The sequence below is a fragment of the Arvicola amphibius genome, chromosome 15 (genome assembly GCF_903992535.2).
Source record: "Arvicola amphibius chromosome 15, mArvAmp1.2, whole genome shotgun sequence".
NCBI classification, from domain to species: Eukaryota; Metazoa; Chordata; class Mammalia; order Rodentia; family Cricetidae; genus Arvicola; species Arvicola amphibius.
The window spans coordinates 33,755,913-33,820,498 of record NC_052061.1 but is presented as its reverse complement, the minus strand read 5'-3'; the positions used below and the strand labels follow the sequence as shown (position 1 = coordinate 33,820,498).

The 64,586-nt window shown below is 44.3% G+C and overlaps 3 protein-coding genes across 7 annotated transcripts; all 3 read left to right on the top strand.

Annotated features, from left to right (window-relative positions):
- The first annotated feature begins 10,364 nt into the window (after positions 1–10,364).
- Positions 10,365–18,620, top strand: LOC119801817 (acylcarnitine hydrolase-like). Its single transcript, XM_038312495.1, has 13 exons — positions 10,365–10,554; positions 11,149–11,359; positions 12,470–12,611; positions 13,266–13,399; positions 13,497–13,755; positions 14,530–14,628; positions 14,842–14,982; positions 15,112–15,192; positions 16,248–16,392; positions 16,750–16,887; positions 17,265–17,337; positions 17,792–17,996; positions 18,237–18,620. The coding sequence occupies exons 1-12, from the start codon at positions 10,479–10,481 to the stop codon at positions 17,976–17,978; spliced, it is 1,686 nt and encodes a 561-aa protein (XP_038168423.1). The 5' UTR covers positions 10,365–10,478; the 3' UTR covers positions 17,979–17,996; positions 18,237–18,620.
- A 15,436-nt stretch (positions 18,621–34,056) lies between these two features.
- On the top strand, positions 34,057–42,110 carry LOC119801812 (pyrethroid hydrolase Ces2e-like). 2 transcript variants are annotated; one of them, XM_038312481.1, is made up of 12 exons: positions 34,057–34,249; positions 34,844–35,048; positions 36,348–36,489; positions 37,147–37,280; positions 37,361–37,619; positions 38,335–38,473; positions 38,695–38,855; positions 38,977–39,057; positions 39,482–39,626; positions 40,425–40,562; positions 41,087–41,159; positions 41,712–42,110. In XM_038312481.1, the coding sequence occupies exons 1-12, from the start codon at positions 34,174–34,176 to the stop codon at positions 41,896–41,898; spliced, it is 1,740 nt and encodes a 579-aa protein (XP_038168409.1). In that variant the 5' UTR covers positions 34,057–34,173; the 3' UTR covers positions 41,899–42,110. The 2 variants fall into 2 exon arrangements, with proteins under 2 accessions (XP_038168409.1, XP_038168410.1); XM_038312482.1 differs by having other exon boundaries at positions 34,058–34,249; positions 38,335–38,433; positions 38,715–38,855.
- A 146-nt stretch (positions 42,111–42,256) lies between these two features.
- Positions 42,257–63,149, top strand: LOC119801823 (pyrethroid hydrolase Ces2e-like). 4 transcript variants are annotated; one of them, XM_038312505.1, is made up of 12 exons: positions 52,154–54,154; positions 54,731–54,941; positions 56,724–56,865; positions 57,360–57,493; positions 57,573–57,831; positions 58,594–58,692; positions 59,193–59,333; positions 59,443–59,526; positions 59,941–60,085; positions 60,471–60,608; positions 61,003–61,075; positions 61,493–62,454. In XM_038312505.1, exons 1-12 carry the CDS (start codon positions 54,079–54,081, stop codon positions 61,677–61,679), a joined length of 1,689 nt encoding a protein of 562 aa, XP_038168433.1. In that variant the 5' UTR covers positions 52,154–54,078; the 3' UTR covers positions 61,680–62,454. The 4 variants fall into 4 exon arrangements, 2 of the variants coding, with proteins under 2 accessions (XP_038168433.1, XP_038168434.1); XR_005283294.1 differs by lacking the exons at positions 52,154–54,154; positions 54,731–54,941 and adding exons at positions 42,257–43,376; positions 62,551–63,149 and having other exon boundaries at positions 60,471–61,075; positions 61,493–61,697; XM_038312506.1 differs by lacking the exon at positions 58,594–58,692.
- Positions 63,150–64,586: the final 1,437 nt, after the last annotated feature.

Genomic DNA, 64,586 nt, shown 5'->3' with positions numbered 1-64,586 from the left:
GTTCATGTGTGTGTGTGTGTGTCCAGAAAAACCAGGTTGGTTAGCTGTGTCTGCTGAGGTTTGTCTTGACTTCCAAGGGTTGTGTAGCCATGGTAATGCCAACATTCGCATCATCAAACCACATCTGTGAAAATGTTTGACTCTGGGGTGAGTCGTTTTAGCAGGGTAGATGGATCAGAAAGTCCATACATGTATGAAATAGATTGCTGGCCCCTGTTTCACTGAGCACTTGTACATGTCTTGGCGTGTTCTCTTGCCTTCCACAGTTCCCCTGCAACCCTCCAGTCGCTGTGATAATTCTCTGTCCTTGATTGTCCATGATACATGATTGTCATGCTCACCTCTTTGCTGTTACTAAACATTTTTGGCCATTCTAATAAATGACTTCTCTTTCATCTTATGTCATTAAACAAAGGGGTCAAACTATGTTCAAGCTGCTGAATTTTCTAAAAACATTTTCTCTTTTTCACTAAGAGGCCAGATCCTTTGTGCTAAAAGTGCTGATACCAGCTAGCCTCTTACCTCTGCTCAGCTTGCCCAACAAGCCAGGTTTTCCCAGTGACAAACTCCCCTTTTAAAAATCCAGTGCAAGGAAGACCAACCCCAGGACAGCATGACCTTTGGAGTCACTGTGAAGATTATTGATTGTTCATTGTGGAAACCATGGGCAGAGAAGGATACCCTCCTGGAAGGTTGGTGCCAGATTCTCCCACTGGGACCCAAGCTCATTATTGGACTCCTGCTGCCAATGATTAAGACACATCAGACTTTTCAGGTAGCACAAAAAGTCTAGTGCATGTCTTTGACCTTATAAGAACTAATACAGTCCATCTGCCATAGGCCAAGTCGTTCCTTCAGTCGGCAAGATAAGGGAAGAGAGAGCATCTGCTCAGGACAGGACTGGGAGCACAGACAATTTGAAGGGACACACTGAACTGACATCATACCTTGCTGACTGGGGTATTCAGACACAGCCATGGTTGTACCATATCAGTGGAAACATTAGGAAGAACACTGAGGAGGAAGGCCTGCTGTGTCAGGTTGTGGGGACTCTAGATTTCTGAGGGCTGGAGAGATGAAATCAGGTTTTCAGGTGGTACTGCTAGCTGTCTGAAGTAGACACCCATCCCGTTCCCTCCATGAAGTTTGCCTTTGCTGACGAGAAGCTCCTGGCCATGTACTCTTTTGTGAATTCTGCCAGGGTTCTCTGGTATTCAAAAGTCATGTTCATGGCACAGTATCTCAGATTTATCATAACTCTGAGCATCCAGAGAATCCAAGCGTTGGAACCAACAGGACCTAAAAATGTTTTCCAGGTGGATAAATGACTCTGGACGTGTTTTCAGTAGGAGGTGCCACCATGCTTGCCCCAATATAGAGGAGAAATGTATAGGGGAAAGGCACTAAAGAAGTGATAGACAAAACAGAGAAACATCTACCTTAAAGACATCATAGTAGAGTTAATACTACAGAACATTCCATTTAAACACTATAAACTACATGTTCTTCTTGGAAGTCCATGAAAACTTTTTATAAAATAGATTTCAAGATTGGGTGGTGGTGGCAAATACCTTTAATCCCAGCACTAGGGAGTCAGAGGTAAGTTGATCTCTGTGTTGGAGGCTAGCCTGATCTACAGATGAAGCTTCAGGATAGCCAGGGCTACACTGAGAAACCCTGTCTCAAAAAAAATACATTGTGTATTAGGACACAAAGCAAGCTTTAAGAAATACCAGAATAATTACATCTAGTTGAACACAGTAGAATAGAACTTTAAATCCACAGCAAGAGAAACTATAGAACAATACACACTTGGGATTAATGACATGATACTGACTGATGAGGAAATCAAGAAGCAAATTTAAAAATCTGTAGAATCAAATGGAAAGGAAAAGACAACGGCAAACCCTTTTGGATACATTCAAGGAATCCCAAGCTCCAGTGCCTAAATCAAATGCCTACCCCTCCTCCATCTGAGGGATCATCAACACACACCTCCTTGGAGAAGCCAGAATTTCCAATTACAGATTTCTGCTCCCTGCTCTCCACCACAAAACCAGCATTTGATCTGTGAATCTAAGGATCATAAACATGGTGACTCTAGGGTGGAGGTCAGGATTGCTGGTATCAAGAATGGCTACAATTTTCTGGGTAGGTACCATATACCAAAATTAAATCAACACCGGATAATCAATTTAAATAGATCCATAACCCCTAAGGAAATAGAAGCAGTCATCAAAAGTCTCCCAACCAAAAAAAAAAAAAAACCCAAACCCAGATGTTTTCAGGGCAGAAATCTACCAGAATTTCAAAGAAGATCAATACCAATACCCCTCAAATTGTTCCACACAATAGAAACAGAAGGGACGTTTCCAAATTCTTTTTCCAAGGCTACAGTTATCCTGATACAAAAACCACACAAAGATGCAACTAAGAAAGAGAATTACAGACTAATTTCCCTCATGAACATTGATGCAAAAATACCTAATAAAATACTGGCAAACTGAATCCAAGAAGACATCAAAAAAAATCATCTACCATGATCAAGTAGGCTTCATCCCAGAGATGCAGGAATGGTACAACATAGGAAAACCAATTAATGCAATCCATCACATAAATAAAATGAAACAAAAACCCACATGATCATCTCATTAGATGCTGAAAAGCCTTTGACAAAAATTCAACACACCTTCATGATAAAGGTCTTGGGAAAATCAAGGATACAAGGAACGTATCTAAACACAATAAAGGCAATATACATTAACCTGACAACCAACTTCAAACTAAATGGAGAGCACCTGAAAGTGATTCTACTAAAATCAGAAATAAGACAAGGCTGTTCACTCTCTCCATACCTATTCAATATAGTAATGAAAGTTCCAGCTAGAGCAATAAGACAATAAAAGGAAATCAAGTGTATAAAATGGGAAAGGAAGAAGTCAAACTTTCGCTATTTAAAGATGATATCATAGTATACATAAGTATAGTAGCATTTCAATTGCATTTTAATAAATAAAGCTTGCCTGGAGATCTGAGAGTAAAACAGCCCCGCTTGTCAGTCTTACAGACCAGGTAATGGTAACACACACCTTTAATCCCAGAAGCCACCCTAGTTTGCCATAAACACTGGGTGGTGCATGTCTTTCCTTTAATCCCAGCTCTAGAGGATTATAAAATGGGAAGAGACAGCTCTCGCACACAATCTCACTCTGAGATCCTGGAGGCAGGGTCATCATTTCGGACTGAGGTAGTGGTAAGATCCAGTGGCTGGCTGTTTTATCATTATGATCTTCAGGTTGAACCCCAATATCAGTCTCTGAGCTTTTATTAATCATGTTTCACATAAGTGACCCCAAAAGCTCTACCATTTAGTAACTCTCCATGGGAGGCCTTACCTCCTCTGAGGAATGGATGGGGTGGGACAGAGGAGGAAGGGTGCCGAAGAAGGGGAGGGAGGGAAACTGAGAGTAGTATATAAAATTAAAAATTTTTTAAATTAAAAATTACTTCAACATAATTAATAACATTGGATGTGAAGATTATTTACATAGAGGCAACATTCCTCTGTAGAGAACTAGTTTTAAACTAGAGTATTATGAGAGTTCTAATCGTGATGCAGGCCTAAGCACGCTCTGCTTTACTCCTCTGCCAAGTGTGATGCTCCAAGGCTCTGGGAACTTCACAAGGAAGACAGTGAACCTTGTTTACAGTTCCACATCCCTCATTGGCCTCTATTCAGTGCACATGATCCCATTCAACAATAGAGAAGAGTCTCTTAGCATGTAACTCCAGAAGCCTCTAAAATCCAATGTTTGGCTACTGTAAAAGGGAAGTACTCTTGAGAAGACAACACCCATGCTCGAGGGTATCTTGTCCTCTCCTTGGGGGTCTCTCTTTAACCCTGTGCTGCAAACATCTGTCCATTCAAATGACAACTCTGAAAGAAGTGGACTGCTAAGGAGAGGAGACTCTGGGCTCTGTTGAGCTGTGTGAAAACCACAATGGATCTCTATGGATGCAGCTCTCCTGAGTCATCACTCAGACTGGGTGGCCTTTGAGAAACCTCTCACTCAGACACACACCCTGATTAACTCATTGGATACCCAAGAAATAAAAAAGAAAACCAGCTCTTCTTCATGAAAGTAAACAAAAGAGGATAAATGTAAAAAGAGGATAAATGTGTGCACATGTGTTTGCTTTTCACATATTGGTCACAATCTGACCCCTTCTTGCCCTTGGCTTTTCCACCCTCAGAATGAAAGACACCATCCCACTAAATGCCATCCATGGAGAGCTGCTTTTGGGGGTGGAACATCACGGCGGTGCCAGGGTTGAAGCAGGGCTACTTCATCAAGTTTTGTCTGCCTCTGTAACAGTGCCGGCTGTCAGTGGTGGACCCGGGGTGCGTCATGCACAGAGAAGCCTCACAGCAAGGCCTTCCATGGAGGCAGCAAGTCACTGATGACAAGAGGTGAGCTTTTGACTCTGGGAAGATGTATGCAAAAGCCTCTGATGCCCGTATGTGCTGCTGCTCTGGCCTCATCCACATCAGTTGACACAAAAGATGTCCATCCGTGTGGATCAGATAGGTGAAGTCATCTCAGAAACACGAGGCTGATTTGAAGCTTATGTCTGCCAAATTCTACAGTGTCAAAACATGATGCTCTATGAGGTGAGGTACCATGGAGGTGGGCGCTTGAGGGGATGAGAAGTCCAGAAGAACAAGAAGGGCTTCCCTGGACACATTTACCCACCCACACTCCAGCTGGTGCACACCGAGTGACCAGATTTTGACTTCTTTTGATTAAGCTCTTATGAACATCTCAAACATAGGGTTTTTTAAATCAATGTTTTCTTTCCATCAGGATAAAGATCTGAGATCAGAATTGCTGAATCATATGACACATGAGTATTTAATTTTAAAAGAAAGTGTCAAACTGACATCTATGACTATCATTTTGCATCTCCTCCAGACACGTATGAGGGTGTCAGTGACCCCATATCTTTGTGACCACTTATCCTTATGGCTCCCAAGTCAGATGTTATAGAATGGTGTGAAGGGTGTCTCGTTGCAGGAGCTTTAATGGAATTTGAGCCTCATCCTCCCCCTCCCACTTGCTCCTGGGCTCACTCCCTGCTTCTTCCATGAAATGCACCTGAGTGTCTTCATTCCACACATCTGCTGTGGCCTTGGCAATTACCAACACAGGGTCTGGATGACGGTGCAGAGAGTAACAAAGCACACGGGGTCCACCCTCCCCCAGCTGTCGCAGCCACTGTTCTATTGTTGTGGGGGACACCATGACCACGACAACTGGTAACAGAAAACATTTCATTGGGGGCTTCCTTCCAGTTTCAGAGGATGAGTCCAGGGCCACCTTCCTGGTGGGCAGCAGGCAGCAGGAAGCAGGCAGCAGGAAGCAGGCAGTAGGCGGCAGGCAGCAGGCAGCAGGCAGAGCACTGGAGCAGTGGCTGAGAGTTTATACCCTGATCCACCAGCAGGAGGCAGACAGTTAGCCTGGACCTAGTGTGGGCTTCTGAAACCTCAAACCCCACCTCCAGGGACACACCTCCCCCAACAAGGCCACACCTCCTAATCTTTCCTAAACAGTCTTCCAACTGGAAACCAAACATTCAAGCATATGAGTCTCAAGGGTAGCAGGAAGCCTGGGACACCTGAAGAAGGCAATTCCTTCCTCCTGAGAAAGAAGGCACTAAAGACTTCTTAGCCCCAGAGCCAATCAGCACCTTTGGTCAAGGTGCTGAATGTAGGGAAATGAGCTGACAGTTACAACTGGAACCACAGACTGGACAAGAGTGCCTTAGAGCCCCTACCGTGCAATAACAGGAATCTTTATAGAGAAAGCCATGGCTGTGTCATTCTAGGAAACACAGAAAAGTACCAAGGAGGAAGCTGGTCCATAGATTATTGGGGTCTGGAAACCCAAAGCAAAAGCAAATTATGGAGGTGGAGTGAATAGGGGATGTGACTTAAGGGGTCCATGTACATCTTAGGATCCCTGTAATGGTCACATTCTGAACTCTCTCAATCTGTGGCACTCCATTCTTTAAAGCCCCTCCAGTGTAAGGAAGTCTGAGCATGGCTGGACCTGCAGATTAGGGGAAAGAACAAAGGGGACATTTCTCCTCTGTGCGTGTGTATAGATGCTACAGAACTCTGAATAATAGTGAAAATAACACATTCATGCCGCCAAGTGGCTCTGAGGATGTCTATTTGTTGGCCAGAGATGTGGACAGGCACCACTAAAAGGGGCGGAGTATTCTTCCTGGTCTCATGGTGGTGTGTCGGGGAGGAGGGGGAGAGAAACTGCTGCCTTAGCCAGTCGATAGATGTACACAACTTTATTCCCAGCTCTCAGGGCCAGGGCGTGGGCGAGTCAGGAAGATCTCTCTGATTTGAGGCCAGCCTGGTCTACAGAGCCAGTTCGAGGACAGCCAAGGCTGTCCAGAGACACTCTGTCTGGAAAAACAAAACAAAACTGTGATAGCCCACATGTGGCTCAGTTTCCATCTGGAGTCATGACGGACTTAAAGAAGTCATTTGAGTTCAAGCTTCCCTGCTCTGCTTTTTCCAGTAACCTTGAGGACTGTGAGTAACATCTGTGTTAAACCATAGAAAAAGTATTTTTGCCCAGATGAAAGAGCATATTTTTTTTTTTCTGTTAAGATTTGGGCTGGACTACTGACTGGGAAAAGATCTTCACCAACCCTGCAACTGACAAAGGTCTGATCTCTAAAATATATAAGGAACTCAAGAGACTAGACGGTAAAATGCCAATTAACCCAATTAAAAAATGGGGCGCTGAACTGAACAGAGAATTCTCAACAGAAGAAGTTCGAATGGCCAAAAGACACTTAAGGTCATGCTCAACCTCCCTAGCTATCAGGGAAATGCAAATCAAAACAACTTTGAGATATCATCTTACACCTGTCAGATTGGCTAAAATCCAAAACACCAATAATAACCTTTGCTGGAGAGGTTGTGGGGTAAGGGGCACACTCATCCATTGCTGGTGGGAATGCAAACTTGTGCAACCACTTTGGAAAGCAGTGTGGCGGTTTCTCAGGAAATTCGGGATCAACCTACCCCAGGACCCAGCAATTCCACTATTGGGAATCTACCCAAGAGATGCCCAATCATACAACAAAAGCATATGCTCATCTATGTTCATAGCAGCATTATTTGTAATAGCCAGATCCTGGAGACAGCCTAGATGCCCTTCAGTGGAAGAATGGATGAAGAAACTGTGGAATATATACATGCTAGAATACTACTCAGCGGTAAAAAACAATGACATCTTGAATTTTGCAGGCAAATGGATGGAAATAGAAAACACTATTCTGAGTGAGGTAACCCAGACCCATAAAGATGAACATGGGATGTACTCACTCATATTCGGTTTCTAGCCATGATTAAAGGACATCGAGCCTATAAGTTTGGGATCCTTGAGAAGATAATAAGAAGGTGAACTCCCAAAAAAGATATAGTAATCCTCCTGGATATTGGAAGTAGACACGATCGCCAGGCAAAATTGGGAACTTGAGGGTTGGGCAAGACTGGGCCAAGGGAAGATGGGGAGAGAAAAGTGTGAAGGTGAGAGCGGGGGGAGCTCGGAGGAATGGGGTGCTTGGGATATAGAAAGGGTGGATATGAGAGCAGGGAAGCATATATCTTAATTTAAGGAGCTACCTGAGGGTTGTCAAGAGACTTGACCCTAGAGGGATTCCCAGGTTTCCAGGGAGACGCCCCCAGTTAGTTCCTTGGGCAGCTGAGGAGAGGGAGCCTGAAAAGGCCAGTTCCTATAGCCATACTGATGAATTTCTTGCATATCACCATAGAATCTCCACCTGATGATAGATGAAGAAAATGACAGAGCCCCACCTTGGAGCACCGGACTGAGCTCCCAAGGTCCTGATGAGGAGCAGAAGGAGAGAGAACATGAGAAAGAAAGTCAGGACCGTGAGGGAACCTCCAGCTGGCGACAGATGGGGAAGATGACTGAGCCCCACATTGGAGCACTGGACTGAGCTCCCAAGGTCCCGATGAGGAGCAGAAGGAGCGAGAACATGAGGGAGAAAGTCAGGAACGAGAGGGGTGCGTTCACTCATGGAAACGGTGGGACAGAACCAATGGGAGATCACCAACTCCAGTTGGAATGGGACTGATGGATCATGCGACCAAACCCGTCTCTCTGAGTGTGGCCAACAGCGGGGGCTGACTGAGAAGCAAAGGACAATGGCTCTGGGCTCTGATTGTTCTTCATGGACGGGCTCTGTGGGAGCCTTCTCAGCTTGGTCGATCACCTTCCTGGACCTGGGGGGAGTTGGGAGGACCTTGGTCTTAGCATAGAGTGGGGAACCCTGATGGCTCCTTGGCCTTGAGAGGGAGGGAGGGGAGGTATGGGTGGAGGGGAGGGGAGGGAAGGGGGAGAAGGAGGGGAGAGAAGGGGGAGAAGGAGGGGAGGGAGGGGGGAGGAGGAGGGAAGGAGATGGAAATTTTTAAATATAAAAAAAATAAAAACAATAAAAAAAAATTAAAATTAAAAAAAAAAAAAAAAAGATTTGGGCTGGAGTATGCCAGCCAGAGACACTCCTCATTAGAGATTAGAAGCTGCTTAGCTGAATGAGATGGTGCACCTGCTTGAACTTCCTCCCCAGGACAGTGCAGGGAGGTGGTCAGCTGACCGGACTGCCCTTTCTTCTGACTTTTGCCTGTAATTAGTATACAAGCTGGCTGAGAAATAAACTCGGGGCTAACCTATGTTTTCTGTCTCCACTTCTCTTAATCTAACATTTCTTTAGCCTCAGCACACCCTCCCAGGTATCCCCAGCTGATTCCTACCAGGCTGCTACACAAAACAAAACAAAAAACAAGGAAGGGAGGGAGTGAGGTAAGGAAGAAAAGGGGAAAAAAGGAAAGGGAGGGAGGAAGGGAGGAAAGAACTCCTACCTCCACAACCCACAGTTTAACCCAGACACCCCAGATTCCCTTCCCCATGTACCCCAGTAAAATGAGGTGGGAAACAGCAGTGGTGGCAGCTGCCAGGGCAGAACTAACCCTGATGGCCTCTCTCCACACACTGGCCTGGATTCAGCCAGCCCCATGAGGAACACACACAGGCCAGGCTAGAGGAAGCCCCGTCATTGTGAAGGGTAACACGCTTGATGTTCACACCTTCCTGGGAATTCCCACTGCCAAGCCACCTGTAGGACCACTGTGCTTTTCACCCCCTGAGGTTCCTGAACCATGGAGTGGTGGAACAGATGGAACCTCCTATCCAGCCATGTAAGACTTGGAGCCCAGAGGACTTCAGGCCCTGAGGCGAGAATGTGCTCTGAGCTCAGGATCAGAATGAGGGGCTTCTTTCATCACAACCCCTCAGAAGTTTTCTGTCTGTGATGTGCAGTCTGCCGTGTATTTTCAGATGCATGACTAAGGCTTCTAACGGAACAACTTTGCCAGTCTCCTGTAGAGAGATCAGTTCCTGTAGGGAGAGTGAAGATCTTTTGCTGTGCTGCCTGTCAAGGGTGTGAGGTGGGGGAGGTCCGAAGGCACAGGCTTGTCTAGCAGAATGCATCCCTGTCCCTGGCACCCTGACTGATGGCTTCTCCATGTGTGTGAGTGTCTTCCTGTTTTCCACAAACTCTCCTGAACAGTAGTGTCCCTTCTTATGTTCCCTGTGATTGCCTTCCATTTATTTCAACTCGTAGACCTCTCTTTGTTAGTGTTGTACTTAACCCTTTCACACCCACTAATTTAAAGTGTCTTGTATTTTGTCTTTCTTGATGATGCCAAATTGTCTTCTATGCCTTTTGTTTCCCCAAAGCATTGTCTCTGTTATTTCAGAGGGTGTGTTCTGGGTTCCTTAGACCCCAGAACCTGTACAGCCTTCTACCTCTGACCAAATTATCCCCTTTGTTCACCACTTTTGCCAGGGGAAAGATTCCTTCTGTCATTCACACTCAGAGTTCCTGCATCTGCCTGTCTTTCCTATGACATCTTGACTATGTTCCTACTCACAGAAGTCCTATGTCTCTTCTGTGACATCTTGAGTGTGCCCCTACTCACAGAAGCCCCCTGTCTCTCCTGTGACAACTTGAGTGTGTACCTACTCACAGAAACCTCTTGCTTCTTCTGTTACAGCGTTCTATCATGTCGCTGTGAGAGAACAGGTTTCCAGGTGTCCCAGAAGAGCTTCAGAATCCACGCTGTGCCTTTCTAGGAGATCAGAGAGAAAATGGATATAGCAGAGGTGACTTTGCCCCACCTCCTGGACATTGGCTCCTGTCACTTCTGACTAATCAGTTTTCTAACAATGAGGACTTTGCCCCAACTCACCAAGGTCCCTCCTACAACATTTGGGTTTAAATTTCTGCCTAGAGAAGACCCACAGATTCTGCTTCCTGTTCATCAAACGTGGCCGTCCTAAATAGCAGCACCGACCTGAGAGCTAATCATGTCACTGAACCAGCTTCATAGTTGGCTGAATGCTGCGGTCTTTGGGCTCCTGCTCCTCCTCCTCCATGTTCAGGGTAAGGCACACTAAGCTGACAATGGGGAATGATTAGAGACTGAGCTGCCAGAGTCTGCATGTCAGAGGTTGAACTTCTGAGAGAAAAGGTGGGGGAAGGATGGGTGATGGAAATGATGTATAAAAGTGTGGGAAACTTGGGCCTCCCAATTCCCTGACAAAGGCTCACAGGTTTTGTGGGCCCACTAGCACACAGAGGGTCAGGGGTGTTTAAGATCACTCCATAGTGAGGAGAAAGTTCAGTGTAAGGAGCCCTGGAAAGAATTCAAGGAAAAGGGAGCAGAAGGCATTTTCCCCTCAGTGCATGGATATGGCGGCAGCTACCAGTGACCTTTGGATAAGAATGACAATCATCACAAATACATTTGCCCAAATGGCTGTGATCGTGTGACCCCTTTGGCCAGGAAAATGTTCTGACAACCTTCAAAGGGGTAATAGGTAAGGTTCCAGGTCCTGAGGGATAGGGAAACTCCCACACCCACACTCACTACACAGTTAACATCCTGTGTGCCCTGGTGGCACCGAGATAGGATCTCCCACAATCTGCTGGCAGCTGATTGCACAAAACTAACCCAGATGCCATCTCTCCGCCCAGGTCAGGACTCATCAGAGGCCAACCCCATCAGAAGCACACAAACAGGCCAGGTCCGAGGCAGCCTCATCCAAGTCAATGATGCCAAAGTTGGTGTCTACAGCTTCCTGGGGATTCCCTTTGCCAAGCCACCTGTAGGGCAACTGCGCTTTGCACCCCCTGAAGCTCCTGAGCCGTGGAGTGGTGTGAGAGATGGGACCTCACATCCAGCCATGTAAGTTCTCAGCCCAGAGAATGTCAAGCCCTGGGGTGAACACTTGCTCTGAGTCCTGAGCCGTGCTGAAGTCTTTCCTCCATCTCAGCTCCACAGCAGTTTCCTCCCAGTGTGGGGAGTCCACCATGCAATTTTCTGACATATGTACTAAGGTTGAGTAGAACAACCTTGTCAGTCTTCTGCATCAGAGCTTGGCACCCATATGAGTTAGATGCATGTATGATAGAGAGGAACAAAGATAAAATTGTTCACAGATTCAAATTAAGACCAGTGTTCTCTGCCACAATGGGAGGGATCGCTAGGTGTGGTTTATGTGACCTATTAAGCAGAGAGCACCCTGAATCCAGTATAATACACTTCAGGTCATGAGGTGTACAGCAGGATGGATACTTGCTAACCCTGTCCTCACCAGCCACTGTGACAACCTATAGGGCCAACCAACATTGACCAAGGAACAAGAATATGTAACTAATTCGCTCTGAAGACCACATGGGAACAAGATCTTCCTCGAGAGTCTGTACATGGGATGAAGGATTTCTCACTGCCCTTTAGTGCAGGATTGTTCCCTAATTCCTCTAGCACATGTGGAGTACAAAACTCCAATATTGCAATCTAAGATTATTTTCTGTTCCTGCAATAAATTACCAACAAAAGCAACTTAGGAAAGTTACTATTAATGGCTCCAGATTCCAATCCATCACATGCAGGAATTCACAGTGAAGACAAATTGAAGGGGCTGATCACATCCCATCCATAACCAGGAACAGAGAGTAGAAAATGCTTGCATGCATGTTAATGCTCGGATCATTTTTCCAGAGAATGTCACCACATAATAAGTCATTCCATAAAGACACCTGCAAGTCTCTATATCCCAGACTCAAAAAAGAATAACATCTAGGCCTTACCCAACTGGAGTACTCCCTTGCAACCTCACTCCATCTCCTCTTTCAAGGAGCCTGTGACCATTACCTTGGTGGGAAGAAACTTTAGAGATTTACTATGTGTTAACAGGGCATCTTGGGGAATAGCAGTGGAGAAAAAAGATCCAGAGTCACATTTGCTTTTGACCACCATATATCTCTTGGAATATCTCTCTGCTATTTCCATCAGTTGTCTGCAAAACCTTGAAATGATGAAATCAGAGGGCCTGAAGGATATGAACCTGCCCCTGCCCACATTCTCTATGTCTGAGGACTGCCTGTATCTCAACATCTACACACCAGCTCATGCCCATGAGGGCTCTAACCTGCCTGTGAGTGTCTGGACATGATCAGCTTGGGAGAGGGCATGCTTTTCAAGATGATTAAAAGGGACAAAAGCAACCTGAGCTCCATTGCAGAGTGAACTCTTATGAAAAGCCCTGTCCTATTTGGGCCAAAGAAGACCTTCTCAGCCACACTAAGCAGCTGGAACCTAGATATGGAACACAGGGCACTAGAGCACTGAGCAATCAAAGGCTCTATCTCTCTTATATAAGAGCCAGAGGACTACAACCTGAGCCCTGAAGAACCACTGACCTCTTCAAGGCTTAACATTGAGGTCACCCATTTCTACTTTTGGATTATCTGTTCTGCCAATGAGAGTTGATGATCCTTTCCAGGTTTAATCTGAAGAGGTATCCATGCAGACACCCCTCTTTTCTCCACTATTAGGAGTCTGAATAATCATTACATTAGCATATATAGAGAGCCATTAATTCAAAGTGAAATACATGGTGGGGATGGGGATTAGAAGCATCCTAATGGGGCTACTAGAGGACCCTGTCTGTGACTAAGGCCCTGAAGTCCTGAGGATTTGCATGTATTTGTGTAGCTGCACAGAGGCCCAGAAGTTGATATTCCAGTAAGTAATCCTGCAGAGCTTGGACTGCCTAGCAGCTTCCTGGCATCTCTTTTGACTTATTCAGGTGATGGTATGGATCCATGGTGGTGCTCTGGTTGTAGGAATGGCCTCCATCTATGATGGATCCACGCTGACAGCCATTGAGGATGTGGTGGTGGTCACTATCCAGTACCGTCTGGGTGTCCTGGGCTTCTTCAGGTGAGACGAGGGCTGATGAGTTCTTCAGGTGAGTTGGGGCAATGTTAGCTGAGAAGAACTGGACAGCCCTTTGATCCATGTCCCTTCCACTTCTCAGCACTGGAGACCAGCATGCCAGAGGCAACTGGGGCTACCTGGACCAAGTGGCTGCCCTGCGCTGGGTCCAGCAGAACATTGCCCACTTTGGAGGCAACCCTGACCTTGTCACCATCTTTGGCGAGTCAGCAGGTGGTGCAAGTGTGTCTTCACTTGTTGTGTCCCCCATGTCCAAAGGACTCTTCCACAGAGCCATCATGCAGAGTGGAGTAGCCCTGCTTCCTGACCTCATCTCTGACACCCACGAGAGGGTCTACACTGTAAGTGCCCTCAACCATCATAGCCTGATTCTGCCCCCTCCGCCTTCATCTTCTGGAACTTTATTATCCTGTTCATTGGGGGAAAATAAGGACCTGGGAAATAGTTTTCTTTTAGTAATTTCTCAAAAACTCAGGGGTTAGCATCTACTTACCTCTACTTCATACAGGGTGCGTGTGTTATCTGAACAGCAAACTGCTCCTAGCAGCTTCCTTCATGGGCAAAATAAACACATACTTGGGAGATGGTTAGTGGGCTTTTTTTAAGTGCTTAGAGAGCAAGCCCAAGTACCTAAGTTCAAATTTCCATAACTCACAAAAGGCTGGACCTGGTAACATGTGTCTGTAATTCCAGTATTCCTGTGGTCGGGTGGGAACCAGAGACAAGGGAATCCGTGGATGTTCACATAGCTGCTCAGCTAGTGTAGGAGGGGAAGAAGAATGTATCCTGTCTGAAATAAGGGGTGTGGGTGCCCTTGAAGAAAGGGAACTTTGTCCTCTAACATTCACATACGAATGTTGGCACATTTATTCTTCTCTTCTACACAGAACATAGACAGATGGGTGGAAAAATAAAACTACTCTAAACAAAAAGAACAATTATGCAGGCTGGAAGGGGACTGCTTAGTACCTGTCATTTTGAGCAACAGGACAAAGGGAATGAACGAATTTACACTTATTCCAATCAACTCACAACACACAGTAAGCGTGAGAATTAGGTGCAATCACATCTAGTTGGAATTGAGAAAGCACTTTCCTTGCTTATTTCATCTACAGACGGTGGCCAACCTGTCTGGATGTGAGACCATGGACTCAGAGGGTCTGGTGCGCTGTCTGAGAGGCAAGAGTGAAGCAGATATTCTGGTCATTAATAAGGTTTGTATAATTGTGTGTCTGGAAGGACTCTTTGTGTTTTTTTACTTCTGTGTACGATATGGACACCAAGATATACTGTTCTAAATGTAGATTTTCTTCCAGAGTGAACAGAATACCCTGAAACTAGTGAGAAATGGGAACATAGTGGTGGTAACTCAGCGAATCAGCATATGTATTTCATTGACCTTCAGCATTGATTTTAATGCCCCTCAGGTCTTCAAGATCATCCCTGCTGTGGTGGATGGAGTATTCCTACCCAGGCATCCCCAAGAGTTGTTGGCTTCTGTGGGTTTTCACCCTGTCCCCAGCATCATTGGTGTTAACAATGATGAGTATGGTTTGATCATCCCCATGGTGAGTCTCAGTTCCAATTCTTTGGGAGCCTGGAGACTCATATACTAAGCAGTGGGAACTCAATACATCTTTAATCTTTTAATCCAAGCCCATCAAATCTCACACTTTTCAGTGTCTTCTGCCTCCCAGGTCATGGGCTCTGCTAAGACAATAAAGGAAATAACAAGGGAGAACCTGCAGGCTGTTCTGAAGAATACAGCAGCACAAATGGTGAGATACTACTGGTCCTATCCAAAGAGAGGTCCCTCATATCTCCTTCTCAGAAAGATTCCTATTAACAAAGGTCAGTATAGGTCTTACGGTTATAGTTAGGGTTCCTATTGTTGTGAAGAGAGACCATGATCACACAAACTCTTATAAAGGAAAACATTTTATTGGGGGGGTTACAGTTTCTGAAGTTTAGTCCACTATCTTCATGGTGTGACATGGCAGTGTGCAAACAGACATGATGCTATAGAAGGAACAGATATTCCTACATCTTGAATCCCAGGCAACAGGAAGTGATCTGAACCACTGGGTGAGACTGAATCATATATGAGACCTCAAAGCCTACTCCCACAGTGACACACTTCCTCTAACAAGGCCATACCTGTTCCAACTAAGCCACAATTCCTAATAGTGCCGCTACTTGTGGAGCTAATTGTGCCACTACCTGTGGGGGCTAATTGCTCTCAAACCACTATAGAACTAATGGGAGATCACCAACTCCAGTTGGAATGGGACTGATGGATCATGCGACCAAACCCGTCTCTCTGAATGTGGCCAACAGCGGGGGCTGACTGAGAAGCAAAGGACAATGGCTCTGGGCTCTGATTCTTCTGCATGGACGGGCTCTGTGGGAGCCTTCTCAGCTTGGTCGATCACCTTCCTGGACCTGGGGGGAGTTGGGAGGACCTTGGTCTTAGCATAGAGTGGGGAACCCTGATGGCTCCTTGGCCTTGAGAGGGAGGGAGGGGAGGTATGGGTGGAGGGGAGGGGAGGGAAGGGGGAGAAGAAGAGGAGGGGAGGGGGAGGAGGAGGGGAGGGAGGGGGGAGGAGGAGGGAAGGAGATGGAAATTTTTAAATATAAAAAAAATAAACCATGAGGAAAAAAAACCCACTATAGTATACATGTGTGATTCTGTGTGGGGTGACCCCAGAGCATGAAGCTTTTTACTTTATAGCCTACCTCATCCCAGGCCCTATTCTCCCATACCAAAGGCTGTTGCCTACCTAACCAACAACATGCCTAAGTAACCTCATTTTCCTGGCTCTTCTTGGTGTAGATGCTGCCTCCTGAGTGTAGTGACCTGCTAATGGAAGAGTACATGGGGGACACTGAGGATCCCCAAGCTCTCCAAATACAGTTCACAGAGATGATGGGAGACTTCATGTTTGTGATCCCTGCACTCCAAGTAGCACATTTTCAACGTGAGTACATTTGTAACAAGTCTTAGGGGAGCAGTTCAGAGATGTGGATCATGGGTGAGCACTGTGGTCGTGTAATATCCAGGTCTCATGTCTAGTTAAGGAGAGTGACATCTGGGTACAGGGGTGAAAAATGAGTTGCTAATAATCTATTGACTTGACATAGCCATCCAGCTGGGAAGGCCATGAGCACTGTTTTGCCTTATTTTTTTCCACAACCAGAGCTCCAGCCTAGAACTTTCTCTCCCCTTTAACATTTATGATTTCAGGCAACTTTATATTAAGGTATCTTATCAGCAAATATGTATTAGAAGAGCTCCAGGTAAGGGGCCACCAAGTCACCTTTCATACCACCTCTAGGTTCCCATGCCCCTGTCTACTTCTATGAGTTCCAACATCAGCCCAGCTTTGTAAAGGATGTCAGGCCACCCCATGTGAAAGCTGACCATGGTGATGAGGTTCTTTTTGTCTTTGGGGCCTTCTCCTTCGGCATGAAACGTGAGTCTTCTTTATTTTCCTTGAATAAATGAGATCACAGATGACTCCCTGGGGTTTACTAAGCGCTCAGTCCTTTTGATGAATCCTAGGCTCTGGGAGAGAATAAAATCATGTATGTACCATATCATAGCCTAAAGAATTAACCAGGATTAGAATCTTGACCCATCCCAGTCTAGCCTGGGATGGAGAGGATAGCACATTGGGGCAGGAATTCCATGAGAGGCACACATGGATCAGGGATACTGTATGGTGAAGAAGGGAGGTAGCAAAGCCAATAGTTTGTGGTCAGACAGCAGCTGGAATTGGGCGTGTGAAGCGTGAGCTGGCAGTTGTGTGAGGTGTCATGGACTTCACCTTTTTTTCCCTCATGACGCCAGGAGACCTCACTGAGGAGGAAGAGCTACTGAACAGGAGGATGATGAAGTACTGGGCCAACTTTGCAAGACATGGGTAAGAACACACCTCTCCCTCAATCTTCCGGGTGTGGAAACCTCTCTAGGGCTCCCTTTTATGTGGAGATCTTTTTAGCATGCATAGATCTTCCATCACATGATAGAGTTTTCTTCACCCAATAGCACGTTTCTATGGGTTCTTTGTAGCTATCAGACACTGGTCATCTCACAGTGCCCTGGCTGGTAGGCCATAGTGCTATGGAATTGCTCTTTAGATCTTGTCTCTTAGAGAGAGACTTAAAATAGTTCAGGTTCTCTTTCCTCATGTGGAGCAGAAACTCGTTTGTTTCATGATAAAGGGATAGAAACAGTTATGTCCCTTTATCAGAAAACATGCCATGTCAGACCCCTTAACCATTGGCCTGATTGTTCCACTGCCCTGACCCAAATCAGGGGACCAGTCTTTGAATCAGAGTATCCTCACTCTTCCATGCTGGCTGGCATATCCACAGGAACCCCAACAGTGAGGATCTACCCTACTGGCCCATGTTGGATCATGAAGAGCAGTACCTGCAGCTGAACATCCAGCCTGCTGTGGGCCGAGCCCTGAAGGCCAGAAGGCTGCACTTCTGGACCCAGACTCTGCCCCAGAAGATCCGAGAGCTACAGGGAGCCCAGGACAAGCATACAGAGCTCTAGTGCCCTGTGTGAGGAATGGTATGTGGGGTTGCCTGCTGACGGTGTCACCTTGAGGTTCCCAAAATGTATTGAGTAACATGGGTTGATCCTAACACTCACATAACCTCTGCACTTGTCTGTTCTTCTACATTTATCATAAATCTTCTGCATGTGACTCTATCCAGCTGGGTCATCTTGGGTTAGACCCACTCAATGAATGCTCCATAACAATGTGTATTTGTGAGCCCCAAAGTACCCATTTCTTTTCACACTCCACAGGGATGAAGACTCCTTCCGGTCTTCCTTAAGCTCTCGTCCTCGCTGTCCTCTTCTCTAAGACCAAAAGAGTCTTTAAGTGAAGCAGAAACATTGGAAAATATGGATTCTTAGGAGAACCCATATCTATATGTAGGAAGTTAAGGCCTACCAGGCCAAAAGGAGCCAATCTGGAGTCCATCTGTGCCTAGCCAATAAGGAGCTACTAAGCAGTGTTTCCTGAGTGCCTAGCAACAGGCACTCTCAGAGGTCCTGACTGTGCCTAGCAAATGAGAGATGAGAATGAAATATTAACTGTCAATGGATCAGAATGCTTGAGTGCTGGGAAGGTATTTACGTTGTTCTCTGCTGTTAAATAAATGAGTCTGCTGTGAGCTCTCTACCTGACTCCCTGTGTCTGTGTTTGTTGACATCACACCTTTTCACTCCCTCCCCCCAAGGAAGATATTAGGACCCAGCAACACATATGGGTGAGGTGTGTCAAAATCATATGCCCTCTTTCATCAGGTTCATACTTTTGGATACCACAGGTTTACTGTATTGTGATGACTAGCTCTCTGACTCAAAGATGATATACCTTGTGTTTTCACTGTTAGATGGGATAATTAGTAGTTCTCACGATCCCTGGCTTTTCTGGTCAGCCAGCAGGGAGTGTTCCTGCTGCTGGGCTTTCCTCCAATCCATCCTGCACCCAAGCCTGCCTTTTCACCTGTGAGGTCCTTGGCATGATGCAACACAGCCTGCTCCAGTGCTGAGGGGACCTACGAGAGGGTAGACCAAAAAAAACTCCCAAGGACAAAGACAGCCACATCAAATATTGGACCAAGACACCAAGACACTGCTGGCCTCATTTGAAAGAAGAGATGTGGAAGCACCAGTGCAAGAATTCCTCCAACATCTTAAAAAGCAACATGGTAACACCAGAATCCAGTGGATTCTCAACAGAGAGACTTGATCATCCTAACCCAGAAGAAGTAGAAGAAAACGACTTTAAATGTAACTTTATGAAAATGATGGAGACCTTTAAAGAGGAAGTGTAAAATTCCCTTAAAGAAATGGAAGAAAAGGCAAACAAAAAGTTAGAAGAAATTAATAAATCCCTCAAAGATACCAGCAACACATAAAATGAAGAAAAAGCAATCAAACAGGTGAAGAAAACAGTTCAAGACTTGAAGCCTGAAATGGAGGTAATAAAGGTAACACAAACCAAGGGAAGGCTGGATATGGAAAATCTGGATAAACAATACAGAGACAAGTATAACCAACAGAATACAAGAGATAGAAGAAAGAATCTCAGGTGCTGAAGATACTATAGAGGAAATAGACTCATTGGTCAAAAAAACATTAAATCCAATAAATTCTTAACACAAATCATCCAGGAAATCTGGAACACCATGAAAAGACCAAACCTAAGAATAATAAGGGTAGAAGAAGGAAAAGAACTCCTGCTCAAAGGCACAGAAAATATATTCAACAAACTTATAGAAGAAAACTTTCCCAACCTAAAGAAGGATATCCCTATGAAGGTACAAGAAACATACAGAACACCAAATAGACTGTGTAAAAAAAAAATCCCCTCGCCATATAATAATCAAAACACAAAACATACAGAATAAAGAAAGACTATTAAGAGCTGCAAAGGAAAAAAGTGAAGTAACATATAAAGGTAAACCTATCAGAATTATACCTGACTTCTCAATGGAAACCATGAAAGCCAGAAGGTCTTGGATAGATGTGCTGCAGACACTAAGAGACCATGAATTCAAGTCCAGACTACTATATCCAGCAAAGCTTTCTTTCACCACTGATGGAGAAAACAAGATATTCCATGACAAAAACAGATTTAAACAATACATACCTACAAACCCAGTCTTACAGAAAGTACTAGAAGGAAAACCTCAACCCAAGCCAGCTAACAACACCCACAATAACACAGACATCTGATAACCCTCCACCAATACAACCCAAAGAAGAGAAACACACAAACACTACCACCAAAAAATAACTGGAGTTAACAACCACTGGTCATTAATATCACTTAAAATCAATGGACTCAATTCACTGACAAAAAGGCACAGGTTAAGAGAATGGATAAAAACAGGATCTAACATTCTGCTGTTCACAAGAAACACACCTCAACCTCAAAGACAGACACTACCTCAGAGTAAAGGGTTGGTAAAGGTTTTCCAATCAAATAGACCTAAGAAACAAGTGGATGGGCTAACATAATATCTAAGAAAATTGATTCCAAACTAAAATCAATCAGAAGAGATGGAGAAGGACACTTTATATTCATATCAGGAACAATTCATCAAGACGAAGTCTCAATCCTGAATATCTATGCCCCCAATACAAGAGCACCCACATATATAAAAGAAACATTACTAAAACTTAAATGGCACATCAAATCCCACACACTAATAGTAGGAGATTTCAACACTCTTCTCTTGCCAATTGACAGGTCAACCAGACAAATTTAACAGAGAAATAAGAGAACTAACAGTTGTAATGAATCAAATGGACTTAACAGACATCTATAGAACATTTCACCCAAATAGGAAAGAATATACCTTCTTCTCAGCACCTCGTGGAACTTCTCAGCACTTCTCTAAAATTGATCACATACTTGGTAACAAAGCAAACATCCACAGATACAAAAAAATTGGAGTAACCACCTGTGTCTTATCGGATCACCATAGAATAAAACTAGAACTTAACAACAATTCCACCCTGAGGAAGCCTACAAACTCATGAAAACTGAACAGTCAACTACTGAACCATCCCTGGGTCAAGGAAGAAATAAAGAAAGAAATTAAAGTTGTCCTTGAATTCAACAAAAATGAAGGCACAGCATATCCAAACCTATGGAGCACTATGAAAGCAGTGCTAAGAGGAAAGTTCATAGCAGTAAGTGCCCACATAAAGAAAACAGAGAAAGCTCACATTAGAGACTTAATAGCATACCTGAAAGATCTAGAAAAAAAGAAGCAAACTCATCCAGGAGGAGTAGAAGACTGGAAATAATCAAACTGAGGGCTTAAATCAACAGAATAGAAACAAAGAAAACAATACAAAGAATCAATGAATCAAAGATCTGGTTCTCTGAGAAAATCAACAAGATTGACAAACCCCTATCCAAACTAGTCAAAAGGCAGAGAGAGAACACTCAAATTCACAAAATCAACAGACACTGAGAAAATTCAGAGAATCATTAGGTCTTACTACAAAAGCCTGTGCTCCACAAAATTAGAAAATGTAAAAGAAATGGACATTTTTTTAGATAAATACCATATACCAAAATTAAATTGAGACAAGGTGAGCAATTTAAATAGACCTATAAGTTGTGAGGAAATAGAAGCTGTCATCAAAAACCTCCCAACCAAAAAAAGCCCAGGACCAGATGGTTTTAGTGCAGAATTCTACCAGAACTTCCAACAAGAGCTAATACCTATACTCCTCAATGTGTTCCACATAATAGAAACAGAAGGGTCATTGCCAAAGCCTTTTTATGAAGCTACAGTTACCCTGATAGCAAAACCTCAACCAAGAAAGATAATTACAGACCAATCTCACTCATGAACATCGATGTAAAAATTCTCAATAAAATACTGGCAAACTGAATCCAAGAACACATCAAAAAATCATCCATTAAAATCAAGTAGGCTTCATCCCAGTGATGCAGGGCTGGTTCAATATATGAAAATCTATCAATGTAATCCATCATATAAATAAACTGAAAGAAAAAACATGATCATCTCATTAGATGCTGAAAAAGCATTTGACAAAATGCAACACCCCTTCATGATAAAGGTCTTGGAGAGATTAGGGATTCAAGGATCATATCTAAATATAATAAAAGCAATATACAGCAAGCCGACAGCTAACATCAAATTAAATGGAGAGAAACTCAAAGCAATTCCACTAAAATCAGGAACAAGACAAGGCTGTCCACTCTCTTCATATCTCTTCAACATAGTGCTTGAAATTCTAGCAATAGCAATAAGACAACATAATGATGTCAAGGGGCTTCAAATTGGAAAAGAAGAAATAAAACCTTCATTATTTGCAGATGATATGATAGTGTGACCCCAAAAACTCTACCAGAGAACTCCTACAGCTGATAAATACCTTCAGTGGTGTGGCAGGATACAAGATCAACTCAAAAAAAAAATCAGTAGCCCTCCAATAAACAAAGGATAAAGAAGCAGAGAGGGAAATCAGAGAAACATCACCTTTCATGATAGCCACAAATAACATAAAGTATCTTGGGGTAACACTAACCAAGGAAGTGAAAGACCTATTTGACATGAACTTTAAGTCTTTGAAGATAGAAATTTAAAAAGATCCCAGAAAATGGGAAGATCTTACATGCTCTTGGATAGGAAGGATCAACATAGTAAAAATGGCAATCCTACCAAAAGCAATCTATAGATTCAATGCAATCCCCATAAAAATCACAACCCAATTCTTCACAGACCTTGAGAGAACAATAATCAACTTTATATGGAAAAACAAAAAACCTAGGATAGCCAAAACAATCCTATACAATAAAGGAACTTCCGGAGGTATTACCATCCCTGAAATCAAGCTCTATTACAGAGTTACAGTAATGAAAACAGCTTGGTATTGGCATAAAAACAGAGATGCTGACCAATAAAATTGAAGACCCAGATATTACTCCACAACTATGAACACCTGATTTTTGACAAAGAAGCTAAAATTATACAATGGAAAAAAAGAAAGCATCTTTAACAAATGGTACTGGCATAACTGGATGTCAACCTGTAGAAGAATGAAATTGATCCATATCTGTCACCATGCACAAAACTCAAGTCCAAATGGATTAAAGACCTCAATATAAATCTGACCACACTGAACCTGATAGAGAAGAAAGTGGGAAGTAGCCTTAAATGCATGGGCACAGGAGACAACTTCCTAAGTATAACCCCAGTAGCCCAGAGGATTATATAAGACCAGGGCACGATAACAAGACCCATATCTCAGAAACAAAACAAAAAAACTATAACCACAGCAACTTACAAACAGTAAAAAAAAATCCATAGTTTTATAGATTGAGAAATCCAGGGTCAAGATGCCCAGAGATTTGCTGTGTGGTGAGAAACAGGTCTTTGGCTGGAGGTCTCAAGGATTTTTTCTTGTTGCCCTCTTCTGGTAGAATGTGTAAACAATGGCTTTCCTAGGACAGCATTAAGTCCCTGCTGACTTGAACTGGGGACAGGGAAGATTTTCCCCTTAGTGAGACTAACCATGCAGGTTGTTTCCATTCTCTGTGTAGAGCATTTATTGACGTTCCTGCTGCTAGCTTGCCTCTGCTTTTCAGTTCTGCACATACACACTAAATTTCCAATAGGGAGTCAGAATATGTTTTTAATAATTATCTCATTTTGAGTGGCATGAGTGTGGATTGTTTTTGTGGGGCTAGGACTTGATCTTAGGGCTTGTGTGTGTTAGGCAAGAGCTCTACCCGTGAACTATAGTGTCAGGCTACTGTGGACTGCTTAGATGCAAGTCATCTCTTTTAGATATTGCTGGGAACAGGGAAAAAGCACCTTGTCTTAAGCACTAACATTTTGACTTCAGACTCCGTTTTACCTACAGGGTGAAACAAAGTTTAGGTTCCCAAGCCCTAGGGGAACTGGGAACCTCCCAATAGCTGACCTAGCTCTTCCTTAAACCATAGAAACAGTTGTTATGCATTTTCAGTTCTCTAGAAACATTACGTCTGTTTCTAACAACAGAAGGAACAAATGAATCTGATTGGTTGAACCAAGAGGCTTACATTGTATGTCGGTTGACAATGATGGAATATTTGAGGAAGCCCCTAATCTCTAAGTCCTGATTGGTGAAAATTGTAACTGTAACTTAGCAACAAATGTTTGCGATTTTTGTGCTTAAATACTTGCTTCAGCTGCCATTCAGGATAGCAGTTCAGCTTCTGAGTCTGTCCTGCGGCCCTGATCTATCAGCCTCCTCCCCTCCCTCCCCTCTTCTTTTTGTTGCCCTGCATTAAATCTTGCCTTGTGGTAACTTCCTGTGTCTGCTTGGGTTGATTTGGAGCCTCGTTCTATGGTTTAGAAAGTCTGAGAAAATTCTCAAGTACAACTGCCACAACATCAGATCTAGAGCACTCCCCGCTACTTCCCAAAGGACTTTCTTCAGGCCCCTTTGCTCTCATTCACTACCTTTGACCCTGTTTCAAAGTAAACATGGCATTACTTTATGTTGCTATGTTGGGGCTTGTCTCCAATCCAGTATAAATATTTGTGACTGGCTAGGTCCCTTTGAATAATGCTTTCATTTCCTTTCATTGTGGAATATCTTCCAAGTGTGCACACTACATTCTATCCACTCACCCAATCTATGCACAACCGTTTCACTTGCTAATTTGTTCTTTTTTGAGACAAGTTCTCTATGTAGCCCAGGTGGGCCCTGAACTCATGATTACACGCTTGGCTTCCTGAGTGGCTGAATTATAGACATGGGCCATTCTTCTTTTATTTGTGTTTTAATAATGCTGATTCTCACACATGATTTCTTGTGATTACATGTATTCATTTTTTTTGGATTTATAACTTAGAGCAGAATTGCTAAGTCATGAGACACATTTGTTAAACAATTAAAGAAGCTCTGAGACTAAAGATGCAGCAGGGGTAGAAGGCTTCTCCTATGTACAAGGCCATGGGTGCGATGCTCAACACCATTAAAAAAATAAAATAAAGTCAGATCAGATGACATAGGCTTTCAATCCTAGCTACTCAAAGGACTGAGGTCAGGGTACACAAGTTAAGACCTTCCTGAACTATAGAAAAAACTCCAGGCTAGGTTGGAAAATTTAACTGTAGTCTGTCTCCACATAACAGCTACAAAAATGGCACACACCTTTAATCTCAGTACTGGAGCAGCAGAGGTAAGTGGATCTCTGAGTTGAGGCCAGCCTGGTCTATAGCATGAGTTCCAGGACAGCCAGGTCTACACAGAGAAGCTCTGCCTAGTACAAAAAAAGATTTAAAAAATCTGATTTGATTTAGTGAAAAAAAGGAGGAGGAGGAGGAGGAGGAAGAAGAAGAGGAGGAGGAGGAGGAAGAAGAAGAAGAAGAAGAAGAAGAAGAAGAAGAAGAAGAAGAAGAAGAAGAAGAAGAAGAAGAAGAAGAAGAAGAAGAAGAAGGGATTGTGGGATCAGGGTCATCTTGGGAGTGATGAAGGCAAGGATGATTTGACACATTGTATTCATGTATGAAATTAGCAAAAACTTTAAAAATCTCAAGGTTCTGGGACCACAGCTCAGAGGTAGAGCACTTGTCTGACACATGTAAGACCCTGGACCTAATTCTCTGTCCCCTCTTTAGAAGCTTTGGGATAATTGTCTACATTGACTGTTGGATGTCAAATCTCCATGTCCATCTCTTACCAAACGCCAACTTTCCCATGTCTACAAACGACTGAGAAGACTTCTGATGAGTCTCAGCCCTGCTGTCTTCATCAATTCGAGCTGCTAACTAATTCATTCTTGGGACAGATGTCTGTGGCTCAGTTCCTTGGAAGACTAAAGCAAGAGGGTTTGGTGATCTCCGGAACTAAGGATATATATATATATATATATATATATATATATATATATATCATATATATAATATATATTACAACTCAATAGTATATATGCTATATACATATATGAACATGTATGTATCATAACATACATGGGTTTTTTTTTTGGTTTTTCGAGACAGGGTTTCTCTGTGGCTTTGGAGCCTGTCCTGGAACTAGCTCTTGTAGACCAGGCTGGTCTCGAACTCACAGAGAACATACATGGTTTATAAACAATAGAAGTGTATTCATGGTTTCAGAGACCATGAAGCTCAAAGTGAACATGCCAGCCTATTGGTTATGTGGTGAGGGCTAACTCTCTATGAGAAAGATAGAACCTTGTGTCTTCAACTGGGCAGATGGCACAACTAATGGCGTTCAAGATCTGACTACATTGTGTTCATACATGAAATTAACAAAGAGTAAATACCACCCCAAGGTTCTGGGAATGTAGTTCAGTGGTAGAGTGTTGACAGAGGTTTCTGTCTCACCTGGTCCTACAGCCGTTTGGTCCTAAATAAACACACAGAGGTCTGCATTAGTTAGAAACTTGTTGGCCCTGTAGCTCAGGCTTTTCTTATCAACTAACTCTTACATCTTATATTAGCCAATTATTCTTGTCTATGTTAGCCATGTGACTTAGTACCTTTCTCGGCAAGACAGTCACATCTTGCTTCCTCTGCATCTGGGTCACAACTACAGACTGAGCTTCCCTCTTTTCAAAATTTTTCTGTTCTCATTGTCCCACCTATACTTCCTGCCTGGCTACTGGCCAATCAGCATTTTATTAAAAATAATACAAGTGACAGGATAAGAACCATTGTCCCACAGCAGTAGAGCACTTATCTAGCTTGTGTAAGACCCTAGATCCAATCCTCTGTCCTGGCTTCTTTTTGACCTCCTGGTCTCCTGTGACAGCCCCTAACGACCCAATGCTTACATCTCATTGAAAACTAAGCTTGAATTTAGGCATTTCATGCATAAATGTAAGAACATAGCAGCTACAAATCCCCATACCAGCCACCAAATTGTGAACAACAGAAAATGCCTCTACCTGTTGTGTTTGTAAATCAAATGTCACCTACAATATTTACTATTTACTATCAATGCTGTCTATTTCTGTTCCAAGGTAGCAAGTGGTATGTTTTATGAGAAGTAGGTCTGGGTATCTATTAGGTTTTCCCTTCCCTCTACTGCTCCCGGTTTCTCCCACCTCCCCTCCCACTTGGATCCACTTTCTTTCTTCTCTCATTAGAAAAGAATCCTAAGAGATAATATCAAAATATAACAAAAAATGCAATAAGATAAATCAAAAACTATCACATAGAAGTTGGACAGAACAAACCAATGAAGGAAAAGAACCCATGAGAAGGTACTAGAATCAAACCCACTCACGCACAAACTCAGGAATCCCATAAAAACACTAAGTTTGAAAGCAGAGTGTATACTGAGAGGACCTAGTACAGACCTGTGCATGCTGTGTCGGTCTCTGTGAGTTTGCATGAGTTTTGCTCATGTTGATTTAGATGGCCTAGTGTTCTTGGTGTCCTCCATCCCCTCTGGCTCTTACAGTCTTTCTGCCTCCACTTCTGCAGGGTTCAATGAGCTCTGAGGGAAGGATTTGATGGAAACACCCCATTTAGGGCTGAGTGTTCCAAGCTCTCACAATCTGTATAATATCTGGCTGTGGGTTAGTACATTTGTTCCTATCTGCAGTAGGAGGATATTTCTCTGATAACTACTGAGCAAGGCACTAATCTATGAGTATAGCAGAATATTTCTAGACATCATATAATCACTATACTCTTTTTTAAATTTTTCCTTTTCCAGACCAGTAGCACTTGGTTTTAGGCTAGATCCCTGGTAGATCTAGTTCTTGGTCACCCAAGAAGTGTTGATCATGGGTTCCATCTTGTGGAGTGGCCTTAAGTCATCAGATATTGGTTGGTGACTCCCACAAGCTTTGTGCCACCTCTGCCCTAGCGTATCTTGCAGGTGGGACATCATTGTTGATCAAAGGGTTTGTGGCTGGTTTGGTGTTTACATTTCCTTTTTGTTATACCAGAGACACTAGAATGTAGTTGTGAAGGCTCTATGTAAGCACCAGCTGGACTTTTCCAAGCTCAATGAACTCTGTAGGTATTGTCTTCAGCAGTGGGCCTTGCTTGGTTGGAGAGAATACCCTATAGTATTGGCAATGACCTGGATTCTTTGGGGATTCCCATGGACTTTTTTGGCCAAATAATTCAATTAGATGTAACCCAATTCTGGTATTGGAAGCTTCATTTAATGAAAAAAGAAGGCCACCTGGGGCTTTGTCTCCCTCATATTTTGACAATTTTGTTTAGATCATTTTCATTTATATATGAAATATATATGAGATTGTATGTATAAATATATATATATATATGAAGTACATATTAGGGAGTATCTAATGTATTAGATTACTATGATCTCCCTCAAATGCCCCTTGTTTTGGCTGTCTCTCCCCATATTCCCTCCCTCAACCCCCTCCAATGATCCCCACCACTTGAACCTTCCATTCCAGCCCCCCACCCTTCCATAATTATCGACTACATTTCCCTTTTCTGATGAGATCACTCTGTTCCCTCTAGTCCCTGCTCTATTCCTACCCTCTGTGGATCCACAGATTGTAGCTTGGTTATCATTGACTTAACAGCTAATGTTCATGTATAAGCAAATACATACAATATTTGCCTTCCTGGATCTAGGGTACCACACTCCGGATAATTTTTTTCTAGTTTCATTCATTTGCCTGCAAATTTCAGGGTGTCATATCTTTGAACAACTGAGTAATACTCTATTATGTAACTGTACCACAGTTTCTTTATCCATTTATCTGTTGGGGGAATCTGGGTGGTTTCCAACTTCTATTATGCCTGGAGAGCAGCAATGAAGATGGTTGAGCAAGTGTGTCTGTAGTAGGATGAAGCATCTTTTGGGCATATACCCAGGAGTGGTATAGCTGGATCTTAAGGTAGATCTATTGCCATCTTCCCAGGGATCTGCTACACTGATTTTCATAGTGGTTGTACAAGTTTGCACTCCCACCAGCAGTGGATGAGTGTCCCTCTTGCTTCACATCCTCACCAGCATGAGCTGTCGCTTGTTTTGTTGATCTCAGCCATTCTCACAGGTGTAAGATGAAATGCCAAGGCAGTTGTGATTTGCATTTCCCTGAGGCCTAAAGATGTTAACATTTATTAAGTGCTTCTTAGCCATTTGAGTTTCCTCTATTGAGAATTATCTGTTTAGATCTGTGCCCCATTTTTAATTGGGTTTATTTGTTTTCTTGATATCTAGTTTCTTAATTATTTAAATATTTCGAATATTAGCTCCCCATCAGATGTGGAGTTGGTAAAAAATGTTGTCCCATTTTCTAGGCTGCCACTTTGTATGATTGATGGTGTCCCTTGCCTTACAGAAGCTTTTCAGTTTCATGAGGTCCTACTTATTAATTGTTGATCTTAGTACCTGTGTTGATGGGGTTCTTTCCAAAAAAAGTTTTTTCCTGTGCTAATGAGTTCAAAGCTATTTTCTCTTCTATCAGATTCAATGCATCTGATTTTAGGTTGAGTTCTTTGATTCACTGGGAGTTACGTTTTATTCAGAATGATAATCATGGACCTATTCACATTCCTCTTCATGCAGCCAGCCAGTTTGACCAGCACGGTTTGTTGAAGATGCTGTGTTTTTCCAGTGTGCACTTCTGCCCTCTTTGTCAGAAATCAGGTGTCCATAGGTGTATGAGCTTATATCTGGGCATTCAATTCAATTCTATTGATCAACATGTCTGTTTTGTGCCAATACCATGCTTATTTATTACTATAGCTCTGCAGTGCTACTTGAAATCAGCAATGGTGATGCCTCCAGCTGTTCTTTTATTATTCAGGATTGTTTTAACTATTTTTAGTTTTTTGATTAATCAATCAATTAATTATTTTTCCCAGCATGATCACAAGATCCCTCCCTGTCTTTCTCCTCCCAGACCCTCCTCCCAACTTCTCCCTCTTCTGCATTCATTCCCTCTCTCTTTCCTTCAGAAAAGTACAGAGCTTCCTTATATATCAGTTAGCCATGGAATATCAAGTTGCAGCAAGAGTAGGCACCTCCTCTCCTAATTAAGGCTGGACTAGGCAACCCAGCAGGTGGCAAGGGTCCTAAGAGCAGGCAACAGAGTCAAAGGCAGCCCCCACTCCCTCTGCCAGGAGTTCCACTAGAAGACCAAGCCACATAGCCACACATGTGCAGAGGGTCCAGGTCAGCCCCATGGCTAGCTTGAGGATTTTGTGTGTGTGTTTGTGTGTTTCTATATCTGGTTGAAAACTGCCCTTTTCAGTTCTGTGAAGAATTGCCTTAGAGTTGTGGTGGAAGTTGCACTGAATCTACAGACTCCTTTTCATAGAATGATCATGTTTATTAAGCTAATCCTATTAAACCATGGTCTTTCTGTCTTCTGATACGCTCTTCAGTTTCTTTCTCCAGTGACTTGAGGGTTTTAATCATACAAGTCTTTCACTTGCTTGATTAGAGTTGCCTCAAAATATTTTATATTATTTGAGACTACTGAGAAAGATATTTCCTTGATTTATTTCTCAGTCCATTTGTCCTTTGTATATAGGAGAGCTACTGATTTTGTGAGTTAATTTTATATTTTGTTACTTTGCTGAAAGTGTTTATCAGCTGTAGGAGTTTCCTGGTCGGATTTTTCAGGTCACTTATGTATACTATCATATCATCAACATCTATAAGTACTTAGGCTCCTTCCTTTCCAATTTATATCTCCTTGATTTCCTTAAGTTGTCTTATTGCTAGCTTAGAATTCAAGTACTATATTAAATACGTAAGGAGACAGTGGACAACCTTGCCTTGTTCCTGATGCAACAGCTTTGATCTTCCACTTCATTTAAGGTCATGTCGGCTATGGGCTTGCTGTAAACTGCCTTTATTATTTTGAGGTGTGTTCCTCGGGACTTTTATCATGAAAGGTGAAGCACAATTAATAAAAACTCAGAGACAGAAAGTGGGGTTCTACACGGGGATCAGAAAAGCAAAACAGCCAACCACTGGCTCTTACCTCTATGTCAGTCCAAAATGGCCATCCTGGCTCCAAGAATATCAGAATGAGACTGAGATTGAGGGCTGTCTCCTCCCGTTTTATTTTCCTCTCTAGGTCTGGGATTAAAGGTGTGTACCACTGGGATTAAAGGAATGCTCCCTGCATAATTCTTGTACTGTTGTTGTACAACATGTCTGGATGTGGGCAGACGGACTCCCAAATGAGCACAGTAGCAAGCATAGGGACAGATGGGAATGCCTTATGTTGTGTATTTTGAAAATATTTTTATTTTGATAAAGGGTTTCAATATGTTGGACTGATTGTCCTAAAATTCCCTCATAGCCCAACATGTCCAAAACACAGTCCTCTTGTCTAGGGTCTTGAGATTACAGTGGTGTGCATCTACTCCCTGACCTGGGAAAACTGGTACCAGTTCTTTCTTCATTTGTTGTTTTAAACCAATCTAACATCATCATCCAAGTGATGTTTCTTGCAGTACCCTCTCTGACCACCAGGAGGCAGGAGAGCTATGAGAATACTATTTGCCTGGCCTCTACAGCTGGGCAGAGGAGCTGTGCCTGATACTTCCACAGGAGCCTGAGGGCATTACTGAGCTCCCGCTGTATACACATCTCTGTGAGGTGTGCACTTCTGCTGATGCACAGAACACTTCGCCAAGGCAGTTTTAGACACTATGTAACCCTCTCATTGGAAAGCTTCATCATCAAATGATTTCTATACAAACAAATTAACCTTTTACCAGAGTAACTTGGTAAATTTCGTAAGAGGATGAGGTGAGCAACAATCCACACTTGAAGGATGAAAATAATTCTTTCACTGGAAAAATTTGGCTCACGGTCTTATAAATATATCAAGCATAGGCTTTTGATATCAATATTTTGTTCCCATTTGGCTAAGGACCTGAGAGCAGAAATGCTGAGTCACATAACACAGGTGTGTTTGACTTTTTGTTTTGTTTTTGCTTTTATTGTTTTTTTTGTTTGGTTGGATGGTTTTTTTGTTTGTTTGGGGGTTTTTTTGTTGGTGGTGGTGGTGGTGGTTTTCTCAGGCAGTGTTTCTCTGTAGCTTTGGAACCTGTCCTGGAACTAGTTCTAATAGACCAGGCTGGCCTCGAACTCACAGATATCTGCCTGCCTCTGCCCCTCGAGTGCTGGGATTAAAGGCCTGCACCAACACCACCCTGTATGTTTAACTTTCAATTAAAGTGCTAGCCTGTCTTCTATGACTATCATTTTGCATCTCTTCCAGACACGTATGAGGGTGTCAGTGACCCCATATCTTTGTGACCACTTGTCCTTATGGCTCCCAAGTCAGATGTTGTAGAATGGTGTGAAGGGTGTCTCGTTACAGGAGCTTTAATGGAGTTTGAGCCTCATCCTCCCCCTCCCACTTGCTCCTGGGCTCACTCCCTGCTTCTTCCATGAAATGCACCTGAGTGTCTTCATTCCACACATCTGCTGTGGCCTTGGCAATTACCAACACAGGGTCTGGATGACGGTGCAGAGAGTAACAAAGCACACGGGCTCCACCCTCCCCCAGCTGTCGCAGTCACTGTTCTGTTGCTGTGGAGGACACCATGACCACGACAACTGGTAACAGAAAACATTTCATTGGGGCTTCCTTCCAGTTTTAGAGGATGAGTCCATGGCCACCTTCCTGGTGGGCAGCAGGCAGCAGGCAGAGCGCTGGAGCAGTGGCTGAGAGTTTATACCCTGATCCACCAGCAGGAGGCAGACAGTTACCCTGGACCAAGTGTGGGCTTCTGAAACCTCAAACCCCACCTCCAGGGACACACCTCCCCCAACAAGGCCACACCTCCTAATCTTTTCTAAACAGTCTTCCAACTGGAAACCAAACATTCAAATATATGAGTCTCAAGGGGCCGTTTTCATTCAAACCAGCGCACCAGCTAAGCTTGGGAAATCTTGCATCAAGAAGAAGCAGCAGGAAGCTCAAGGCAGGTGAAGAAGCTGATTCCTTGACCCTGAAGACCTCTCAGCCCAACAACCAATCATGTTTAGTCAAGCAATTGAGGGCAGGGAAAGCAGCAGCCAGTAACAGCTGGGACCACAGACTGGACAGCGTTGCATTGGAGTTGCTACATTAAAACAGTGTAGCAAGCTTGGATAGGGAAAGGCATGGCTGTGCCATGCTCAGAGAAACGGACAAGCACCAAGGAGGAAGTCAGCAGTGTTAAACCCTGGATCCATAGATTATCATGTCTGCAAAGACAGACGGAAAGTAAATACTCAGATGGCCCTGCAGGCTGACATTGATCCTTTATCACTTCCTCCAAGACATCAGCTGGGCTTTGTGGGATCCTAATCCTGTACTCTTCACTGTGTCCTGCCAGGATTCTTCGTGACTATTAAACTCCTGATACAGACTTGTATCTTCAGCTTGATTGTAGACTCTGAGAGCCCAGGCTGTCCCCAGTGTTGGAATGAACAGGGACCCATTAAGTGTTTGTTAAGTAGAGGCCAGGAACTGGGGACTCAATGGATAGAGGAACTTTCTAGAAGGCCAGAGGACTTGAGTTGGATCTCCATACCCACATAGTGAGAGGAGAGATCTCACTGGCAGTTTTCCACAGGGATGCCATGTAAACACATACACAATAAAAAAAAAAAAACAAGAAAAAATTGAAAGTGTTTCTCAAGTAGGTAAAGAACTAGGAAGTTGATTTCAATAGGAGTTTGCTTCAAGAGGAAACAGATTACCGAGGCAGAGTGAATGGGGATCTGACTGAAAAGTGCCAGAGTTGCAGTGTGTCGGTGAAGCAGCCACGACCTGTGCAGAGGAGTCCGTGGATCCTAAGATCACGGGGACTGTCACATTCTGATTCCTCTCCATCTGGGGTATCTTCAGGATTTACCTACTCAGATGAGCCCCCCTGGCTTCTCTTTTTGTCTCCTGACATCTGAGCACTGAGAACAAGGACAGCCGTCACGGTTTGAGGTCACTTGAGTTTTCATACAGGACTCCTGATATCACAGAATTGCTTTAGATGCCATGATATCTCTTTCTAGGAGGCCAAAGAGCAAGAACAAAGATTGCTTTCCTACCGGCTGGCCTTCACCTCTTTGACAATAAGAACTTTGCCCCACCCTGCTGAGTTTCTGCCTACTTCATTTTAGGTCCAACGTCCTGCCTGCGCAAGTCCCACATATTCTGTTTCCTGTCCATGACACACAGCTATCCTGTAGCAACACGGACTCAGACTAGGAGCTGACCATGAAACTGGAAAGACTTCCTGGCTGGTTGAAGGCTGTGACCTGTGGGCTCCTGCTTCTCTTCCTGCATGTACAAGGTGAGACTCCTTTAGTGAGCACTGAGGACCAGGGTCAGGGCTGCCCAGATCTGCGGAGTGGGCAGCTCATTTTACAGGAGGGAAGGAACCAACAAGGGAGCAGTTGGTAAAGATGGGAGATAAAAGGGTGGGAATTGTGTGTCTCCCAGTGCCCCCAGCAAAACCCACACAATGAGCCCTGCAGCACACAGAGGCTAGAGATGTCCTTACCAAAACAGCTGTCCAGGATAAGGAGGTCTGAGCAGCAATGGACCTGAGGATTAGGGGAAAGAACAAAGGGGATATTTCCTTCCTCTGTGCGCGTGTGTAGCTGCTACAGAATGCTGGATGATCATGAAAATAACACATCCATGCTGCCAAGTGACTCTGAGATGTCTCCTTGTTGGTCACACACTTGCACAGCCACCACTCAAAGGGAACTTGAGCTATGTTCCTGGTGATCCGGGCGATAAAGGACTCCTATCCCCACATCTCATAGCTAAACCCAGGCACCCCAGATTCCCTTCCCCGTGGACCCTAGAGAAAATGAGGTGGGAAACAATAGCATGGTAGCAGCTGCCTGGGCAGAACTAACCCTGATGGCCTCTCTCCCAGGCCAGGACTCAGCCAGCCCCATCAGGAACACACACACAGGCCAGGTTAGAGGAAGCTTCGTCAAGGTGAAAAACACTGAAGTTGGTGTCCACAGCTTCCTGGGAATCCCCTTTGCCAAGCCACCTGTGGGACCACTGCGCTTTGCACCCCCTGACGCCCCTGAACCGTGGAGTGGTGTGAGAGATGGGACCTCCTATCCAGCCATGTAAGTTCTGGGGTTCAGAGGACTTTTAGGATCTGAGGTGAGAATGTGCTCTGAGCACTGGGCCAGAATGAAAGGCTTCCTTCATCCCAACATAATAGAAGTTTTCTCTCTGGGATGTGTAGTCTGGATTGCATTTTCAGATGCATGACTAAGGCTTCTAACAAGGCAACTTTGCCAATCTTCTGGGTCATAGTCCAGTTCCTATAGGGAGTTGTCTCTCAGTTTTGCAGTGAGAAAGAGATTTTTTTTAAAAAAAAAAAAAAAAAAGGTTCCCAGATTCAGATTGTGCCAAGTGATCTCTGCCACCATGGAAGAGATCCAGGGACGAGGGCCAATATAAGCACATTAACCAGCCAAAGCCCAGGGTTTAGTGCCAAGTACTGTAAGTCTCTCAGGAGGGCATCAGGGATGTGTCCTTAGGAACTCCATCCTCAGCACTCACTGGGACAATCCATAGAGCCAAGTGCCATTGTTTAAAGAAATGTCTAAAAGCTTCCTCTAGAAACTACATGGGAATGCGAACTACCCTAAGTTTCTGGATGTGGGGTGAAAACCATCCCACTACTCTTTGGGACAGTGCTGTCCACCTACTGCATAGGAGCTGTGTAGGCAGAGCACCACATTATCCGGGAATCTTCACTCTGTTTCTTGTTGCTGGGGTAACATACCTGGTAAAGTCAACTGTAGGCAGAAACAGTTTATTATGGGTCACAGTTCCACACGACCATCCATTACAAGGGGAAACTTAAAGGACCGGAACATCACAGCTTTAACATCAGAGATTAAAGAACGCATCCATACCTTTTAGTGGTCAGTTGCCTTCTCTGCTCCTTCCTAGGGAATGGTGCCGCCCAGGGTTGGGAACAGTCCTACCTAAGAAAATCCCCATAGGCTTTCCTGATCTAGACAATCTTCATTGAATCTAAGTCCCCCGGGTGATGCTATGTTGCTTCGAGTTGGAAATCAAAACTAACCACCTCAGGAGGAATTACGGATACAAAGAGAAGTGGTGACTGTCACTGTGTGCAGGAAGTTATTCTCGTTGAGCCCCCTGGAGTTCTCTAGATCCTTGGCTCAGAAAGAATAACATATACGTCCTCACCCAAGTGCAGGCGTCTCTGGAAATCCGGTTCTATCCTAGCTAACACTGAGCCTGCAGCCTTTACCTTGAAAGCACACTCATGCTTTAGCGGGACACCTTGAAGGAAAGTGGCCAAAAGTGTCTGAGAGAAAATCCATACAAAAACCCAGTTTTGACTACCAGACATCTCTGTAATAACTGTCTACCACTGTCACCAGGTGTCCACAAAATGATGATATGATAAATTCAGAGGGTCTGAAGATGAGAAAACACTTCATGCCTCCCATCTCTATGTCCGAGGACTGCCTATATCTCAACATCTACACACCAGTGCATGCCCGTGAGGGCTCCAAACTGCCTGTGAGAGTTGGGCCACGGTCAACTGGGTAGGGGTGGAGATTTCTTTCTCAGGAGGATTAGAAAGCATAAAATCAACGAGTTCCACTGCAGTGTAGACCCTAATGAGAAGTCTTTTCCTAATGTGTCCATGAGAGCCTTCTCAGTCATGGTGGGCAGCTAACCCCTGGATATAGGATGCTGAGCACTGGAACTCTGAGAGGTCAGGGGTTGTGCTCCATGGGCTCACTCAGGACTCACTCAACAAACTTGAGCCTTCAAGCCCAGGCGGGAATCCAAGGGATGAACATTGAGATAAGCCAAATTTCCAGCTTTGGGATAGTGGTTGTGCCAATGAGATTTGGTGATGCTTTTGATTCATAATCAGGAAAACTGTTACAGAGACACCCTTTTCCACACTTTTGAGGAGTCTGGGAGTGATAGTGGCATCACTCTGGACTTAAATACATTAATCCAAACTGAGATTCCTGGTACAACAGTGGGGCTTGGAAATATGCTGGTGAGACTGTGTTCCTCATCTCTGGCCTGGGTCTAAGATGCTGAGGAGTCCTGTGTGTGTTTAGCTGCACAGATAGAAAGAAGACAACAATCTGGGGGGGGCAGTCCCTCTTGAGCTTGTGCCCAATAGAAGCCTCCTGACATCTCTCTTGACTTCTCCAGGTGATGGTGTGGATCCATGGTGGCGCTCTGGTTGTAGGAATGGCCTCCATGTATGATGGATCCATACTGGCAGCCATTGAGGATGTGGTAGTGGTCACTATCCAGTACCGTCTGGGTGTCCTGGGATTCTTCAGGTGAGATGAGGGCTGGTTGGGGCAATGTTAGCTGAGAAGAACTGGACAGCCCTTTGATCCATGTCCCTCCCACTTCTCAGCACTGGAGACCAGCACGCCAGAGGCAACTGGGGCTACCTGGACCAAGTGGCCGCCCTACGCTGGGTCCAGCAGAACATTGCCCACTTTGGAGGCAACCCTGATCTTGTCACCATCTTTGGCGAGTCAGCAGGTGGTGCAAGTGTGTCTTCACATGTTGTGTCCCCCCTGTCCAAAGGACTCTTCCACAGAGCCATCATGCAGAGTGGAGTAGCCGTGTTGCCTGGTCTCATCTCCAGCTCCTCTGAAGTGGTTTATGGAGTGAGTGCACTCTATTCCTCCAGCCCTTAGCGCTCACTCTCTAGGACTCTGCTGCTGCCATCAGTCGGGAGAATGAGGACCATGGGAAGTAACTTCCCTTCAGTACTTTCTGAAAGACTCAAGGTTTAGATCCCTCACCCCTCCCCCACCCTACAGTTCTTTATACAAGGTGTGTATATTGTTTGTTCAGCAAAGCTCTACCCAGAAGCTTCCATTATTGGCAAAAGCATGTATGTGTGGGCTTGGGGGATGGTACAAGAGCCAAGAGAGCTTTCTGTGCCAGTGAGAGGATCTGAGGTCAATTCCCCAGAACACACATATATCTGGGTGTGGTTTTTCTTGTCTCTAATCCAGGAGTTCCTATAGTGAGATGGGAAACAGGGACAGGTTAATCCCTGGAAGGTTACAGACTAGCTAGACTGGTGTAGGCTGCAGCAGAGCACGAGAGTATTTCTCAAACTAGATGGAAGGTGGGAAGAGGAAGAAGGGAAGGAGAGGGGAGGGAGGGAGGAATGGAGAGAGGGAGGAAGGGAGAGAGGGAGGAAGGGAGAGAGGGAGGAAGGGAGAACTGCCACTGCTGACCAAGAGGAAAACGAGAACATACATTACACCTCATGGTGTAATATTTAGAGCAATGGCACCCTCCCGGGCCTGCGAAAACTCCTCTGCCTGGAAGACAAGGCATCCAGGCAGCCTCATCCTCTTCCCTTTCCAGACTGTGGCCAATCTATCTGATTGTGCAGCTGTGGACACAGAGACGCTAGTGCGCTGCCTACGGGGCAAGACTGAAGCCGAGATTCTGGCTATTAACAAGGTGCGGCTGGGAAGATGGCAGCTTGCAAGGTGTGTTACAGGTAGTCCACATTAGTATATACCTAAGCGCCATGGCTTAGTATCCTTTGAGTCCTGGGCAAAATCAATACCAGAATCGGCTATTCCAAGTGCAAGGTCTCTTCAGGGGTGAGATGGGAGAGGTGTGGTGGAGAATAACCATCCTGAGACGAATTAGCAAGTGGAGAAGGGGTAGAGGAAACTCAGTGGACATCAGCATATGCATTTTATTGACCTTCAGCAGTGACTTTTACTGCCCCTCAGGTCTTCAAGGTCATCCCTGCAGTGGTGGATGGAGAGTTCTTCCCCAGGCACCCTGAGGAGCTCTTGGCCTCTGCTGAATTTCACCCTGTCCCCAGCATCATTGGTGTCAACAATGATGAGTATGGCTGGCTTCTCCCTATGGTGAGGCTCAGTTCTAATCTTCTGGGAGTCTGGGGACTCATATGGTGGGCAATGGAAACTCAGAGATTCATTGATCCATGTCCATGTCATGACATACTTAAAACCATTCTCTGTACCCCAGTTCATGGGCTCTGCTCAGAAAATGAAGGGAATAACCAGACAAACCCTGCCTGCTGTTCTGAAGAGCACAACAGCACAGATGGTGAGACTCTTGGGCCACTGCCATCACTGCAAGGACCCCTATCTAACTTTCATAAGGAGCATCTCCAGAAATGTGTGTGTATGTGTGCATGCGTGTGTACCTACCTGTGTGTTCCTCTGTGTATGCCTTGTGTGCATCTCTGTGTGTGTACCTCTGTGTGTGTGCATCTGTGTATGTGCATTGATATGTGTGTGTGCCTGTGTGTGTACCTGTATGTGTGTACCTGTGTGTGTGCATGTCTGTGTGTACCTGTGTGTGTGTGCATGTCTGTGTGTACCTGTGTGTGTGTTTATGTGTACCTGTCTATCTGAGGTCACTCCAAGCTTTCTCCATACCACACTTCTTTTGCATTTCCCCACTGAGCTTACTGCCTACACATCTTAGTGCCTGTGTCCCCTCATTCTTCTTGATTCCCGTGGTATAGATGCTGCCTCCTGAGTGTAGCGACCTGATAATGGAAGAGTACATGGGGGACACTAAGGACCCACAGACCCTCCAAATACAGTACACAGAGATGATGGGAGACATCACATTTGTGGTCCCTGCACTCCAAGTAGCACATTTTCAGCGTGAGTACATCTGTAACAAGATTAAGGGAAGAAGCTCAGACAGTGGGTCCCAGGTGAGCTCTGTAATATCCAGGCTCGACCTGTGTCTGAATCAGATCTCTGGTTCCAAACAACTGAGTCTTTTTTATTAATTTATTCTCTCATATATTACATCCCAACCACAGTTTCCACTCCCTTCTCTCCCCCCAGTCTCTCTGCCCCTCCTACCTCCCCATCTACTCCTCCTCTGTTTCCCTTCAGAAAATGACCGGCCTCCTAAGGATATCAGCCAAACATAACATTTCAAGTTGCAATAAGACTAGGTACCTCCCCTCATATTAAGGCTGCATGGAACAACCCAGTGGGAGGAAAAGGGTCCCAAAAGCAGGCAGCAGAGTCAGAGACAGTCCCCAATCCCTCTGTTAGGAGTTCCACAAAAACACCAAGCTATGCCACTATGACATATATGCAAAGGACCTAGCTTAGACCCACACAGGCTCCCTGTTGGTTGGTTCAAAACCGAGAGTCTTTACTGAGTAAATCCTTATGTTGAGTGTGAGAGAATGACATCTTATCCAGTTACAGGGGAGGAAGTGACTGAGTGATACTCTGTGACTTGACCATACTACTCAGCTGTGGAATGCAGAGTCATTATTTAACAGGGGATTTCCCATAGCCACAGCCAATGCTCCATGTTGGAGCTCCACACTCAACTGTTGTGACTCCAGATCACTTGAAACCAAGCTGTCTTGTCACCAAATGTGTGTCACACAGTTCTAGGCAAAGTGCTTCCATGTCACCACAGGTCCTCTCCCCCAGGTTCCCACGCTCCTGTCTACTTCTATGAGTTCCAACATCGGCCCAGCTTCTTCAAGGATATCAAGCCACCCCACGTCAAGGCTGACCATGGTGATGAGGTTCCTTTTGTCTTTGGGTCCTTCTTCTGGGGCGTGAAAAGTGAGTCTTCCTTATTTCCCATGAGTTGAATGTGGTCTCAGATGGCTCTCTGGGGGACTTCTGAGCTCTCAGTCCATTTGAAGAAACCTGTATACAGATATAGATATAGATGATATAGATAGATATAGATATAGATGATATAGATATAGATATAGATGATATAGATATAGATATAGATATAGATATAGATATAGATATAGATATAGATACAGATGATATAGAGATAGAGATAGAGATGTGTAGATAGATAGATAGATAGATAGATAGATAGATAGATAGATAGATAGATATGGTTGAGAATCTGGACCCGTCCCAGTCTAGCCTATACTGGGGAAGACAGCACATCGAGTCAAGAATTCAATTAGAGGCTTCCATGGATGGTGGATACTGTAAATAGTGAAGATGGGAGGTAGCAAAGCCAATAGTTTGGGGTCAGACAACAGTTGGAATCGTGAGTCTGAAGCATGAGTTGGCAGTTCCATGGGGTGGCCTAACTTGGACATTTGTCTTCCTCATGACTCCAGTTGACCTCACTGAGGAGGAAGAGCTACTGAACAGGAGGATGATGAAGTACTGGGCCAACTTTGCAAGACATGGGTGAGAACACACCTCTCTCTCATCTTCCAGGTGTGGGACCCTTTAGAGGACTCCTTTTTGGGTGGAGGACTTCTTATTGTGCATAGATATTTCATCACATGATGGAGTCTTCTCTACCCACTTACACACTTATACAGACACTTTGTGGGTGTCAGATACTGGTCATCTCACAGTGACCTGGCTCATGAGCCATAGTGCTAGGGGACTGTTCTTTAGATCTTACCTCTCAGAGGGAGACATAAAACAGGTCAAGTATTTGTCTCCCATCTAAAGCAGAAACCAGAGTGTGGCACCTGTATCCCTTCAAGTGTGTGTGTGTGTGTGTGTGTGTGTGTGTGTGTGTGTGTGTATGTACATACCTGTGTTCCTGTGTGTGTAACCCTGTGTGTACCCATGTGTGTGTGTACATCTGTGTGTGTCCCATCAGCCCCTGTCCCATCAGCTCCTTCACCACCGGCCAAATTGTTCCACTGCCCTGACCCAAATCGGGGGGGGGGTCAGACTTTGGATCAGGGTGACCTCACCCTTCCTTGCTGGCCGGCATATCCACAGGAACCCTAACAGTGAGGATCTACCCCACTGGCCCATGATGGACAATGATGAGCCATACCTGCAGCTGGACCTCCAGCCTGCTGTGGGCCGAGCCCTGAAGGCCAGAAGGCTGAAGTTCTGGACCCAGACTCTGCCTCAGAAGATCCAGGAGCTAAAGGGATCTCAGGAGAGGCACAAAGAGTTGTAGTACTCTGTGTGAAGAAAGGCATTGGGCTTCATAGACATGTGGGTTCTGTCCGAGGTTTGGACAGCTTTTTGATCCTAACATTCACATAACCATTCCTAACATATACAGCCGCCCCTTTTACCAATCCGCATGACAAGACGTCTGCATGTCTCTCCTTCACAAAACACTGCTGTTCTTCTGGTTGACCCACTCAATAAAAGTTCTTGTAACAATGCGGAATATGGATTTTGAGCCCCGAAGTCCCACGGTCTTCACAAATTCAGGTAGCTGTTCCAAACAGATCACTAACAGCCAGCAGGTCTTGTGATACATATCTGTGGCTCCAGCTACTCAGAAACTGAGACAGGAATATTGAATCACTCTGGGAGTTCCATATTGACTTGGACAACATAGCAAAACTTGTTTCTCAAAAACAGAAGCAATCATCAACTTGGTAATTTGTAAATAGCAGAAATATATGTAAAGTTCTGTGGACTGAGTAATACAGGGTCAACACATGAATTTGAGCCACACAAGCTGCCAGAGCTCAGCTCCTAGATCTCTCTGACATCAGTTACTGAGCACACCAGCTACGGAAAACTCTGGACAGATTATCCTGGTAGAGGAAATCTCATCTATTTCCTTCCCAAATTTCTATTGTCCACTTTTGTGAGAAGCTGGACTTGATATGTTCATAGATACCTAAGGTTTGCCAGGAGAGAGGTACTTAACCAACAGGCTAGGTGGGCTCAGTTTCTCAGACTAGAGGCTGATCTTATGGGAAGGTACAAGGAGGTAAGAGTTTATAAAAATGGTAGACAAGAATGTAGGAATTGTGTGTCTCCCAGTGCTCCCACCAATGCCCACACAGTGAGCCCTGTAGCACACAGAGGACTAGAGATGTACATACCAAAAAGCCACTCCAGTATAAGGAGGTCTGAGCAGCACTGGACCTGAGGATTAGGGGAAAGAACAAAGGGGATATTTCCTTCCTCTGTGCGCATGTGTAGCTGCTACAGAACGCTGGGTGATCATGAAAATAACACATCCATGCTGCCAAGTGACTCTGAGATGTCTCCTTGTTGGTCACACACTTGCACAGCCACCACTCAAAGGGAACTTGAGCTATGTTCCTGGTGATCCGGGCGATAAAGGACTCCTATCCCCACATCTCATAGCTAAACCCAGGCACCCCAGATTCCCTTCCCCATGGACCCTAGAGAAAATGAGGTGGGAAACAATAGCATGGTGGCAGGTGCCTGGGTAGAACTAACCCTGATGGCCTCTCTCCCAGGCCAGGACTCAGCCAGCCCCATCAGGAACACACATACAGGCCAGGTAAGAGGAAGCCTCATCAAGGTGAAAAACATTGAAGTTGGTGTCCACAGCTTCCTGGGAATCCCCTTTGCCAAGCCACCTGTGGGACCACTGAGCTTTGCACCCCCTGATGCCCCTGAACCATGGAGTGGTGTGAGAGATGGGACCTCCTATCCAGCCATGTAAGTTCTGGGGTTCAGAGGACTTTTAGGATCTGAAGTGAGAATGTGCTCTGAGCACTGGGCCAGAATGAAAGGCTTCCTTCATCCCAACATAATAGAAGTTTTCTCTCTGGGATGTGTAGTTTGGCACACATTTTCAGATGCATGACTAAGGCTTCTAACAGAAAATTTTGCCAATCTCCTGGGTCAAAGATCAGTACCTGTAGGGAGTTATCTCTTGGTTTTATAGTGAGAAGATATCAATGGCTCCCAGATTCAGACTGTTCCAAGTGATCTTTGCCAGCATGGGAGAGGTCTGTAAACAAGGGTTAGTGGAGACTTAGAGCAAGGAAGAATCCAGACTCAAGTATCATATACTGTAAGTCTCTCAAGAGGGCCACAGTAATGTGTTCTTGGCATCTCCATTCTCCACAGTCACTGAGACAATCCATGCAGCCAAGTGCCATTGTTCGAGAAAACAAATAAGCTTCTGAATATTATGTGGGAAGAGGTGGTGCCCTGAGAGTCTGGACATGGGATGAAGAAGTGCCCTATGGGATAGCATTGCCCATTGACTCACATAGCACAGGTGTAGGCGTAGCACTGTGTTCTCCACACAGCTTTATTTTGTTCCCTGCTGCTGTGAGAAAACACTGGTAAAAAAAAGATCTGGCATAATGTAGCCCTGTTTGCCATACCCTGAGGCAAGATGCTCTATTGCTATCGTCACGTTGGCTCTTTAAATTAACTGATGGGATACTAACTGCAAATCTTTGACAATCTTGTGGTGCCAAAGGGATGGTATAAAAATAATATTTTAAATCTAAAGTATTCTTATAGGTGTCTTTTGGTATAGCTGTTGGAGAAGGCAACCTAGGCTGTAAAGCCCTCATTGGTTGCATGGTCTCATTAACTTCTCTTAAATTTTGTATTAATCTCCATCTTCGTGATTTCTTTTTAATCACAAAAAGAGGAGAATCCCTGAGGCAATTGGAAAGTGTAATGGGAACATTATCCAGCTGTTCCTGTACCAACTGCTAGGCAACTTGTCATTTTTTTTCTGTTAGAGGTCACTGATTTATCCATACAGGCTTGTCACTTTTCCAAATAAACGGGCCTGCATGAAGTATAAGCTTTTCAGTGGACTCTCCTAAAAATACCCTAATCCTGCTCTGGGAGGTCTTTCACTAGGTGTGGTAGGAACAGTCCTTCCTTCATTCTCTTTGTCCAGTCCTTGATTGGGCAACAACCCTTGCTGAAATATGATTAGCAATACTGTGTTGGGGGCATATAAATATACTTCAATTCAGGTCATAATGTGTCAGTCCCACAAATTTGCAGGTAAATGAGGTACAATGTATGGTTGAAAAGTTCCTTCATTACCCTCTTCATCTGTCCAGGAAAGCACATTACTATTTTGTTCAGGATTTTGAGTTTGACTAATCCCTTGTAACTGTGTAATAGTCTCTGTTTTGGCTATCTAGAAGACCATTGACTGGCAGTTATAACAGAAAAATCTACACCAATATCTAGAAGACCAGAAAAACTTTTTCCATTTATAAACAAAGTTCTGGTTGTTGTTGACATACAGCTTATAGCCAATAGGCATCCAAGGAACCAAATCCATCCTTTGCTCCCTTACCTCCCTTAACTTGGCTTCTAGTTTGCACTGTTGGTAATATAATTGTGCAAGCCTTTCCCCATAATCAGATTGATGACCATCCTAATTGTCATCATAGAACCCTCATCTAACAACTGATGGAAGTAGATGCAGAGATTCATAGCTAAGCACTGGGCTGAGTGCATGGAATCCAGTTGAAGAGTGGGAGGAGGGATTTTTATGAGCAAAGAGGTCAAGATTATGGTGGGGAAACTCACAGAGATGGCTGAGCCAAGCTGGTGGACTCTAATTGATTCTGGACTGATAATAGCTGGGGAACCTGCATAGGAATGAACTAGGCCCTCTGAATGTAGGTAAAAGTTCTGTGGTTTAGGCAGTCTGTGATCCCACTGGCAGTGGAACCAGGGTTTATCCCCAGTGCATGAACTGGCTTTTTGGAGCCCATTCCCTATGAAGTGATAACTTGCTCAGCATTAATACAGAGGGGTGGGAGGCACGAAGGGCTTAGTCCTGCCTCAACTTGAGATGCCAGGCTTTGTTGACTCCCCATGGGAGGCCTTACCCTTTCTGAAGAGTGAATGGGGTGTTGGGTGGGGGAAGGTGGGGGCAGCAGGAGGAGGGGAGGGAGGGAGAACTGTGGTTGGTATATAAAATAAAAAATATCTTTTAAATTAAAAAAATTTTAAGTAATATTCTACATTTCCCCCTTTTGTCTAAAATAAAAAGAAAGGTTTTAACATTAACATAGTAAAACTATATACAACAAGAATAGTTATCGAGTAAGGATTACATCCACAATGCTCATTCTATTTGTATTTGGCAAATTCAAAGAAAATACTCCATTATTTATCCTATCTTAGTGAGTCCAAAGTTTTGTACCTAATTTACCTTTTATTATAACTAAGGAAAATTATAACTATAATTATCTAGTCTTTAACTTCATCATAGACCCCAGACAATATAGTATTACCTTAAGTAAACAAAAAGGGCACTGCAAGCAACTTCCAAAACTAAGAAACAACAGAGACATCCGGCCACCGGGATAGTCACCCAAGGGTCCTCTGCAATTCCAGGGCATCAATTTTTGTCCTACATGCCCAGAATATCAGGCAGTCTCTTCTGTAAAGCAGAAATTTTGAAGTACTGTCCCTCTGTGTTTTGCCAAAGTTCAACAGTCTTTTTTTTCTTTGTGTCCTGCTTGTCTCATTTGTACAGCATACTGTCAGCAGTCAAGCCAAGAACAGTTTCTTAGTTTAGTGACTAACTTTACCATAATGAAAGTAAATTCCATATAGAGGTCCTTCAATGTCTAACATCTTCTCTAAAATATATTGGTGCTGCCAGGAGTAGATGTGTCTCACTGTCATGAAAAGCCTCAGGTTATTAAATATCTTAGATGCCATATTCTGTAGGTCTTTGCAGTGTTTGAAGATCATCTATCTATGTAAATATATCTACTTAACTTTGAAAACATACCTAATATGACTACAACTTTAATTACTACAGATCATTAACTACTAGCCTACATTTCTTAAATATACATTGTATTTTTAATGAGCTGCATAAGCACAATACCTTAAACAAGAGTAGAAACATAATACAATATAACAAAAATAACTTTAAATTTGTATCAATATGTCAAAGTCCATACCAATGCAAAGTATTTGAGATTAGTTACTCCAACCACTGTGACTGAAGTTGTCAGGCCAAGGTATCTTGTGTCTTCAGTCCCAGGTCCATGCCCCTGTCTACTTCCATGCCAAGCTCCTCAGAGGCATTAGACCATATCATGTGAAGACCAGCCTTGAGGGGAAATCACCTTTGTATTTGGAGTCTTCTTCTAGGCAGCAAATGTGAGTCTTCTTTTCATGAGCAAGTGAGGGGTTACTGGGCTCACTGCCCACTTATGGAAGCTGAGGCTCTTAGAGAGCTTCTTGCAGCCAGAGGTTTTATAGTTCACACACAGCCTAGCCCAGCCTAAAACCCAAGGCAGTCCTTCTGTCTCGAGGCCTGAGGTAACAGGGTCACTATTCCAAAGAAGATATTTGAAAGGAATGACTTTTTTTAGACAATTGCTCTATGACAGAAGGAAGGAAAGCACACTGGCAAAAATGAGCCCAGGAAACCTTCCACGAGGCTGGGCCTAGTAAGGGCAGGATGGGGAAGGGATCCTGGCAGGTGGGGGTGAGCATATCCAGGGCCCAGGGTCAGGCTAAACAGGGATTCTAAGTGTGGAGCATGAGCTGGCAGCTGCATGATGTGGGAAGGACCAGATTTTTGTCCTCCTTCTGTCTGCAGGTGACCTCACTGAGGAGGAACTGCTAGGCAGGACAAGAGTATACTAGACCAACTTTGCATGACATTACATGTATGAGTGGATACCCCTCCCTGATCAAGGGAATCCCCTTCAGGCCTCCCCTTATCTGTGCTGACCTCATCAATATACATGGGTTGGTTATTTATCACATGGAGCCTCCTCTACAATGCCAGAGCCGACTCAGACAGGAGTCTCTTGTAGATGTTGGTCACTGCTCATCTCCCCATGACTGGCAGGCAGGTAACATCTTATTATTTTGTCTATATAAGCATATGTTGAAAAGAAAGGACAAACAGTCCAGATGGCACTACCACATGCAGTGCAGACACTGGTGGGAACTTCTTACAACAGGACATATGCACCTCCAAGCCTCTGGGAAAAAATGAAATTTATGCCCTGGCAATGCTGAAGCATGCATGGGCAGCCCGTATATAGTGGCTCTGTTGAACTTGTCCGTATTTGGTTTCATGATCTAAGTTGATGAGGACAAATGACCAGGTCTCTTCCTTAAGAGGGCACCAGATCTCATCACAGATGGCTATGCGCTATGATATGGACTTGAACTCAGGACCTTTGGAAAAGCAGGCAGTGCTCATAACTGCTGAGCCATCTCTCCAGCCTAGAATTTTCTACTCACTGTCCTGATCCAAATTAAGAAGTGAGGTTTTGGTTCAGTAGGTCTCAAAATGGCCAATGCCTCACTCTGTTGGGAATCCCCAAAGTAAAGGCTGCCTCACATGGCCAAGACACACAATGATGCAGATGGACATCCAACCAGCTGTGGGGCATGCTCTGAAAGCCTGCTGGATGAAGTTCTGGATTCAGACCCTGCCCTGGAACATCCTGGAACTAAAAGAGAATGAGGACAACCACATGGAGCTATAGCGTGTTATACCTGATTTGGGGTGTATTGAGCCAAGGGGGGTCAGCCTTTGCTGCCCAAACACACTGAAGAGACAGGGTTAACTGCATTTCATGCATTCATGCCCTCCTTCTTCGTCAGTCTATTCACCCAACACTTCTGAGCAGCCCCTGTTTGCTTCTTGTTCCAACCCTGCCTGGGCCCTGACTTGTTTCACACCTCAATGCACCCATGACAATGTGCATGTGTGAGCTCCAGTGGGTGCCAACTTTCTCTGCACCCCACTGGACCTGTGCCTCTTCCTCCCTTCTTCATCTCCTTCCTGTCCTTTACTCCTCTTTTCCAAGGCCCAGACGTTCTCAAATAAAGCAGCTGCCCTGGGGATTGGTGAGCACACCAACTGGTGGCTGTCGAATTTCCGTGTCCTCCCAACGAGTCCCATGTTTTCTTGCATTTACACTGGACAATAAAATTGTGTTGCTATCAGCTCTTAGTAACTGTGGGTTTCTGTGACATTTAATCTTGGTTGTCAACTTGGTAACATCTAGTATCAACTAAGAGATACACCTCTGGGTGGGTCTCAGAGGGTATTTCCAGAAGTTTTACCTGAGGGAAGGAAAACTTCCTCCATAGTACAGTGCACCTTTTGATTGTATCCTAGTTATAAGGAGGTGTAAGGAAAAACCAGTATTTCAAGCCTACCTACCTTTTCAGTGTGGCCATCTCTGCTGCTGCTGCCTTTAGCCTTCAATGTGGGATGAAGACCAGCAACTCTTTAGGGACCTTCCAGGTCTTCAGGGCCAGACTAGAACTGCTGAGGCACTGAGATTAATGAATGGAGCAGAAGCTGGGGTTCTTAGGGTCTCCAGACTACATGTAGTCATTGTTAGTGTCCAGCCCCTATCATATAAGGTCATTCTAGTAAATCTCCTTTTATAACATATGCACACTCCTTTAATTCTTTTCATCTAGAGATCCCTGTGTCCATCTTAGGGTCTTCCTTGTTAACCTAGCTTCCCTGGAGCTGTGGGTTCTTGTCTGCTTATCCATCTAGTATTCACTTATTGTAAGAACATACCATGTTTGTCTTTCTGAAACTGGGTTACCTCACTCGGGTTGATTTTTTTCTAGTTTCATCAATTTGTCTTCAAATTTCATAATGTCATTGTTTCTTACCACTGAGTAATTCTCCATTGTGTAAATGTACCACATTTTCTTCATCCGTTCTTTGGTTGAGGGGTAACTAGGTTGTTTCCAGGTTCTGACTGTTAGGAATCATGCTGCTATGAACATTGCTGAGCAAGTGTCCTTGTGGTATGATTGAGCATCCTTTGGGCATATGCCCATGAGTGGCATCACTGGGTCTGGAGGTAGATTGATTCCCAATTTTCTGAGAAGTTGCCATACCAATTTCCAAAGTGGCTGAACAAGTTTTCACTCCCACCAGCAATAGAGGAGTGTTCCTCTTACTCCAAATCCTCTCCAGCAGTTGTCCTCAGTGTTTTTGATGTTAGCCGTTCTGACAGGTGTAAGATGGTATCTCAGCGTTGTTTTGATTTGCATTTCCCTGGTGATTAAGGATGTTGAACAATTCCTTCAATGTCATTCAACCATTTGAGATTCTTCGGTTGAGAATTCTCTTTATATCTGTACCACATTTTTTAATTGGATTATTTATTCTTTAGATGTCTAATCTCTTGAGTTCTTTATATATTTTGGAGCTCAGCCCTCTGTCTGATGTGGAGTTGGTGAACATCTTTTCCCATTCTGTAGGCTGTTGTTTTGTTTTAATTATCGTGTCCTTTGCCTTGCAGTTTTAAAAGACCCCATTTATTGATTGTTGCTCTCAGTGTCTGTGTTGCTGGGGTTCTATTTAGGAAGTGGTCTCCTGTGCCAATGTGTTCAAGTGTACTTCCCACTTTCTTTTCTATTAGGTTCACTGTAAATTGATTTATATTGAGGCCTTTGATCCACTTAGATTTGAGTTTTGTGAATGGTGATAGATATGGATCTATTTGTAATCTTCTACAAAATGACATTCAGTAACTCAGTACTTCAAGAATAGCCTATTTGGACAGGAGGGAGTGGAAACTGCAATTGAGATTTAAAATCAATGAAAAAATTAATTAATAAAAAGTGCAAAAAATAGTTCATTTGGTAATGGAGCACTGCATCTCAATAATATATATATTACATATGTAAATAAGTGTGTGTGTGTTAAACTAAGTAGCTTATAAACAAATGAAATGTGTTCAGTTTTAGAAACAAAGAAGTCTAGAGTCAAGATGTCAGTAGATTTGCTGGGTAACAAAGGCCAGCTCTCTGGACCAGAGATCTTACCTCTTGTTCTCAAGATAAACAGTGGTACACATGATATGACAACCTCCTGCCAGCCCCAACTCTTTTACTTTTTCTTTTTTATTGCCTTTATTGTGCTATACATTTTTCTCCAATACCCTCCCTTCCTCCTCTCTACCCTTCTATCCGCTCCCAGAATCCCCACGTTCCCAATTAGCTCAGGAGATAATGTCTTTTTCTACTTCCCATGAAGATTAGATCCATGTATGTCTTTCTCTTTGTTGTCTATGTTCTCCGGGATTGTGAATTGTAGGCTGGTTTTTCTTTGCTTTATATCTAAAAACCACTTATGAGTGAGTACCTATTATATTTGTTTTTCTGGGTCTGGGTTACCTCATTCAATGTGGTTTTTCTCTAGATCCATTTTCTCAGAAAATTTCAAGATGTCATTTTTTTACCGCTATTGTGTACCATATTTTCTTTATCCATTCTTTGGATGAGGGGCATTTAGGTTGTTTCCAGCTTCTGGTTATTACAATAATGCTGCTATGAACATAGTTCAGCACATGTCCTTGTGGTATGAATGAGTTTCCTTTGGGTATATATTCAACAGTGGTATTGCTGGGTCTTAGGGTAGATTGTTTTCTAATTTTCTGAGAAATCACCATACTGATTTCCAAAGTGGCTACACAAGTTTGCAATCCCACAAGCAATGGAGGAGTGTTCTTACTCCACATCCTCTCTAGTATAATCTGTCATCAGTGTTTTTTATCTTGGCTATTCCGACAGGTGTAAGATGGAATCTCAGAGTTGTTTTGATTTGTATTTCTCTGATGACTAAGGATGTTGAGCATTTCCTTAAGTGTCTTTCAGCCATTTTAGATTCCTTTGTTGAGAGTTCTCTGTTTAGGTCTGTACCCCATTTTTAAAATTGGATTACTTGTTCTTTTGATATCAAGTTTCTTGAGTTCTCTTTATATTTTGGAGATCAGCCCTCTGTCTGATGTAAGATTGGTGAAGATCTTTTCCCATTCTGTAGGCTGTCATTTTGTCTTGTCGACTGTGTCCTTTGTTTTACAGAAGCTTCTCAGGTTCTCCAGGATGTCCCATTTATTAATTGTTTCTCTCGGTGTCTGTGCTACTGGGGTTATATTTAGGAAGTGGTCTCCTGTGCCAATGAATTCAAGTGTACTTCTCACTTTCTCTTCTATGAGGTTCAGCGTGGTTGGTTTTATGTTGAGGTCTTTGATCCATTTGGACTTGAGTTTTGTGCATGGCGATAGGTATGGATCTATTTGCCTTCTACATGCTGATATCCAGTTATGCGAGAACCATTTGTTGAATATGCTCTTTTTTCCATTATATATTTTCACTTTCTTTGTCAAAAATTAGGTGTTCGTAGGTGTGTGGATTGATATCCAGGTCTTCAGTTAGATTCCATTGGTCCTCATGTTTGTTTTTATGTCAATACCAGGCAGGCTGTTTTCATTACTGTAGGTCTATAGTAGAGTTGGAAGTCAGAGATGGTGATGCCTCCAGAAGTTCCTTTATTGTACAGGATTGTTTTGGCTATCCTGTGTTTTTAGTTTTTCCATATGAAGTTGAGTATTGTTCTTTTGAGGTCTGTGAAGAATTTCGCTGGAATTTTGATGGGCATTGCATTCAATCTGTAGATTGCTTTTAGAAAGATTGCCATTTTTACTATGTTTATTCTTCATACTCAAGAGTATGCAGCCCAACTCTTAATTTCATATTGGGTTGCAACATACAAAAAAATTAGATGATACCTGTGAATGGCACTCAAGTCAATCAACTATGCCTTTCCCAAGTGGTAAGTGGTACAATTTTTTAAATGAGAAGTGGTCTGGATATATTCATTAGTCCTTCAAGGCTGAAAAAGTGTATATAAAATATATTTGTGTGTGTGTCTGTGGTGGGGGGTCTATGAGAGTTTGGGGGGACTATGTGGGGAGTTGTTCTGGGTCTGTGTTCCTGTCCTGCTAAGTTTTGTTCTTATTACCAGGAACTGAAAATGCTTTGAAATGCATATTTGCATACTTAGTATATCTATGAATATGTGTTGTGGAGTGTGTCCTGGAAGTAGTATGATATCAGAAGGTCCAAAAATGTCCAGCCCAAAAGATACCTATTCCCTGTCCCTGAGCATATTTGTCCCCAACACCTTCTGGATTCTTGTGACACTACTACGATTTCATCTCCTGTGGCTTCATTTTCATTCTTACCTTATCTTTGTCACTAATACAATTAGTGTCACTTTATACCATTTTATAAAGGTGACAAATTGTATTCAAGTTGCCCCTGGGTTCTCCCAGCATCTCATTTGGTTTTGAACTGAAGTAGGGGAAGCACCTGGCAGGAAGGGCTGGGACCACAGATTGCACAAGGTGCATTTTAAGCACAATATTGAATCAAAAGTAGGCATTGCAAATTGGAGGGGCAGGAGAAGCCATGACTGTTTTATGTCAGAGATGCCAGAAAGGAACCAAGGAGGAAGTCCTGCTGTGCCAGGCTTTGGGTCCCTTGACTGTTGGGAGCTGGAAAGGTAGAACCAAGGTCAGGTCTCAGAGGGCAATAAAGGCTGACTGACTGGGATCATCACACCACTTCCTCCAGAAAATCAAACTGAGCTAGGTGGGAACTCCTAATCCCATACTCACTGAAGCAGCTCACCAGGGTTCTCTATGATTCTGGAACTCCCATCGATAGACCCTTGTCTCAAGCTTTTCACAGGCTCTCAGAGCCCAGACTGTCCCCAATGACGGAGACATCAGTGCCTCGTGAAATGTTATCAGGTCGGGGTAATGGGTGGTAAGATGCTTAAGTGAGTAAGGAGGCTTCAAGCAAAGTCTGAAAACCTGAGTTGGAGCCCCCATACCTACAGGGTGGAAGGAGAGAACCGGCTCCCAGAAGTTGCCTTGTGACCCTCACGTGCATGTCATGGCATGTGAGTACCCCCACACCTGCATACACACTTAGAATAAATTGTTATTAAATGTATAAACAAACAAATAAATAAGAAAAAACATTGAAAAGAGTTTCCCAAATGCATGAAGGACTGTGAGGCTGATCTGCAAAGGAACTGGCCACTAGAGGAGGCACAGTATGAAACAGATCTATGGATCCATGTAGGTCCTATGATCATTATAATGGCCACATTCTGAGCTCCATCTCCACATTCCCTCCATCTGTGGCATCTTCAGTATTTACCTAATTGGAGAAGCCCTCCTGGCTTTTCCTGTTACAGCACTCTGTTCCCTGACCTCCACCACAGCACTGACACCTGGCCAGTGAATACAAGGACCATGATCATGGTGAATCTAGGTTTGAGAACAGGGCTCTGGTATTCCAGAATTCATGGCTTCTGCAATACAGTTGTCTTTCCAGGACAAAGAGCAGGAACTGCAGAAGTGTATTTTCCCTGGCTGTTGGTCATTGGCTCTTGTCATTTCTCCCTTTAGTTCTCAGGAAGTGAAAACTTTGCCCCACCCCACATGTTCTCCCACCTGCATTCCTTCTGGTCCTGTCTGGGCAGCATATATAATCTCCTTTGGGTTGTTGATGCTATCAGTCTGGGACAGAACAGTCTCAGGCCTGGGAGCCTGTCATGCCGCTGTACAGACTTCCTGGCTGGCTGGATGCTGTGGCCTGTGGACTCCTGATTATCCTCCTCCATGTGCAGGGTGAGACTCCTACGTGACAATGGAGACCTGGATCAGTTCAGTCAGAGGCTGCTCTTGCAGGAGGAAGGCAGCAGGGAGGGAGGCGCTCACAGAGATGACAGATGAAAGTACGAGAATGTGTGCCACTCCAGGCCTCCACCAAACCCACAGAGTGAGCACTTAGCACACAGAGGGTCAGAGATGCCTAGGTTACTGCAGACTGAGGAGCCAGGCCAGTGTGAGGGGCTCTGTGGAGCTGAGGTCAGGAGAAGAAGAGCAGAAGGGGCGTTTCCCACCTCCGTGTGTGCTTATAACTATTCCTAGCTTTGGGTAATAACAACAATAATACCTTCATGCTACAAGATGGCTCTCGGTGTGTGACATCTTTGGCAGAAATGCTCTGGCACCCTTCAGAAGGGAAATGGGGAAGACTCCTGGCCCTGAGGGATAGAGAAGCTTCTACGCTCACACCCCACAGCTGAACTATGAGGTCCTGGGTTCCCTTCCCATGCACCCTTGTAACACGCAGATGAGAACTCCCACAATCTATGGCAGCTGATTGCACAAAACTAACCCTGGTGGCATCTCTCCACCCAGGTCAGGACTCATCAGAGGCCAACCCCATCAGAAACACACATGCAGGAAAAGTCAGAGGCAGCCTTGTCCATGTGAGGGACACCAAGGTTGGTGTCCACAGATTCCTGGGAATTCCCTTTGCTAAGCCACCTGTAGGACCACTGCGCTTTGCACCCCCTGAAGCCCCTGAACCGTGGAGTGGTGTGAGAGATGGGACCTCGCAACCGGCCATGTAAGTTCTGTACCCAGAGGACGCCTGGCCCTGGGGTGAACATTTGCTCTGAGCTCTGAGTCATGCTGAAGTCTTTCCTCCATCTCAGCTCCACAACGGTTCTCTGCCTGTGCTGAGGGGCATCTCCCAGGCATCATTTTTTCAATGAATGTGGTAAGGATTAGAGAGGAACAACGGTGCCAGGCTCCTGGGTCAGAGCTTGACATCTGTAGGGATTTGATTCCAGGTACTGCAGTGAGAAAAATATCCAAACCGGTCCCAGAATCAGACTGTGCCAAGTAAACTCTCTAAAGTGGGGAGGTCTGTGGGCAGAGTTCATTGTGTTTATATTAAGCAACAAGCATTGTGTTTGGCATCGTGTGCTACAAATCCCTCAGGAGGGCAGCAGTACTTGGCAACCCTACCCTGCACAGTCACTGCAGTAACACATAAGGTTAAGTGCCATTCTCCAAGGAACAAGTATATAAGCTTACACTGGAGGATATGTAGGAAAAAGAGGTTCTCTAAGAGTCTGGACAGGGGATGAGGGACAACATTGTCCATTCCTTCCCACAGTTCCATTGTAGACATAGCACCTAAATACCCAAGTGCTTTACTTTCATTTCTTGTTGCTGTAATGAAAATACCCTAACAACAGCAGCTTAGAGGAGGAAGGATTTACCACAGGTCACAGTTCTGGTTATAACTGTCATGGGGGAAAGGCCCTTTAGGAGAGTCGCAGTGACGATGGTCACATCACATTTATAATTGGGAAGAGGGAGCAAAGAACTCATGGGTGCCTCTAATGCTCAGCTCACCTTTCTATTCATACAGTACAGGGGTCCCTTGCTAGGGAATGGCACCACCCACAATAAACAAGTGTTCCTTCTTCAGTTGATGTAATCAAGATAACCCCACAGGCCAACCTGGTCTAGACGATCCTTCCTCGAGACTCTATTCCCAGGTGAATCTACATTGTGTCAAGTCAACAATCAAAACCAACCATCACACCAAACATTAGATAGTACAGGGAGAGAGGTGAATGTCACTACAAGCAGTTGAACATCTCCATAGAGAATCTAAGAAGTCTCAACACTCAACTCCAATCTCATTAAGGGTTCCCCCACTCCACTCGAGACCTCCCTGGAAATCTGGATCCTCCCAGCCTCCACAGAGTCAGTAGACTTTACCTTGATAGGAAAGGACTATGGAGAGAGATTGTGTGTTAAGGGACATCACAAGGAAGCAGGCACTGAGGATAACTGGAAAAAAAATCCAAACTAAGGACTTGCCTTTTTTGAGATTATAATATAATTACATCATTTCCCCCTTTCTTTTCCTCCTATATATCCCTCCTTGCTCTCTTTCAAATTCATTTATTCTTTTGTCACTGATTGTTCTTACATACATATATGTGATGTATATATGCATATTTGTTCCTAAATATAACCTGCTTAGTCTGTATGCTATGTATGTATGTATGTGTATATGTGTGTGTGTGTGTGTGTGTGTAATGTGGTTGGCCATTTAGTATTGGATAATCTATAGGGTGCACTTCCCTAAGAAAGACATTTTTGTCCCACTCTGAGCATCCCTTAGTCGCCTGTAGTTCTTTGTGTAGGGCTGAGGCCTCACGGTCCTCACCTATCAACTTCAGGATGTCTACTGATGTCATCCTTATTCAGCTCGTGTTTAAGCCTCAGTGTTGGTGAGACTTTGTGGGTGTGTCTTCTGATAGTACTGGGAGACACAGGTGTTGATCACTGAACATCCCTTGGGAACAGCGTCTATCATTGTCCTCAGGTGTCTACAAAATGATGATATAATGAATTTAGAGGGTCTGAAGAGGATAAAGCTGATCATGCCTCCCATCTCTATGTCCGAGGACTGCCTGTATCTCAACGTCTATGCACCAGCGCATGCCCACAACGGCTCTAACCTGCCTGTGAGAGTTGGGCCATGGTCAACAGGGTGGGAGTGGAGATTTCTTTCCTAGGAAAATGAGAAAGGACAAAATCAACCTGAGCCCTAGAGACCCAGGCAGCTGTCTGAGGGATGAACATTGAGATAAAGTCAAATTCCCAGCTTTGGGATATTGGTTGTGCCGATGAGATTTGGTGATTCTTTGGATTCATAATCAGGAAAAACTCTTGGGGGGACACCCTTCTCCACACTTTTGAGGAGCCTGAGAGTGGCAGTGACATCACTCTGGACTTAAATCAGTTCATCTAAGCTGAGATTCCTGGTGCAGCACTGAGTCTTGGGAAGATGAGGGTGAGACTGTGTTCCTCGCCTGTGGCCTGGGTCTTAGATGCTGAGGAGTCCTGTGTGTGTTTAGCTGCACACAGAAACTGTTCGAAAGCAGTCCCTAATCTAGAAGGCAGTCCCACGTGAGCTTGTGCCCAACAGAAGCTCATGACATCGCTTCTGATTTTCTAGGTGATGGTGTGGATCCATGGTGGTGCACTGATTATAGGCATGGCTTCCTGGTATGATGGATCCAAGCTGGCAGCCACTGAGGATGTGGTGGTTGTTAATATCCAGTACCGTCTGGGTGTCCTGGGCTTCTTCAGGTGAGACTAGGGATGGGGTGAACAATGGATCTGAGAAGAACTGGACAGCCCTTTGATCCATGTCCCTTCCACTTCTCAGCACTGGAGACCAGCACGCCAGAGGCAACTGGGGCTTCTTAGACCAAGTGGCCGCCCTGCGCTGGGTCCAGCAGAACATCGCCCACTTTGGAGGCAACCCTGACCAGGTCACCATTTTTGGCGAGTCTGCAGGTGGCACAAGTGTGTCTTTCCATGTTGTGTCCCCCATGTCCCAAGGACTTTTCCACAGAGCCATCATGCAGAGCGGGGTGGCCCTGCTGCCTCGCCTTATCTCTAACACTTCTGAGATGGTCTTCACGGTAAGTGTTCTCCATCACCCCAGCCCTAGCTCTCTGCCTTATCCCTGAGCCTCTGGTACTCTGTACTCTGTTCAGTGAGGAAACAAAGACCATGGGAAATGGCTTCTTTCCAATAACTTCTAAGAGGCTCAAGGATTAAAATCTACTTTTATCTACTTTATACATGCTGAATACATTATGTGGCTAGCAAAACTGCTCCCAGACGCTTTCATCTTCAGCATAAGCAAGCATGCATGATTTGGGGTTACGAATCAGTGGGTGAGAGAGCCTGCTTTGCCAGTGTGAGGAGCTGAATTCAAATCCCCAGAAACCATGTAAGGCTAGATGTGACAGGGTTTATTTGTAACCCCAGTGATCCTATGGTGAGGTGGGTGGCGGAGATGGGAGTGTTCTAAAGGTCAACCACATTGGTGTAGGAAGCAGCAAATAAGAGACCCTGTCTCAAACAAGGAGGAAGATACCCATTGCTATCCAAGCTTGTCCTCTAACTTTCACAGGCAAATTGTGGCACACAATACACATTGTAACATAGGAACACATACACACAAAAAAAACCCACAAAATCGTGCAGATAGAATGATCTCCTTATTAGCTGTCAACTCTAAGCAACAGAAAAAAAGAAACAGTTTTACACCATGCTGTAATCCAAGCAAAACACACAATATGACGTAATGTTTAAGGACCGTGGTACCCACTTGGGACAGCTTAGATAGTGCTCCCTGTCAGGGAGGGTGAGCCAACTCAAATCGTCTCCCATTACAGATGGTGGCAAAGCTATCTGGTTGTGCATCTTCAAACTCAAAGGCCCTGGTGTATTGTCTTCGAGACAAAAGTGAAGCAGAAATTCTGGCTATTAACAAGGTTGGCACAATTGTGTGACTGCTAAGATAGGAGACAACCGGGTGTGTAACTCACTACTCTGGACAAACTACCCTTTCTGCTTGGCTTGGCACCCTTGTAGTCCTGTGTTCAAAATGAACACCTACAGCCGGGCGGTGGTGGCGCACGCCTTTAATCCCAGCACTCGGGAGGCAGAGGCAGGCGGATCTCTGTGAGTTCGAGACCAGCCTGGTCTACAAGAGCTAGTTCCAGGACAGGCTCCAAAGCTACAGAGAAACCCTGTCTCTAAAAACCAAAAAAAAAAAAAAATGAACACCTACGTAAGCTAATTTACATGTAGGGAGTCTTCGTGGGTGAGGTGGAAGAGGTGTGGTGGGAATGACCGTCCTGAGACAAATTAGGAAGATGGAAATGATGGAGAACACTCAATGGCCGTGTGTGTGTGTGTGTGTGTGTGTGTGTGTGTGTGTGTGTGTGTGTGTGTGTGTATGTGTTCAGTATTGGCCTTGCATGTCCCTCAGGCCTTCAGGATCATCCCTGCTGTGGTAGATGGAGAATTCCTACCCAGGCATCCTCAGGAACTGTTGGCCTCTGCTGATTTTCACCCTGTCCCCAGCATCATTGGTGTCAATAATGATGAGTATGGCTGGATTCTCCCACTGGTAAGGCCCAGTTCTAATCTCTTATTGCCTGGGGTCTTATATGGTGAGCTCAGAGAATCACTGATCCATATCCAGCACACTTCAAACTCAAATACTCTCCACATCCCAGATCTTCAACACTTATCAGACATTAAAGAAAATAACCAGAGGTACCCTGCGGGCTATTCTGAAGAGCACAGTAGCAGAACAGTTGGTGAGAATCTTTGAGACCTGCCCCATTGAGAAGACTTCTCAATATCCTGTTCAGAGAGTATCCTAGAAGTGCTGTGTGTGTGTGTGTATGTGTGTGTGTGTGTGTGTGTGTGTGTGTGTCACTCGGAGCTTTCACCCTATACCGACCTCATCTGCATTCCCCACCCTAAGGATGAGCTCTCTCTCTCTCTCTTTCTCTTTCTCTCTCTCTCTTTCTGTCTCTCTCTCTCTCTCTCTCTCTCTCTCTCTCTGTGTGTGTGTGTGTGTGTGTGTGTGTGTGTGTGTGTCATGTGGGGGGGGGGTCACTCAGAGCTTTCACCCTATACTGACCTCATCTGCACTCCCCACCCTAAGGATGTAGTCTAGCTATCCCAGTGCTTACCTAACCTCATTCTTCCTGATCCACTTGGTGTAGATGCTGCCTCCTGAGTGTAGCGACCTGATAATGGAAGAATACATGGGGGACACTAAGGACCCACAGACCCTCCAAATACAGTTCACAGAGATGATGGGAGACTTCATGTTTGTGATCCCTGCACTCCAAGTAGCACATTTTCAGCGTGAGTACATTTGTAACAAGATCAAGGGAAGAAGCTCAGACAGTGGGTCCCAGGTGAACTCTGTAGGGTCTAGCCTTGGCCTGTGTCTGAATCAGATCTCTGGTTCCAGACAACTGAGAGTCTTTATCTAGTAAATCCTTTATTTACTAATAAATGATGTCTTATCTGGGTACAGCTGAGTGACTTGCGCAAACTCCCCCTGGGGAGGGCAGAGTCATCATTTAACATCGGGCTTTCCCACAGCCAATGCTCCAGGCTGCAACTTCACACTCAACGGTTGTCATTCCAAATAACTTGAGACCAAGTTACCTTGTCACCCAATGTGGGTCAGGGCGGTGTGTGTGGGGCAAGCTGTGCTTATGTCACAATGTGTTCTTGCCCTCAGGTTTCTGTGCCCCTGTCTACTTCTATGAGTTCCAGCACCGGCCCAACTTTTTCAAGGACTTCAAACCACGGCACATAAAAGCTGACCATGGTGATGAGGTTTTCTTTATCTTTGGATCCTTCTTCTGGGGTGTCAAAAGTGAGTCTCCCTTGCTTTCTATGAACAGAATGGAGAACCAAGTTTGTACCTGAAGGATAGCTGAGCTTTGAGTCCAGTTTAGGAGTTCAAGACTCTGGGAAAAGCAGGATCAAGCGTGTACTATCTTATAGCTTAAAAACCCACTCTTGGTCTGGATATTTCCTAATTTAGCTTATGCTAGAAGAAATGAGGGTTCACTGGCTCATAATTAAGCCTTGGGACATTTACTGAGAGAACCAAGTGGAACTTAGATGTTGAGTTATAAGGGAGGGAGGGAGGAGGGATGAAGCCTAGAATTCAGTTTTAGGGCACAGCTGGCATGGTGGATATGAAGCATGAATGGAGCAGCTACACTAAATGGCTGGGATCTGGACCCTTGCCCTCTCATCTCCAGTTGATCTCACCGTAAAGGAGAAGCTGCTGAGTAGGAGAATGATGAAGTACTGGGCCAACTTTGCACGATACGGGTGAGAAGATGCTCTTCCCTCCTAAGGGTTGGGCCTCCATCTAGGGATCCATTTGTGATTGGTGATTGCATTAGCCTGCAGAAATCCTTCATATGATAGAGTCCTCTGTACCCAAGGTACGCTGAGATAGACAGTTTGTGGGTGTTGGCCACTGGTCATTGCACAGTGAGCTGTGGATGGGTCACAGTACTGTGGTACTGTTTTTTAGAACTTGCCTCTGAGAAGGTGGCACAAAACAGGCCAAGTAGCCTTACCCCACATGGAGTAGAAACTAGTGGGTCACACTTGTATTCCTAAATCAGGACATCTGCCTCATCAGTTCCTTGGTCTGCTTAGTCCTCTTCCCTGACTCAATTGGAAGATCGGGTCTTAGAAAGAAATTGACCTCACACTTCCCTGTTGATGGCGTATCCACAGGAACCCCAACAGTGAGGGTCTACCCTACTGGCCAGTGTCAGACCAAAATGAGCAGTACCTGCAGCTGGACCTCCAGCCTGCTGTGGGCCATGACCTGAAGGCCAGAAGGCAACAGTTCTGGACCAAGACTCTGCCCCAGAAGATTCAGGAGCTAAAGGGGGCTCATGGTAAAAACAAGGATGTGTAATATCCAAAGTAAGAAAAGGTAGGTGAACTTCGGTAAAGCTGAGGTTAGCCTGAGGTTCTCACAGCCCACTTAGAAGCCTGTATTGGTTCCAACATTCATGTAACCATAACTAATGTCTATAGTTGTCCATTTTGACAACACATATGGCAAACACTCTGCTTGTCATTCCTTACTCAAAATGCTAGACAAAGTTTTATTAGACATAGTCTATACAGGCTCTCATAGAAGTGTGGGTGTGTAAGCTCCAAAGTGTACCCATCTTTCACACTCCTCTGGTACTAGACTCCTTTCTCCTGTCTTCCCCTTACCTTATCGCTATCCTCTCATCTTTCCCAAGAAGAAAACCCAGAAACTGTGGGCAATGTTGTCTACACAGGGTGGACATTTCCAAAGCTCAACCATTCTCTCAGCAAGTCCTATGTTTCCACATAAGTGTCCAATGAAAAACATGGTTTTGCTAATAATATAAGAATATAAATATTGGAGCTGTAAGTAGTATCAAAAGGTTCAGAAATGTTCATCAGAAGCAATGCCTGTCCCTTGTCCCTGAGCCTGCGCATGTGTGAAGGGACAACCTGCCCCCAAGACTTCCTAGATCCTTGTGGCCCTGCTACTATTTCATCTCTTGTGGTTTCATATTCATTCTTACTTATTCTTGTCCCTAAACTCTCCTATACTTTATTCCATTTCACAAAGGTAACAAATTGTATTCAATTTGCCCTGGGTTCTCTCAAAGTATTTTCCCTCTGTCATTAAGAGGCTGTTTACTTCATCCCATAGATTTCTACCTATGACCAACTTGCCCCACTGGGGTACAAATGTTCATTCCTAGGTTATCAAATTCCTTCTTTTTCCATCCATTCTGTTGAAGACCAAGCACAGAAACTTTATCAGCAGTGAGGATTCTTACATTGCCCATCCCAAACATCAGGGGGCAGAAGACAGATGATACGTTTAGCCTTGGCTCTGCAGCTGGGTGAAGAAGAATGCTTCCCTTGAGTGCAGGAGGACTGTCTGATACTTGTGATGAGACCTCAAGCCATCATTGGGCTCCTGTTGCACACATGCGTCTGTGAGGTCCCCATTTGTGCTGACATACAGGACACTTCACCAATGACCTTTAAAATCTCAGTAGCTGCATCATTTCTTATAAGCTTTGATATCATCTGATTCCTTTGAAACAAAATGTGCCCATTTATTGGCATAGATGGGCAAATTTTACAAAAAGAAATATGATCTATGAAACCACATGCACTTAAGTATGAGTCTCCTTCTTTTACTGGAAAAAGTTCACCCGAGTTCCTCTCTGTCATTCATTGCCTGGTCTCTGCTCCAGGGCAACCACTTTCCGATACTACAGTTTGGAAACTGCATATAATTTAGAAATATCAAAGACCTGGTTATCCTGTCACAGAAAAGGAATTGTTTGTGACTGATCCTGTTACTAAGTACAATATCTGTGAGAATCAAGTGTGTTGTCGTTTGGTTAATACTGTCATTCCATGTATGCACACAACACATTACCCCACCCTGACTGATGCATATCTGCACAACCTGTTTTTGACTGCTTTTAATTAAATTCTTTTTTCCTGATATCTTTTATTTTATTATTTATTATTTAATATCAAACTATTTTTATTGAAAATATATTTTTTCATACAATATATTGATTACAATTTCCCCTTCCCCAATTCCTCCCAGTTCTTCCCCATCAACCCACTATCATTAGAAAAAAATAAACACCTAGATAAAATAATAATAAAATAAAAATCTCATCCCCACTGTTTAGTAGTTTTGTGATCGTGGAAGTTTCTAAACTTTCTGTACCTCAGTCTTCCTAGGAGAAAAATGACAGTATTAATAGCTCATTTTATGAGCCATCAAGATGAAGTGACTTAACTCATAAAAATCACCTAGGAGATACCATCAACCAGTACCAAATAAATGTTAGCTACTGCCAACCTTTTTATTCAGAAACAGCACCATTGTCGGAGCCCACTCCAGCAGAAATCAGACTAGGAGGACTGATGAAAAGCAGGAGGCAGCAGAAAGAGCAGGATAGTCAGCTAACTGCCTCCCTTCACTGTCCTTGGGAGGAAGCTCAAGCAGGTGCATTAGCTCTCACAAGAATTCAGATAGCAGTAAGAACTACTAACTCTTTATGTGCCATACACCAGCCCAAATCTTAATGGATAAAGTCTTCTTTCATCTGGGCAAAATATGCTCTTTCTTATGGGTTCAATCAGAACTTTCTCACAGCCTTGGAGGATGCAGGCAGGCAGGCAAGTTCAAACTCAAATGACTTCTGTTAAGTCAGAATTGACTCCAGATGGAAACTGAGTCACATGTGGGTTACCATACACCATTGTATCATTTATGGTGAATTTGGATTGTTTATTTTTTATTATTTTATTTAAACAACTTTTTTCATTTATTTTACATACCTACCACAGTTTTCCCTCCCTCCTCTCCTCCTGGTCACTGTCCCCCCGTTTCCCATCTACCTCTTCCCTTCCTCGCCTCCTCTGTCTCCACTCAGAAAGGGGCAGGGCTCCCATGGGCTCGCACAAAGCATGGCACATCAAGTTATGGCAGGACCTGGCTCTTCACCTTGCATCAGGCTGGACAAGGTAATCCAGCATGGGGAACAGGTTCCCAAATGCCAGCTAGACTCCAGGGACAGGTCCTGACTGAAAGGTTTCTATACCCCAATATTAAGTCTCTCCACTGACACAGTAAGCCAAATCAAGCCGAATTTAAAAGTAAAGGATCAGGTTTAATCTGAGCAAAGCACTCCTAGGTGTCTCTCTGGAAAGGAAGCAGGAGAGAAATCACACACCCAGTCTACAGACCGGAGCTTAAATACCCTGTAGATATGGTCTTGAGCTTCAGGGAATGTAGCATGAT

Bases quoted from the DNA above. Each gene is read 5' to 3' on its own strand.
- LOC119801817 (XM_038312495.1), top strand. From the start codon at position 10,479: ATGTCACTGAACCAGCTTCATAGTTGGCTGAATGCTGCGGTCTTTGGG. The intron at 13,400-13,496 runs GTGAGACGAGGG...TCCACTTCTCAG, and splicing joins GGTGTCCTGGGCTTCTTCAG to CACTGGAGACCAGCATGCCA. The intron at 17,338-17,791 runs GTAAGAACACAC...GCATATCCACAG, and splicing joins GCCAACTTTGCAAGACATGG to GAACCCCAACAGTGAGGATC.
- LOC119801823 (XM_038312505.1), top strand. From the start codon at position 54,079: ATGCCGCTGTACAGACTTCCTGGCTGGCTGGATGCTGTGGCCTGTGGA. The intron at 59,527-59,940 runs GTGAGAATCTTT...CACTTGGTGTAG, and splicing joins GCACAGTAGCAGAACAGTTG to ATGCTGCCTCCTGAGTGTAG. The intron at 60,086-60,470 runs GTGAGTACATTT...TCTTGCCCTCAG, and splicing joins CCAAGTAGCACATTTTCAGC to GTTTCTGTGCCCCTGTCTAC.
- LOC119801812 (XM_038312481.1), top strand. From the start codon at position 34,174: ATGAAACTGGAAAGACTTCCTGGCTGGTTGAAGGCTGTGACCTGTGGG. The intron at 37,281-37,360 runs GTGAGATGAGGG...CCCACTTCTCAG, and splicing joins GGTGTCCTGGGATTCTTCAG to CACTGGAGACCAGCACGCCA. The intron at 40,563-41,086 runs GTGAGTCTTCCT...TCATGACTCCAG, and splicing joins CTTCTTCTGGGGCGTGAAAA to TTGACCTCACTGAGGAGGAA.